Source organism: Carcharodon carcharias, chromosome 23 (assembly GCF_017639515.1).
Source record: "Carcharodon carcharias isolate sCarCar2 chromosome 23, sCarCar2.pri, whole genome shotgun sequence".
Taxonomy (NCBI): Eukaryota; Metazoa; Chordata; class Chondrichthyes; order Lamniformes; family Lamnidae; genus Carcharodon; species Carcharodon carcharias.
In genome coordinates, this window is record NC_054489.1 from 45,410,406 (window position 1) to 45,482,494 (window position 72,089).

A 72,089-nucleotide genomic window follows, 5' to 3' on the forward strand; every position below is an offset into this window, starting at 1 on the left:
CGGAGAGACCAAATACAGACTGGGTGATCGCTTTACAGAACACCTTTGGTCTGTCCGCAAGCATTACCCAGACCTTCCTGTCGCTTCCCATTTCAACACTCCACCCTGTTCTCATGCCCACATGTCTGTCCTTGGCCTGCTGCAATGTTCCAATGAAGCTCAACACAGACTGGAGGAACAGCACCTCATCTTCCGATTAGGCACTTTACAGCCTTCCGGACTGAATATTGAGTTCAACAACTTTAGATCATGAACTCTCTCCTCCATCCTCACCCCTTTTTAATCCCCTTTTTTCAATATTCATTTTAATTTTTTTATTTTTATTTTTTATCCACTTATTTTCTTTTTCATTCATTATTTTATCCCCACCTTTTATCCTATTTTCGATCTTTTTTCCCAGCACCGTCCTCTCCCCCCATCTCACCCCAAGGCCCATCTGTCACTTGTTCATGTTGTTCTTTCCAGAGTGTTTACCCTTGTTCTGCTATTATCACATTCTGCTTTCTGACCATAATGCCGCCATCAGCACCTCCTTTAGCTAGTACCACTACCATTAACACCCCCCTGTCCTTTTGTTCATGACATCTTTGTCAATCTATCCTTTGCCCCCTATCGCTGGCCTTCTATCCAGCTTCACCTGCTCCACCCCCATTAAACAGTATAAATTTCATCACATTTTACTTCTCTGGAGAAGAGTCTTATGGGCTCGAAATGTTAACTCTGTCTTTCTCTCCACAGATTCTGTTAGACTGGCTGGGCAGGATCTTTAGGTCGGTGAGCAGAGGTGGGGCCCGCTTGCCGATGCGTAAAATCACATGGGATGACATCAGGCAGAACTCCCGACGTCACCCCGCGTTATCTCCATTATCAGGTTGGCGGGGGCGCAGCTGAATCAGCTGTCAACGGCCTATTGAGGCCATTTAAAAAGTCATTAACATAATTAATGGACCTGCCTGTCCAACCTTAAGGTTGGCGGGCTTCAGAAAAAGCATCAAACCTCATCCACGGGCGGGATGAGGTTTCATGAGGGTTTTTAAAAATTTAATAAATGTTTGAGTTAAAGTGATGGATTAGTCCCAGTTCATGTGATAGTGTCACATGAGGCGACATGTCAGGGAAATTTTTTCAACACTTACCTTCAAAGTTTTAACTCTGAGCCGACCTCCCTGAGGCTGCACTTAGCCTCAGGGAGATCAGTGCACTCTTTCATGCGCATGCTGGACTTCACGCTGGGTGGGCCAATTAAGGCCCGCCCACTTAAAATGGTGGCGCGCCCCCGATTGGGGGCGCTGATTGGAGGTGCGCCTGAATGCACCCGCTCCTGCACTTCCCCCCAAGGGGGCAAAGTTCTTCCCACTGAGTTTTTTCAGCCTTTCCTGCTTTTGTTTCATATTTCCAGCATCTGCTGTATTTGTTCTTGTAAAAACTCCTATGCAAAAATAACTCCAGTTATAATTCTCAGTGACTTCAGATAGAATTCTCTAAGTCTGTCGGCTTTGTTTAAGGGGTAGCAATGGAAGAGTCTGGATCTTCTCTGGTGCTCGCCAGATCAGCCCACTATCCTGCATTCCCTGATGCTCCTCCCCTCTTTTCCAACACGCACACAATGCATAGAGGATGAAACAATATATTTTAGGGAAATTTCTCAAACAAAAGGAAGTGAAGCTTGAAACCTCAAAAATCAAGAGAAGAGACTGATAAAATCAAGAGCAGGTAATTAGAAGTCTTTAAACAACAACGCAATGAAATATAGTGACTGGGCCTTTCCTGACAGCTGGTAAGTCTCGGGTGGGCAGCTGGACCATGGTGACAATCTTTCCCGCGATGACCTCTTATTTGGCTGAGAGAGGTAGCTGCTACTGAGGTGGCAAAGAGAACAAGAGGGCGCAGGGGAGTTAGAAATTTTTATTCTCTGTTGAGGGAAGGCAGGTATGCCCCAACAATTGGAGGGGTCACCTCTCCAGTGTTGGGCTCAGGCCGTGGGTTAGTCTTTGCGCTAGGTCCTATTGATGGGACATGAGCCTCCAAATGTGACGCACCCCTCCTCCCCATACCAGGAAGCCTTTGGGAAGCCACTCCCATGCCGTCCCTACCCCCAATGCCAAGCAGGGTCAATCCCAGAAAATTGCCCTTAATTGGACTTTAATTGCCTCCTGCCTTCAGTTGGCTGATGGCCAAACTGCTGCCATTCCCACTGCTGGTAAAATGGCCTGATGTCAGGACTGCTACAGGGGGGGTCTCCATTTTATCCCAGCATTTTAGCGACTCTAGCCCCTTGCCACCCCACCTCCCAAGGGCTAGTAAAAACTCACCTAATGTTTCACCTTCAGAATTCCAGTCTTCCTCAGCTGCTCTCTAAGATGCCCCTGTTTAATCATAATATAAGTTAGATGGATGTTTGTTCGTGTGGAAATGAGGGAACAGGTGACATCACCCTGGACTAAGCACAACAGCTATAGATATCTTCATGGCTTCTGTCACATCACTTACCCTCCTAAGTGTAACACAGGGATGTAAAAGTAGTGACCAGAACAGGACATTCACATAATTTGCATACATATGACTGGAGCATTCTCAGAGGCAAACCACACAAAAACTGAGGTAAAAGCAAAACACCGCAGATGCTGGAAATCTGAAACAAAAATAGAAAATGCTGGAAATACTTAGCAGTTTCTGAGGAGAGAAGGAGAGTTAATATTTCAGGTCATGGACCCTTTGGTAGAATTTAGAGAATTAGCCGTTTTTAAGTCAGGCAGGGTGGTGGAATGGGAGGTGCAATGACCAATGGGGAAGGTCTGTGCTAGTTGGAAGACAGAGAAGATTAAGTAACAAAAAGGGATGAAAGCGAAAGACAGAGAGAGATGGTAATGTATCAGATAAAACAACAAAAAAAAAATGGGCCTAGAGGAAGTTTAATGGGAATAGTAGAATCGCCAGCACAGCTGCTGACCAAAAAAAGGGCAGAAATGATGATCTGAAAGTGTTGAACTCAGTGTTGAGTCTAGGAATCTGTAAGTGTCCAGTCAAAAGATGAGTTGCTGTTCCTCAAGCTTATGTTGAGTCTGATTGGACCAATGCAGGAGGCCCAGAATTAATTAAGCAGCAAAGCTGTCATTATCACAGCACACATTGCACAATCACGCACACAGACCTCCACCCATGTCTGCTCATGAACACACACAAATACACACTCACATAAAGTTCTATGTTTTTATGTATGCATGGACACGGTTGCACACACTGTTACACCCACACACCTCTGTGGCACAGTCTTGTATGTACATGCACACACGTGCACACACACGGGCGTACGCGCACACACACACACTCCAATGTATATCTGTAAAAGAGTTCTACCTTTTCTCCCCTACCGACCACCAGTCCGGTCTTCCTTTCTTACAGAAGAGTAGGGAGTTCTCCTGGCACCCTGGCCAATATCTATCTTTTAACCAGAAGCTAAAAAATGATGGTTTGGCTATTAATTACGTTGCTGTTTGTGGGATCTTGTTGTGACCAAATTGTTTCACGGGGTTACTTTGATAGTTATTGTGGAAGCAAACATGGTGGCCATTTTCCACAGAGCAAATAAATTGTGATTCTGAAATAAAAACAGAAAATGCTGGAAAAACTTGGCAGGCCTGGTAGCATCCGTGGAGAGAGAATCAGAGTTAACGTTCGAGTTCAAATAGCTCCTCTATCAAGAAAAGTCTGAAGAAGACTCATATGCACTCAATGTTAACTCTGTTTCTCCCTCCACAGATGCTGCCAGACCTGCTGAGTTTTTCTAGCATTTTCTGTTTTTATTTCATATTTCTAGCATTCACAGCATTTTACTTTTAAATTGTGATTCTGTTGTTTTGTTGGTAATGCTGATTGAGGGTGAGATGATATGCTGTCTCTCCATGTTATTTGTGTCAAAGTGTAAGATAAAGGGCACTATTCTAAAGGGTGTGCAGCAGCAGGGAGGCTTGGGTGTATAAGTACATAAGTGATTAAAGGTGGCAGGACAGGTACAGAGTGCTGATTCTAAAGCATACAATATTCTAGGCTTCATTAATAGGGGCATAGAGTACAAGAGCAGGGAAGTTATGATGAACTTATATAAGACACTGGTTAGACCTCAGCTGGAGTAGTGTGTACAGTTCAGACAGAGACAGGTTAGAGTGGGTGAGAGGAGCAGAGAAATTGAGACGACTAACGTCACGCCGAGAGTTCTCAATGAAAAGATCAAGAGAAGGTAAGAATCCAGAGGGAGGGGTCTTTTCATTGAGAACTGTCGTCATGACATTAGTTGTCTCAATTTCTCTGCTCCTCCCACCCACTCTAACCTGTCTCTCTCTGAACTTGCTGCACTCCGTTCTCTCAGGTTCAACCCTGACATTGTCATCAAACCTGCTGACAAGGGTGGTGCTGTTGTTGTCTGGCGCACTGAACTCTACCTCACAGAGGCTGAACGTCAACTCGCAGACACTTCCTTCTACCTCCCCCTGGACCATGACCCCACCACTGAACATCAAGCCATTGTTTCCAGGACTGTTACTGACCTCATCTCCTCTGGAGATCTTCCTTCCACAGCTTCAACCTCATAGTCTCCCAACCTCGGACGACCCGCTTCTACCTCCTATCCAAAATCCACAAACAGGACTGTCCCGGTCGTGTCAGCCTGTTCCTGCCCCACAGAACTCATTTCTATCTTGACTCCATTCTCTCTCCCCTTGTCTAGTCCCTTACCACTTACATCCGTGATTCATCTGACACCCTACATCATATCAACTATTTCCTGTTCCCTGGCCCCAACCGCCTCCTCTTCACTATGGACGCCCAGTCCCTCTACACTTCCATCCCCCACCGGGATGGTCTGATGGCTCTCCACTTCTTCCTCGAACAGAGGCCTGAACAATCCCCATCAACCACTACTCTCCTCCGTCTGGCTGAACTTGTTCTCACACTGAACAATTTCTCCTTCAACTCCTCTCACTTCCTCCAAATAAAAGGTGTGGCTATAGGTATGCGAATGGGCCCCAGCTATGCCTGTCTCTTGTTTGGGTATGTGGAACATTTCTTGTTCCAGCCCTACTCCAGCCCCCTCCCACAACTCTTTCTCCAGTACATCGATGATTGCTTCGGTGCCGCTTCATGCTCTCGTCAGGACTTGGAAAAATTTATTAATCTTGCTTCCAATTTCCACCACTCCATCATTTTCACATGGTCCATCTCTGAAACTTCCCTTCCCTTCTTTGACCTCTCTGTCTCAATTTCTGGTGATAGACTGTCCACCAATATCCATTACAAGCCTACCGACTCCCACAGCTACCTCGACCATGGCTCCTCACACCCCGCTTCCTGTAAGGACTCCATCCCATTCTCTCAGTTCCTTCGCCTCCGTCGCATCTGTTCTGATGATGCCACTTTCAAAAACAGTTCCTCTGACATGTCTTCATTCTTCCATAACCGAGGTTTACTACCCACGGTCGTTGACAGGGCCCTCAACAGTGTCTGGTCCATCTCCCGCGCACCTGCCCTCACACCTTCCTTTCCCTCCCAGAAACATGATAGGGTCCCGCTTGTCCTCACTTATCACCCCACCAGCCTCCGCATTCAAAGGATCAACCTCCGCCATTGCTGCCAACTCCAGCATGATGCCACCACCAAACACATCTTCCCCTCAGCACCCCTGTCAGCATTCCGCAGGGATCGTTTCCTCCGGGACAACCTGGTCCACTCCTCCAGCACCCCCTACACCTCAAACACCTCCCACGACACCTTCCCATGCAACTGCAGAAGGTGCAACACCTGCCCATTTACTTCCCCTCTCCTCACGGTCCAAGGGCCCAAACACTCCTTTCAAGTGAAGCAGTGTTTCACTTGCACTTTCCTCAATTTAGTCTACTGCATTCGCTGCTCCCAATACGGTTTCCTCTACATTGGAGAGACCAAACGCAGACTGGGTGACCGCTTTGCAGAACATCTTCGGTCTGTCTGCAAACATGACCCAGACCTCCCTGTCGCTTGCCATTCAACACTCCACCTTGCTCTCTTGCCCACATGTCTGTCCTTGGCCTGCTGCATTGTTTCAGTGAAGCTCAACACAAACTAGAGGAACAGCACCTCATCTTTTGACTAGGCACTTTACAGCCTTCCAGACTGAATATTGAGTTCAAGAATTTTAGATCATGAACTCTCTCCTCCATCCCCACCCCCTTTCCGATTCCCCCCTTTTTTTCTCAATAATTTATATATATTTTTCTTTTCCCACCTATTTCCATTATTTTTAAATGTATTTCCATCCATTGTTTTATCTCTACCTTTTAGCCTTTTTCGATTCCTTCACCCCACCCCACCCCCACTAGGGCTATCTGTACCATTTTTGTCCTGCTTTCTACCCTTAATTAGCACATTCCTTAGATAATATCACCACCTTCAACACCTCTTTGTCCTTTTGTCTCTGATATCTTTTGGTTATCTCCACCTATCATTGGCCCTCTATCCAGCTCTACCCTCACCTCACCCCCCCTAAACCAGCTTATATTTCACCTCTTATCTATTTTTACTTAGTTCTGTTGAAGAGTCATGCGGACTCGAAACGTTAACTGTGTTCCTCTCCGCAGATGCTGCCAGACCTGCTGAGTTTTTCCAGGTAGTTTTATTTTTGTTTTGGATTTCCAGCATATGCAGTTTTTTGCTTTCATGCAGGTCTTTAATACCTGGCAGGGTCTTTGTTTAACATCTCGATCAAAAGGCAGCATCTCTGATGGTATCAATGTCCTGAAGGTTAACATAGGAAACTAAATTGGACCAGCTATATAAATACTCTGGCCACAAGAGCAGGTCGGAGGTTGGGAATTCTGTGGTGATTAACTCACCCCCTAACTCCCCAAAGCCTGTCCACCAAATTGTGATGGAATACTCTCTACTTGCCTGGATTAGTGCAGCTCCAATGACACTCAAGGGGCTTGACACCATCCAGAACAAAGCAGCCCATTTGATTGGCACCCCATCCACCACTTTAAACATTCACTCCCTTCACTACTGACGCACAATGGCAGTAACGTGTACCATCCACAAGATGCTCTGCAGCAACTCACCGAGGCTCCTTCGACAAACTCATATCCTCTACCACCTAGAAGGACAAGGGCAGCAGGTGCATGGGAACACCACAACGTGCAAGTTCCCCTCCAACTCACTCAGCATCCTGACTTGGAAATATATCGCCGTTCCTTCACTGTCACTGGGTCAAAATCCTGGATCTCCTTCCCTAACAGCACTGTGGGTGTACCTACACCATATGGACTGCAGCAGTTCAAGAAGGCAGCTCACCACCACCTTCTCAAGGGCATTAGGGATGGGCAATAAATGCTGGCCCAGCCAGCGAAGCCCACATCCCGTGAAAGAATAGATTACAAAAACTCCACTTGACAGCAGACTGGAATGGCAGCAGAGGTTCTTGGAGGGGGTTCTTGAATCTACAACCTTCAGCCTCAGAGCTGAAAATGCTCCCAGCCAAGGATGTGAAAAGAACTAAAGTAAATTTTGCTTTCTCATTAAAAAGTATTGTAACTGCATTTGTTCAGCTTGTTAAACTCTGTGGTGGAGCTTTGCAGCATTTCTATTAAAAATGTAGTAATTACTTGAGGAGCTGCAAGGTACAAGGAGGAAGGCTTGGAAACAGGTTATTACAAGCCTTGCCAGGAATTTTCCCATGTCCTTGGATGAACATCATATTCATGCACCATATACCAGCGCAAGAACCCTCAGGGCACAAAGATTCCGCCTTGAGGTATTTAGATAAATTATTATGGAGGGAGTTTAGTAGCTACTCTGTTATTCTGGTAATTGTTTGCTATGTTGTGTTTAATTTTCAGCTGGGAAATTGCTCTTGATGTTGGCTTGTTATATTCAGAGTCAGCATGAAGTAATCCTGCATCCTAATTATTGAGACTTCACTCAGCTTGTCGGACAAGAAATTACTGAGGGGCAGAAGAGAATTGATTTAACCCCAACTCCCCCTACCGACCACCTGACCCAACCCATCCTAAACCTCCCACGCTAACACCCCAACTCCCCAAACGAACACCCGATCTCCCCCAAACCCCCATCCATCCCACTCACATATTATTCAGGAGTCCACCTCAAGATGGGATTTTTATGGCCTTGAGAATATTTATCTGTAGTATTAGTACATGGAACTGGAATACAACAATCTTTATAAGGACAGGCAATGGCAAGCCCTGAGCTGTTGTCAGGACAAATTACTGACCTCTTGACCCCTCACTGACCGCCCAACCCCCCCAACTGACTACGTGAACCCCCGTAATTGACCACACAACCCGCCCCATCCTAAACCCCCTCCCTAATGCCCCAACTCCCCTTACCGACCACCTGACCCACCCCATCCTAAACCCCCCACCCTAACACCACAACTCCCCTTACCGACCACCTGACCCATCCCATCCTAAACCCCCCCACCCTAACACCCCAACTCCCCCTACTGACCACCTGACCTACCCCATCTTAAACCCCCCACCCTAACACCCCAACTCCCCCTACCGACCACCTGACCCATCCCATCCTAAACCCCCCCACCCTAACACCCCAACTCCCCCTACTGACCACCTGACCTACCCCATCCTAAACCCCCCACCCTAACACCCCAACTCCCCCTACCAACCACTTGACCCACCCCATCCTAAACACCCCCCCACCCTAACACCCCAACTCCCCCGACCGACCACCTGACCCGCCCCACCCTAAACCCCCCCACCTTAACACCCCAACTCCCCCGACCGACCACTTGACCCACCCCATCCTAAACCCCCCCCCATCCTAACACCCCAACTCCCCCGACCGACCACCTGACCCGCCCCATCCTAAACCCCCCCACCCTAACACCCCAACTCCCCCGACCGACCACTTGACCCACCCGATCCTAAACACCCCCCCACCCTAACACCCCAACTCCCCCGACCGACCACCTGACCCGCCCCATCCTAAACCCCCCCACCTTAACACCCCAACTCCCCCGACCGACCACCTGACCCGCCCCATCCTAAACCCCCTCCCTAACACCCCAACTCCCCTTACCGACCACCTGACCCACCTCATCCTAAATCCCCCACCCTAACACCCCAACTCCCTCGACCGACTACCTGACCCACCCCATCATAAACCCCACACCCTAACACCCCAACTCCCCCTACCGACCACCTGACCCAACCCATCCTAAACCTCCCACGCTAACACCCCAACTCCCCAACCCGATCTCCCCCAAACCCCCATCCATCCCACTCACATACCGTACACACTCACCTTCCCACTGGCTTCTCGGAGTGGCTGGGACCTTTACATTGGCCTGCTTTACAGCAGCTAGTGCCATAAAAGAGGAGGCATGTCAGCCCTTGTCCTTTCCTACTCGAGGAATTACTTTATTAATTGAAAATGATTCAGAGGACAGAGTTTCATTGGTCAATCGCCCTGTTTAGTTTATCAATGAACAGATCAATGACCAGGGGCCTCGCTCTTTGATGTTCTGATCGCCTTCAGAGTGATTTAAAGCATGAGGGAGGGAAAGCTGTTTTGCACCTGTTTTTCTGTGTGCACCGTATAGAATGCATGCTGCATGTGCCAGAACAGTGTATCCTAAGGACCACGTGAAACTGGCCTTCAGAACTATTCATAATAAACAGGCAAACTACCTGTCCATTCCCTGCAAGCAGGTTGGCCATTTTGCACGGCTGAATATTGAGCCACAGCGAGTGTTTAAGAATCTCGTGTGGATCAGGTTCATTGTAACCCAGTTTACATAAATATCCCACCCTTGTTTACTTATGTCAGGGTCCCAGTGCCTGTTTTAGATGGCAAAATCCAGACAACTGATAAAGATGCTCAAACCAATCCTTCAGGCATCCTTGGAGGGGAGAAGATTGACCCTCAAATTGGCCCTTGTTACACCTATCTTAAGCCCGTGAGGTCCAGTTTCTCCCCTACTGCTTCTGAGTTTGTAGCTCTGCTAAGTTTCAGGTGATTGAGAATGGTAATACAGGAACATTAGAGATTAATTTTCCAATTCTTTCTGCGATGGAGGCCAATAGATCATAAATATTAAAAATTCAATGTTATAAAATGAAACTGTCCCTCAAATCTTCATTAGACTATGTTCCATGTACTAAATGTGTTGAAATGAGTGAAGATGTCTGTTCATTACAGGCTGCCTACTGTATAACTGGCTCTGCCCTTACAGATGGAAGCGATATTCAATCACTATGCAATGTGGAGACAGAGTAAGGCACAAGAAATCATGTCAAGTTTTATACCAGTTTCCATTTGTTCCAAAGGCATATCTCAAAACTGTCCACCGATTTACATTCACCAAGGTCGAGCTTACACAAGAAAGTATGGGTTGGGGTTAGGTGCACCAGCACCTTACTGATTCCTCAGTGCCGTGTCTTGCACAGGGCACAATACGGGCCAGAACTTCCAGGGACTGGCATTGACGCTTGCCATTCTGCTCCTTTTCACTTGCGCTGGGATGGAGCCGCACCTCTCTCATCCGACCTTCCCACACAAGCCGTTGAGAAACGTGCAGTTCAGCGAGTCCCCAGGGCTGTCAGTGCAGGGAAGCATCGTCGGGCGAAAGGAGGACACGCCCCCTTTTTGACGGCACCAGCTGCTGTAACACAGGTCAGTTTAAAGGTCCCAGCCACTCTGAGAAGCCAGGGGTAGGATGGATGAAGAGGGGGAGGGTGTTGCAGGAGGATGGGGTGGGGGCGGGTGTCGGGTTGTCAGTTGGGGGTGTTGGGGGAGTTAGGTTGGGGGTGTTTAGGATTGGGGAGGGGGTTCGGGTGGCCAGTTGAGGGGCTAGGTGGGGGGGTCAGGTGGTCAGTTGGGGTGTTCAAGTCAATTAGAAAGTCTGATGGTCAGTGGGGGGTGCCCACTTAGGTGGTAAGTTGAGGGGCTATGATGGGAGCAGGGTTATGAAGGGGCTGGTTGTGTTGTCAGTTGGGGATGGGGGTTAGTGGGGGGTAGTTGGGGGGGTGACAAGTAATCATGGGGTCAGGAGGGTAGTCGGGGGATAGGGAGGGTTGTCAGGGATAGTCAGGGGTTGGGAGGGTAGTCAGGTGGGTGGGGATGATCAGGGTGTTGGGGCATAGTGGGAGAACGGGAGGGTAATCAGGGGTTGGGAGGTAGTCAGGAGATCCAGTGGGGGCTTTGGGGTGGAGGGTTTGGTCAGTAGTAATAGTTCTCCAGGAGTTAAGCGGTTTTAATTCTTCTAACTTTTCTGGGTAACTATTCTGCTAAGGGAGTCAGAACCATCTGAAGTCGAAGTCTCTGCTTGAAACCAGAGTATCAGATAGTTCCCGGCGCAGGCAATTGCCGATTGGACATTTGAACTTGTCGGGCAATTCCTCTACAGTCCTTGCCTGGTGGACTTCCACGGGGCACACCCAGCGCATCTTCTGGATGTGACCCCACCAGAGGTCAGAATTAACGGGCCTACGAAATGAAATCACATCACAACAGGGTTCGGCTGAATGTAAAGAAGAAAGAACTTATATACATGTAGCACCTTTCATGACCACAGGATGTCCCGGAGCATTTCATAGCCAGTTAAGTGTTTCGGAAGTGCCGTCTCTGTAATGCAAGGAGCAGCAGGCAACTTGTGTCCAGCAAGCTCCCAAAAGCCAGATATGTGACCATCACCAGGTATGGCCGGGGAGAATTCACTTGCTTTTCCTCGCATTGTCAAGGAATCCTTTACATCCTCCTCCACCACACATCCAAGTAGTAGTCTCACAGCAACGTCCGTCAATCTAAAGATTGCGTTATGGACTAAGCGGTACAGTCTTAAGCTTCTGCAGCCTAACCCTTTCATTCAAAGGTCCTAAACTCAAATGACCTCTTTTTTTTTTCTCTCTTGGGAAAAATACCTCCTGTGTTGTATTTAATTTGCCTAATCTGGATAATTCTTTGGCAAAAATTACCTTTGAATTAACAGCAGTGTACTGAATCCAATTTACTGATTAATGAGTAAGTTACAGTAGCAATGAAGTAAATTAAATAATATGGAACAATGAAAGGATTTGACAAATTATGAAGTAGATTTTACAGAGTTGGTTTATTTTTTTCAGGTTTTGGCCTTTGGGTAATAAGCACTTCAGAAAAAAACAACTTTTTTCAGCTATTTCCTTTGTTACTTGGAATTGGACCATTTCTGTTGTTAGCATTTGGGGAATTGAATGCAGGCTTGGGCTGGGACATTCAGGAAGATCAAACTTCTGATGGGCAATTACCTTGCACCGGGAACCATCCAATACTCCGATTTAAATCAGAGACTTCAGATGGTTCTGACTCTCTTAGCAGAACAGTTAGAAGACTTAAAATCACATCTAACTCCTGAGGAACTATAGCACTGAACTCCTCCCCCACCCCGCACTGGACCTCCTGACTACCCTCCTAACGCCCCCAAATATCTCCCCCACCCCATCCGACTACCCTCCCGACCCCTTGACAAACCCCTGTCACACCCCCGACTACTGTCCGTGACCTCTGAAGCAAGTTGCCCTCATCCAAAAGCAATCTGAATCCAACAGGGAGCTGGAGGAGTTGCTGGATCATTACGTATAGAAGGTTGGTGGGCACCAGTGGAATGTATCTCCCAGTCACTACAGACTCCTCGACCTTGTCTGATCATTATTGGGCCGAGGGGTTGGAGAAGAGTTTCCCAGAGCGTTTTTTTAAAGATAAATTGTCCTGAGGTTCCTTTCTCTACTTTTGCCTCCCTGGAGTGTGTGGTGCTGGGGGTGAGGTTGACGAAGATGATAGTATGTAGAAATTTCATAGCGACTGGATGAGACGGGCTCGGTGGGCTGTCTGATCATTTCCTTCATCCCTGTGCCTCACAATGGTCTGAATTTTTCCCTCATCGGGCGCGTGCGATCAGTGGGGCCTGGGAGTGATCGGGAAACGTGCCCCTGACCTGGATTTCACGCTGGCTGGTTGGCCAATTGATGGCCAGCATGAAACACATGCTGAAAAGCTCAGCGCTGCTAGGGTGGTGGCAGAAAGAGGTCAGGCGACCACATCACCGTGGGTACTGGTGAGCTCTTCCACTGAGCCCCCGACGGCAGACAGCTGCCTCAGGGAGCTGCAGACCACCAAATAATAAAATAAAGCACAAAAATGCTGCAACAGATGTCCATGCAGCACAATCAAGCCCTGAAAGCATGCCTCATAAAAATGCTGTCCCCAGATATTTCTTTTTTTAAGTGTCCTAATGGGGCTCTTATCCTGCCTTTGGATGAGGTTTCATCAAAAATGTAAAGCCCACCTGGCCGATTGACCCATCCTCCAACTGTTAGGTTAGACGGGCCATGAAAAAAATCGCTGACAATTGCACCATTGGGCTTAATTGCTCGCTTAATTGTTGGCCGGCGCTCTCCCAACTGCTGCGCTTGCTCGCCGAGCGAACTATTGCGCGAGTGCGTGATGCCATCGGGACGCTCGCCCAATGTCATCTCGCGGGATTTTATGCCTGTTCGGATCGGGCGCGTGCCTGCCCGTGGAACGTCTGATTCTGCCGCTCGCATCTGAATGGAGATCCATCATTGCGTGTCAGCGCAGCTGAACATCGACTTGCATTTCATTTGTCATTCCTTTGAAAATAAGGCACTCAATCCAACCAGATGAAAGGAGTTTTTATTTCAGATTCCCAGCATCCGCGGTATTTTGTTTTTAATGTACTATGATTATTATTATGAAAGGAACAAAAGTGCAGATTATCAGATATTTGTGAAACACAGTAGGGATGATTAGACTTGGATAATAGTGCCACAGTGAAATCCACAGAGAAGGAAATCGATTGGTTATTCACCTCTTAGCACCAATTTCATCTGCATTATTTATAAGGCTAATTTATGGAATGCTATTGAGAAGGGAAGCTTATGTTGATAAGAAAGAAATCCCTAAATGCTTTCGCGCAGATCAATGTAATCGATACGAAGATGTTGGTGAACGCTTCCACTGAGCCCCCGACGGCAGACAGCTGCCTCAGGGAGCTGCAGACATCCAAATAATAAAATAAAGCACAAAAATGCTGCAAAAGATGTCCATGCAGCACAATCAAGCCCTGAAAGCATACCTCATAAAAATGCTGTCCCCAGATACAAAGGAGCAATGAAGGCACGCTGGTTACAGAATTCAGCTCCATTGCCCCAGGGAGTTGGTTACATTGGCAGGGAGTGGTACTGGGCATGGGAAGGAATTATGTGCTTTTGAGAGGCTTCTTCTGAATACAACATTTTGCAAAGGAGGAGTGGGGGGTTGGTGTGGGCTATTTCACCTTGGGCTGCAGCATCAGAGAGACATGGAGCAAAGGCAGCAAGGGAGACAAGCTACTCAAGTATTCAAAAAAAATGTAATTACCGAATGAGCAAAATTTAATGAGGAAGCAAAAATCAGGTGAATGCAGGGAATTGCAACTATGGGATCCTCAGAGATGAATTAATGTGCAATTACACAGTACTTGGGGTCTTAGATGAAACTCTATCAGATATTTTGCAAAATGAGGGAGGATTTAACTCTCACAAAGGCAGTAGATATGGTGCAACAGGCAGAGCTTAGGATACAAAACAGAACGGTTGTTCGTGGGGAAAGTAATGTCCCTTGGAAAAGGATGAGTGAAGGCAGAAAAGAGAAAGCGCATTGAAGTAAAAGCCCACAAAATCAGGAAAAAGCATGTCAACCTGAAATGCTCTCGATGTGGTGGGAAAACCCTGCACAAGCTGGAAGAATGCCCAGCAGGGGGAGCAGGGTGCCGCAACTGTGGAAAGTTGGAGCATTTTAAAATTGTCTGCCAATCTAAACTACCAGTAGCTCACAGGAAGAAAGTGGAAATAACAAAGTCACGTCAAATCCCAGAAGTGGAAGAGCCACAGGGAAAACAAATAACCTTCTTAGAAGTTAACAGAACAGAAAATAATTATCGGAGCATTAAATTTAATGTTGATGGTCACCCCACAGAATTCACGCTTGACACCGGTGCAGGTGTTTTAGTATTATCTGATTAAATAAAGTGACAAAAATATCATATTACAGCCTTCCTCCATTCAGTTGCAAGGTCCAGGAGAGATGACACTGAAACTATAGGCCAAAACCTGGAAAATTAAGATCTAAGGATAAAGAAATTATTGACCCCCTGTTATTGTTGTTATTTCACATCTGTAGTTGCCCTTGAGAAGGTGGTGGTGAGCCACCTTCTGGGACTGCTGCAGTCCATATGGTGTAGTACACCTATCATGCTGTTAGGGTGGGAGTTCCATGATTTTGATCCAATGACAGTGAATATTTGGCAATATATTTCCAAGGCAGGTTGGTGAGTGGCTTGGAGGGGAACTTGCAGGTGGGGGTGTTTCCATGTATCTGCTCTCCTTGTCCTTCTAGTTGGTAGAGGTCATGGGTTTGGAAGGTGCTGTCAAAGGAGCCTTGGTGAGTTGCTGCTGATGTTGTTGATGCAAAGGTTCTACCTCTCCAACAAGGGCTAAATCATCCTTGTTTATGCATTGCCACTGAGATACAGGCCAAATAATCTGTTGTAGTCTGCTGTTTTCATGGAACATACTATGTCTTTGCATCCTTAGTCTGAATTGTTGTACTCATGGAAGAATTTTACTAACTCCTTAAAATTTAAGAGTGTCGCTAGGGCTTGTGGCCTATCTTTATCTTGAAGTGGAGGCAAAGAAAATAATCTGCAAATGCTTCACAAGCCCATGTAGCAGCTGATACTGCTTTCTCTATCACTGCATATCTCGGCTCAGTCTCTGTCAGTGAATGGGATAGATAGTAAACTAGTCTACGCTTTCCATCCCTCTGTATCTGAAAGAGTACAGCTCCTGGTCCTGTCGAAGATGCATCTGCAGCTATGATAGTGGGTAGCTCTGGGTCATAGTGAGCTAAAATAACAAGTGATATCAGCATCTTTGATTTTCTCAAAAGGCCTCTGTTGTACTTCCTCCCAGGACCAGGTATTGTCTTGTCATAACAGCTGGTGTAGTGGCTCATTGACATCAGCTAGATCAGGCAGGAACTTTCTGACTTGGTTTGCCATACCCATGGTTCTCTAGAGCTCAGTCACATTGCAAAAAGCTGGAAAGTCCTCAGTTGCTCTAGTTTTCTGTGGGTGAATTCTGACACCAGATGCATCCACACTATACCCAAGGAATTTGACAGTCAGCTGCGAGAACTTGCATTTGTTGTTGAGTGAAAGTCCTGCTTCCTGCAGGTGTCACAGCACAGCTCATACTCGAGTGTTCTGTCCAAGTGGATCCATGGATCAGGGCATCATCCATATGTCATACGGCTCCATCCAGCCCTTCTCGGATGCTTGACATTGTCCTCTGGAATATTTCTGGCACTGATGTGATGCCGGAGGGTAGTCTGTTGAAATAAAATCTCCCAAATGGTGTAATAAAGGCTGTGAGCAACATGGACTCTTAATCAAGGGGTAGTTGCCAAAAAACACATTTGCACCTTGCTTCATGAAGACTGAACTCTTTCCTAATTTTGTGAAGCTCTCGTCCACATAGGATGAACTTCACGTTCAGCTGCTTTGTCCAGTTAGGTAAGATCTACACAAGCTCTGATTGATCTGTTGGGTTTTGGTAACGGGACCATTTTGTTCATTTGGCCACAGGTGAAATAACCCCCTGTTTCATCAGAGTTAATTTCCTTCTTTGCTTTTGGCAAGAGTGGGTGAGGAACTTTTCTGGGTGCAAAAGACACACTGGCTTTGTTTCAGGATGTAGTGTGATGTGGTATTCTGTCTTCAGTTTTCCTAGTTCTGTGAACAGCTGTGGATATTCAACTCTGAAGTTTTTAGGCTACCTCCTTGGCTTTCCATTTCCTCTACTCTGCAAATCAGATGTAAGTCAGTACAGGTTTTCCTGTTTAAGAGTGGACAGCTCTGGTTCAGTATTACAAATCAGGTTTCAGTGATTTTTCTCTCTCTATATTGAAGGGTTGCATTCAGCCCTATGACCTTGAGTTCTGTACCTCCTGGCCCGTGCAGTTTTTTGCATGATGGCTGCAAGAGGACTTTTCTCCAACCATGGTTCAGCAACAGAAAGAACCAAAACAGCTACACCAGTGTCTAACTTAAAGTGCATCTCTACTAGGATATCAGCATTCCAATAGTTTCTGCTTGGTTCTTGGATCTTTCCATATTTCAATATCATTGATATCTTCTACTTCATGGACCTTGGCCCCTTTTGAAGGCTTTTCTTTGTGCTTATTCTGTACAGGCTTCTTGCTGTGGGGCATAGCCTGGAGATGACTTTTCTGTAAAAATGGCATTTGGCATCTTTGACAGGACCATTTTGACAGCTATATTTTTCCCACCTCACCAATTACAGTTAGCTGGGACAGTTGAGGGGTGCTTTTCCTACCTGTCTTGCTTTTTTAAGGCCACTTCACTGCTTTTAGACTGAATATCTTCCAGTCATTTTTGGGATATGGTTCCTCGAATCACTGATCGATTTTGCTTCCTGACCTCAGCTCATCTGCTCAAGTGAAGTGCCTTTGTTAGCGTTAAATCATCTCTCGATTACAAGGGGTCCGACAATGCTTCAACAAAGACTCTGATAACAATTCTGTCCCTGATCAGTTTATTTTTTAAGTGGCCATATTCACAGTTCATTGCAAGTATATATAGATCATTTATAAATGCAGCAATACATCCTCCTTGTTATTGGGTACACTTGTTAAAATTACCCACTTAACAATGGTATTCTTCCTCAGATTGAAGTAGGCATCAAGTGCCTTTATTATTTCATTGTACATAACTTCTTCTTCATCAATCTCTTGCCTGACAAGTCTATCATCAGCACAGTCACCCATTGCATAAAATAGTGTACTGACCTGTTCACTGCTCAGTTTTGCAGTGAGGCCTGATGCTGTGCAATATCTGGAAAACCTTCAGTGCTGATTTAGCCATGCTTCTGCTTGATTGGGGCCTACAACCTGGTCAAAGCTTTCCAGTAATGGCAGAGAATTTTCCATTCTTGTTCTCTCACTTGCTGTTCTAGATAGTATTCTTATCCCCATTGTGCTAACAGAGAATGTTTACAGAGTCTGCTAAGGGAAGGAAAACACTAACCTTATTAAGAAACATCCTGTAGTGGCTTCATCTTGCCATGAGGTCTACAAGAGAGAGCAAGATCATGAGATGTTGTATCACTTCCTGTGATGATGTATTCTGTTTCACATTAGCAAATCACACAGTTAGAATTAATCCCTTTTACTACAACTTCCCCAAGCCTCTGATTCTCCCCCTTATAATACAAAGAAGATTGAGTTTTATAGTTCAGGGAGTAGAGGTTAAAGTTCAGAGGTAGACTTTAAAGTTCATAAGGTGGAGTTTTGCGGTTCAGTGGTTGGAGTTTACGGTTCAGGGGTGGAGCTTAAAGTTCAGCAGGTGAAGTTTAAAGTTCGGGGGTGGAATTTTGTAGTTAAGGGGCTGGAATTTTATCCACACCACTTGAGTGATAATCTGCCTGAGTAAATTGCATGCCCTTTATGGAACCCACCTGCTCTGTCAAATTACTACTCAAGGCACCGAAGACAAAACTCGACTGGCTCCTTCTAATTCCACAGAATTTTGAGACTTAAACATTTTTGTGGCCAGTTCTTGAGCATTCTTCTGAGTCTCTTTAAATGACCCCTCAAAATAAAATTTCTAAAATAAATTTTTGCATTGGGATCCTGCGACTAGTATTGGTACCTTGATTTGTGTGTGAACAGCAGCAAACACCTATCTCAGGCCAATGGCCTGGACGCCTAAGTGGTGGCTACTTCCAATATGCCAACTGGTGCACTGGAAGGGCAGGTTGGGCATGAGAGGTTGCAATCCAAAATTTCTCTTGCTATTGTTCACTTTGCAATCCAAAATCAGTAAAACAAAGTTGAATTTCTTGAAGGAGTGCGTTAGGCCTGGCAAATTCACCCACAGTCAAGCGCTAAGGGTATACACAAGGATGGTTAAAACAGAGACAGGTGTGGCTGCAAGTCCCCATTGCCATGTAGTGCTGACAATCATTGCTGTGGTCACAACTGAGGCTGTGTCCAGAGATGGGGCTGAAACCATAAAGGATGATGGCATATTCCTACCTAATCCACCTTCTACATCCCAGAATGTCTTTGAATGTCCAAGCTGCAGATGGTGTAACCACAGACCTCTTGCCTTTGACCCTCTCCCTCACTGCACCCTCTTGTGCCTTCGTTCTTTCAGTTACCTAAGAACAACCAATTAGTCAAGACCTAATGAGCCTGAGGTCTTCAAGGAACAAGAGACTGATGAAGAGAAACACCATCAATCGATCTGACACTCTGAGCCACCAGCTCAGGGATACTGGCACTGTGCAGATATTGGAGGGTAGCATAGAGGCAGAATCTGCATGTGGTTAGTCACTAGGTTTAAGGGGTTTGCAGCTGGGAGATAGGATAGCTGTGTGACAGCTCCCTGAAGGCAAAGTCACACATGAGTTCTGCTGCAGAGGACTCAGATGAGGACATTGATGGAGCAGCATACAGAAAAACTCTAATGGGCATGCACACAGAATTGCTTGGTACATTGGCCAACCTGCCAGAAAGCCTCCTGTCACTGTTATGGAACAGGCTTTGCACAGAACTTGGAGCCCGCCCTTTCAAGAATGGAAGTGGTGACCAACTCCATGAGAACATTTGTGAACACAAACATGTTGCAGGATCCAATAACAGATGTCCCAGCTTCCACTGCAGCACCAGCAGGAACTTCCCAACATCTCAGAGCTGCAGTGAAAGCTCAGACTGTGGTTAGGAGGTCTGTGCTTGCTGTCACGCAGGCTCAGACTGCTGCTATTGTGGCTGTGGATCTCAGTGTTCAAAGGGACATGCAGGTTCACACAAAGCAGTCTAGCAATCTGTGCTCCAGCAGATTACGAAGATTGCTGAGGTGCAGCACTGGGTAAGTGGCAGTGTCATTGTAGTGCATGATCCTACTACTCGGGCACCATCTGTGCACTGACCATTGTCACTTTGTCAGTGGCCTTGCTGTTGTCTGTCAGCCAGTCAGCCCAAACTGCTGCTTCTCATTTCGAGGGCCTTCTAGACCTGGAGCTGCATGGAGGTGATTTACAAAGCCAGGACAAGTCTACCCTTGTGATCTTCAGTCTTCCACCAGCCATGCTGCAACCACTGAGGTAGCTTTGCATACCAGCACAGGTTGGGCAAAGACACCTGTAAGACAGGCACTAAGAGAAGACAGGCTGTGAAGAAGAGTCATACGGACTCGAAATGTTAACTCTGTTTCTCTCTCCACAGATGCTGCTGGACCTGCTGAGTTTTTCTAGCATTTTTTGTTCTTATTTCTGAAAGTGAATAGCATTTGATGCCCAAACCTCTGGTTTGATATGGTGGCTTAAATACTGAGGGAGCAGAGGCCTGGCACAAAGGGAAAGCATTATGACTGCCAGGGTAGAGGACATTCACCAACATGATGTGTGGAGCATGGTTGCAGACCAACTGTACATTCAGGGAGTGATAACCTTTGCCATTGTGGTGCATCTCCGCATTTAGATGACACTCCCTCCAAGCCACGTGTGTGCAGTTGATGGCACCCTGGACATGCCACCTGTTCCATACATCACCTACCCCAACTTAGGAGAATCTTGACAGGAAGAGGCTAAGGGCCACGGTCACCTTCAGAGTCACCGGCAGTGCCATTCTTATCCTGCCCTGAGGCTGCAGGTCCCAGTGCACACACTGGAGATAACTGAGATGAAGGTAGGCTAAGTGCTCCAGTAAGACCATGGTGAATAAACTCCTCCTGAAAGCCCTTCTCTCCTTCCTCCTCCTCCTTCTGAACAGCTTTTCCTCTCTGTTGCTTCTGCTCTGTTTGCCTCTTATGCTGCATCCCAAGGTAAATTGCAACCATAGCCCCCAGGACTGGGACCAAGTGGCCTGACCAGACCCCTGGCAGTCACAGCCAAGGTTTTCTCCATATAGATTGGCACTCCTTATGTTACTAAACAATAACAAACTCTTCAAAAAGCCCAGAACTTCCACAACTGAAGAACAGCCAGGGCAGATTAATTAGAAACCAAACTGCAAAGTTGTTGAAAAATAACCAGGGGGGGAGGTGAGGAGAAGTTGGTTTATGCAGGGAGTTGTTCTGACATGAAATGCACTAACTGAAAGGATGCTGGAAGCAGAATCAATAGTAAGTTTCAAAAGGAAATTGGATAGGTGCTTAAGCACAAAACATCTGCGGACTATGGGGGAAGAAAAGACAAGTGAGACTAATTGAATAACTCTAACAAAGATGGGCCAAATGTGCTATACAATTATATGAATCTATGATTTCCCAATTTGTTTCAAATGATTTTCCTTGTGATTATTCCTTTGTAAATAATGCTGACAATCAGCCCCACTCAAAGGAACAATGTCATTTATGCTAATGAGAAGTTCAATACACATTCTTAGTGACTCGAGTGCCTAAACTTCAATAATCATATATAAATTTATTTACCATGTGATTATTTTCACTAACTGAATTGGAAGAAGATGGCTTGGGCATCTTACTCATCCCCAGTAAACAATTTCATGTGGTTGGGGTTAAGCTGACAGTTAGAAATCAAAGCACGTACACCAACTGATGATTCTGGATCAGAATGGAACTGACATTTTCAGCAGCCAGTCTTGTGACTTCCTTTTGATTCCTGGCCAATCAAACAAAAAATGCCAAAGAAATTGCTGCAATCAGATACAATATACTGGAAATACACAACAGGTGTATCAGTCTTTAAAAAGTATCGCTGTTTTTGGGGTCAATGCATAGGAACCCTAGGTTTCAGTGTCCCAACAAATAGAAGTCAAGGGACTAGGTGAATCCTCAACACTCTTGCTTAACTTTTTTAAAAATTCGTTCATGGGATGTGCGCATCGCTGGCTAGGCCAGCATTTATTGACCATCCCTAATTGACCTTGTTCAGAGGGCATTTAAGAGTCAACCACATTGCTGTGGGACTAGAGTCACACAAAGGCCAGACCAGGCAGGGATGACAGATTTCCTTCCCTGAGGATGTTAGTGGACCAAATGGGTTTTTACGACAATTGGCAATGTTTTCATGGTCATCATCAGACTTTAAACTCCAGATTAATGTCATTTAGGGAAGGAAATCTGCCGTACTTACCTGCTCAGGTCTACATGTAACTCCAGACACACAGCAACGTGGTTGACTCTTACGTGCCCTGTGAAAAGGCCTAGCAAGCCACTCAGTTGTAACAAACCGCTACAAAGTCACAAAAAAGGAATGAAACCGGACGGACTGCCTGGCAATGACCTAGGCACCGGAAACGAGAACAGCAATCTCAATCCTGTCAACCCTGCAAAGTCCTTCTTAGTAACACCTTCTTAGTAACATAGATTTCGAACAGATCTAGCAACTCAAGACTAGGCAACCATGAGACACTGTGCGCCATCAGCAGCAGCAGAATTGTACTCGAACAAAATTTGTAACCTCATGGCCCAGCATATCCCCCACTCTACCATTACCACCAAGCCAGGGGATTAGCCTTGGGTCAATGAAGAGTCCAGGAGGGCATTCCAGGAACAGCACTATGCATACCTTAAAATGAGGTGACAACCTGGTGAAGCTATAACATAGGTATACTTGCATGCCAAATAGCATAAGCAGCAAGGGATAGACAGGGCTAAGCCAACGGATCAAATCTAAGCTCTCCTACTCTCCATCATTACTAAAGTGAAGGAAGGGGATCATCAAAAATGTTATCAAATGGCACTTGCTTCGCAATAACCAGCTCGCTGATGCTCAGTCTGGGTTCCACTAGGGCCAAACAGCTCCGGACCTCATTACAGCCTTTGTTCAAACATGGACAAAAGAGCTGAACTCCAGATGTGAGTTGAGAATGACTGCCCTTGACATCAAGGCAACATTTGACAGAGGGTTGCAACAAGGAGCCCTAGCAAAACTGGAGTCAATGGGAATCAGGGGGAAAACTGTGCATTGGTTGGAGTCATACCTAGCACAAAGGAAGATGGTTGTGGTTGTTGGAGGCCAGTAATCTCAGCTCCAGGACATCACTGCAGGAGTTCCTCAGGGTAGTGTCCTAGGCCCAACCATCTTCAGCTGTTTCATCAATGACCTTCCTTCCATCATAAGGTCAGGAGTGTGGATATTTGCTGATGATTGCACAATGTTCAGCACCATTTGCGACTCCTCAGATACTGAAGCAGTCCATGTCCAAATGCAAAAGACCTGGACAATATCCAGGTTTGGGCTGACAAGTGGCAAGTAACATTCATGCCACACAAGTGTCAGGCAATGACCATCTCCAACAAGACAGAATCCAACCATCGCCCCTTGATGTTCAATGGCATTACCATCACTGAATCCACTATCAACATCCTGGGGGTTACCATTGACCAGAAACTGAACTGGACTAGCTATATAAATACTATGGATACAAGAGCAGGTCAGAGGCTAGGAATTGTGCGATGAATAACCCACCTCCTGACTCCCCAAAACCTGTCCACCATCTACAAGGCACAAGTCAGGATTGTGATGGAATACTCCCCACTTGCCTGGATGAGTGCAGCTCCAACAACACTCAAGAAGCTTGACACCGTCCAGGATAAAGCAGCCTGCTTGATTGGCACCACATCCACAAACATTCACTCCTACCACCACAGTAACAGCGGTGTACCATGTACAAGATGCACTGCAGGAATTCACCAAGGCTCCTTCGACAGCATCTTCCAAACCCACGGCCACTACCATCAAGAAGGACAAGGGCAGCAGATAGATGGAAACACCACCACCTGGAAGTTCCCCTTCAAGTCACTCACCATCCTGACTTGGAAATATATTGTGGTTCCTTCACTGTCACTGTGTCAAAATCCTGGAATTCCTTTCCTAATAGCACTGTGGGTGTACCTATACCACATGGACTGCAGTGGTTCAAGAAGCCAGCTCACAACCACCTTCTCAAGGGCAACTATGGATGGGCAATAAATGCTGACCCAGCCAATGAAACCCAGATCCCATGAATGAATTTTTTAAAAAAATTGTTAGATTCAAATTTCACCATCTGAATGGTGGGATCTGAACCCAGGTCCCCAGATATCCCCACTGGAATACTAGCCCAGTGACAATACCACTATGCCATCACCTCACCATCATAGGTCTTGCAGTAAACAGTATTGAAGCATGGTTTACCATCCTGCTTTACATTTAACCAGCTCAGATCAAATCCGATGTTATCTTCTGAACCACACATTAATTAATTGAGTGAACTAATTAATCCCCCCTTGCCCAAACCATCACAGAAGGTCTCAGTCAACAGGTCAAAGACTGGCATCTCTTTATTGATTACAAACTCACATCTTAAGGTTAAATATTGAATCCACGAGCAATTAATAGATATAAATAAACCTAGTCATTGTTATCTACAGGCTTGAATCATTAACCATCAGAGTTAATTAACAGAAGTTTCAGGGAGTCTAACAAAGGCAAAGAAAGGCTGAAGTAAAAACAGAAAATGCTTGAAATACTCAGCAGTTCTGGCAGCATCTGTGGAGAAAGAAACAAGGGTAAAAGAAAGACATCCATCACATTACTACTTCTCTTTAGCTCTGAAGAAGAGTCATACAGACTTGAAACATTAGCTCTGTTTCTCTCTCCACAGAAACTGTCAGACCTGCTGAGTTTTTCCAGCATTTTCTGTTTATATTTCAGATTTCCAGCATCTACAGTATTTTGCTTTTATATTATAAAAGAAAGACTCTATTATTACTGTTACAAGAGGCTTCTTCTAACAAAGTTAAAGAGCACTACTGGTGAGTTGAAGGGGTTTGGTGGGTAGAACCCTCTATTTTCATATCTTAATTTCATACAATTAAACAACTTGAAGGAGTCATCTAACGTCTACTGTCAATCACCCCCTAGTGGCCCCCATGATACATTTGTCAAAAGGGAAGGGGTCTGATTGGTGTTAAACCTTCCTCCCTAAGCATCTTGGAGTCCCGAGCATATCTTTGAGTTGGTGAAGTGCAGATCCTCAGGAGTTTTGACACTTCAGGGATAAATTTAATCCTTAGGAATTGGTGAGTTGGAGAGGAATGAAAAGTTATTTCAAAAAATTTCAAAGCTAACCTCAACGACCACTGATTCCCAATTTCTGGTTTCTATGGAGGCGAGATAGTGATTGGATACTGAAGCCTGTTTGGAGGCTCCATGGTCATATGTTCGTATAACTGCTGCGGGAACAAGAATTCACATTACCTGGGCTCTCTGTGGGCTCAGCACATGATGAGTTTAAAGAGCTTGAGCATGTGATGTATGGTGTAAGTGGGCCGAAGACATGGATCCTGTCTCAGATAAGGAGGATGGTGGAATGTGGAAAGGTCACTCAGGCATGTCTGCAATGGTCTGGGTTATTCATGTGGTCACTTGTGTTTATGGGAATAAAACAAAGGAAAGAGTTTAAGAGGGCAATATAGTTAAGGTAACAGGCTGACAAGAAGAGATTGAGAAAGGGCAAGTACATTTTGTTGGCTCCATGCATGTTGTTCTTCTGATGTCATTTATATGTATCTTTTCTTGACTGTGATTTACTGGTGGTATGCACTGAGTGTAGCGATCAAAGGTCAAATTAGTATAAGGAGTGCGAATGAGATTCTACATGCTGTACTCATACTGGATTTGAGAATTATGATATACATGGGCCCTCATAGTGGAATCATGAATTATGATGCCTCATTAAGAACCTGTGTGCACTAACTGTTGACTTATAAGAATGATGTTTCAATGAAGACATTACCCTGCATTGTTACAACTGCCTTAGTGAGTACTCCAGTGTATAAAGTAATGAGATGAATTAGAATTAGCGCTAGAGAAACATGATATTTTCCAAATTTCATTATTTTCGGTGTTGGTTTGAGGAACAATGTGCTATATAATTGCAAGTTTTGTTCAAGATTTGAGCACTCAGTTCACACAAGTTCCATCTCTTTGGCAATATTGACTGGCTCCATATTTGACACCACTATCATTTATCTAAAATCCATAATATGCAACAATCTCCATGGTAATTCATCAAGTGTTAGTGATGAATGAGAAAGGGCAGGGGAAGTTTCTCAAAGACTGAATCAATGCTTCTCACGCTTGTATCCGCAGGGGTAATTGCATTTTTAAAATAATTTCCTTGGCAACACTTAGTGTATTTAAATTGGCTGCCACTTTCTCAATTATCTTTCACAAACAGAGAGACAAGCATCCTTAACAAGCCAATCGATTGTTTGCTGCTTTTCTAACAAGTTATAATTACATTAAAAAATCTAGCACCGGTAGACCATCTGCTGAGATATGAACATTAGGTTAGTTCCACCTTAGCAGAGCAGGACATTCTTCATGTTTCACATATTAAGTTCCCTCATATCAAACTGAGCAGGCCGTGGCTTTTGCTGCAATCATTTTTGCATTTCTGCTTTTATCTTCTACAAAGAAAAGAAAGCAGCATTTTTAAATTGGGATGTTTGCTCCTCAGGCTGAAGCTGGCAATGAACAGAATATTTTCCTACTTTAAATCCAACTGGTGTCAGTATTAAATGGGTCTTGGCTCAGTTGCAACCAATCCTGAGGGGATATCTGAGAGAAAATGTTTATTCGTGTTGTGTCGTACTAACTTCATTGAACCATAGAATGGTGACAGCACAGCAGGCAAACATTTGGCTAGTCATGTCAATGATGGCTCTCAATCTGCAAGGGCAGATCAGATAGTCCTACTTGCTCCCCTTTTCCCTGCATCCCTACAAATTTTCTCACCAGATAATTATCCAATTCCCTTTTTGAAAGCCACAATTAAATCTGCCTCTACCACACTCTCAGGCAATGCATTCCAGAGCCTAGCAACTCACTGTGTAAAAATGTTGCCTTTGATTCTTTTGATTCTAGTGAGCTATGAAGATTTTTACAAAGTTTGCACGTACATGAGAAACAAGTGGTATCATGACTGGGATGGTGGGGGCGAGAGGGGAGGGTGGCTTTTTGACAGCTTTCAGAAACCTATTCCAATAAAACGTTCCAATATGGGGACCTGGCTGTTGTTGTGAAAGACCTGATAATCTTAACCCGATCATTCACAGACCCACACTGATGTGAGTCCATGATGCCAACACCTTAAATCTCAGCTTGTTTACACATAGATATTCTGCTGAGAAAGGGAGGAAGGGAGAAGCATAAACTTGTTGCTTTGTGTACTTATCTATGTATAAATACACTGTGGCTGTGTTTGGGGAATAGACAATGGCAATAAGGCACCAGCAAAGGCTAATGAAGCTAGTTATATAACTGGCTTTTAAAGATACTGACTAGTTTTCTGAAGAAGAGACAAGCTCAGCCAAAGGAGGAGTAAATTATTTGGGTCAAATAGTCTTTTTCTACTCCTAAAAATATCTTATGCTTCTGTCATAATATTGCTGGAAATACACCCACTGCTACATTCATACAAACTTCTTGTTATGCATGTTTGTTGAAGTATTGCACTTAGTGTAGACATTATCGTGACTGTGTCCCCCATCATAAACATCCTGGGGGTTACCATTGAGCAAAGCTCAATGGGACTAGCCATATACATACTGTGGCTACAAGAGCAGGTCAGGGGCTAGGAATTCTGTGGTGAGTGATTCACCTCCTGACTCCCCAAAGCCAGTCCATCATCTACAAAACAGAAATTATGAAGATGGAATACACCCACAGGCCTGGGTGAATGCAGATGCATCAACTCTCAAGAAGCTCAATACCATTCATGACAAAGAAGTTAGCTTAATTGATGCCCTACCTGCCTCCTTAAACATTCAATCCCTCCACCACCAGTGCACTGTGTGTCCAGTGGGTCATCTGTAGGATGCACCAAAGCAACCCATCAACATTTCTTTGATAGCACCTCTCAAATCCACATCCTCCACCATCTAGAGGGGTAGCAGATGCAAGGGAACACCATCACCTAGAATTGACACACATTCCAACTTGAACATACATTATTGTTTCATCGCTGACTCATAATCCTAGAACTCCCTCCCTAACTGCACTGTGGGTGTACCTACACCACAGAGAATGCAGCGGTTCAAGAAGGCAGCTTACCACCATCTTCTCAAGGACAATTAGGGATAGGCAATAATTGCTGGCCTAACCAGCAATGCCCATATTCTGAAAGAACGAATTATACATATTTCAGGATGTGCAGCTTGTGTTGAATTCAGGAATGATATTCTGGTTGGAGATTGTTCATGCTGGGTTAAGTTGGTAAGTGCTTTCAGTTAATGATAATATTGAGCTTGATAGACAGAGCACTGCAAGACAACTAGCAGAGATACTTTGCAATACCAGCTAGGAGGCTTCACAATGCATTATTGCACTGCATGTAAGCCAATTACATTTGGATCAATTTGTACGACTTACTCCCTTCCCCTAACCAAAGCTATCAAAGCACCTACAAGGTTGAAAATGCTGACTATTTGCTTTTTGTTAGATTACTTTCACATATGCCTAGTTGTTGCTACATTTTGCTGTTAGTTTTCTCAGCCACACTTTTAAGCTACAGTCGAAATTTGGTTTTAACCAGCTTTCCAGTTGGTCATCACATGCTGAAAGCAGAGCATGAAGTGACTCTTGTATCTACCCTCCTGCTGGAAACCAGATCTAGATTTTGAACAGATCTAGTAACTCAAGACAAGGCATCCATGAGGTGCTATGGGCCATCAGCAGCAGCAGAATTGTACTTGAACACAATCACATGGTCCGGCATATTCTCTCCTTTACCATTACCCCCAAGCCAGGGGATCAACCCTGGTTCAATGAAGAGTGCAGGAGCAGCACTAGGCATACCTAAAGATGAGGTGAAGCCACAGCATAGGACTATTTGTGTGCCAAACAGCATAAGCAGCAAGTGATAGATGAAATTAAGTGATTCCACAACCAACAGATCAGATCTAAGCTCTGCAGTCCTGCCACATCTAGTTGTGAATGGTGGTGGACAATTAAACAACTCACTGGAGGAGGTGGTTGCACAAATATTCCCATCCTCAATGATGAAGGAGCCCAGGACAATGAAAGCATAAAGTTGAAGCATTTCCAACAATTTTCAGCCAGAAGTGCTGAGCGGATGATCCATCTCGGCCTCCTCCAGAGGTCCCCAGCATCACAGATCCCAATCTTCAGCTAATTTGATTCACTCCACATGATACCAAGAAACGACCAAAGGCATTGGATATTGCAAAGGCTATGGGCCCTGACAATATTCCGGCAATAGTACTGAAGACTTGTGCTCTAGAACTTGCTGCGCCCCTAGCCAAGCTGTTCCAGTACAGCTACAACACTGGCATCTACCCGGCAATCTAGAAAATTGTCCAGGTGTATCCTGTACACAAAAAGCAGAATAAATCCAACCTGGGCAATTACCACCCTATCAGTCTACTTGTGACCATCAGTAAAGCAATGGAAGGGGTCATCAACAGTGCTATCAAGCGACACTTGCTTAGCAATAACCTGTTCACTGATGCCCAGTTTGGGTCCCGCCAGGGCCACTCAGCTCCTGGCCACATTACAGCCTTTGTTCAAACATGGATGAAAGAGCTGAACTTCAGAGGTGAGGTGAGGGTGACTGCCCTTGACATGAAGGCAGCATTTGACCGAGTGTGGTATCAAAGAACCTTAGCAAAACTGGAGTCCAAGGAAATCGGGGAAAAACTCTCCGCTAATTGGAGTCATGCCGAGCACAAAGCAAGATAGTTATATCTGTTGGAGGTCAATCGTATCAGGTACAAGACATCACTGCAGTGTCCCAGGCCCAAACATCTTCAGCTGCTTCATCAATGACTTCCTTCCATCATAAAGTCAGAAATGGGGATGTTCGCTGATGATTACACAATGTTGAGCACCATACGTGACTCCTCAGATACTGAAGCTGTCCATGTCCAAATGCAGCGAAACCTGGACAATATCCAGGCTTGAGCTGATAAGTGGCAAGTAACATTCGTGCCACATAAAAGCAATGACCATCTCCAACAAGAGAGAATCTAACCGTCGCCTCTTGACATTCAATGGCATTACCATTACTGAATCCCCCACTATCAACATCCGGGGTTACCATTGACCAGAAGCTGAACTGGACTAGCCATAATAATACTGTGGCTACAAGAGCAGGTTAGAGCCTTGGAATTCTGCGATGAGAAGCTCACCTCCTGACTCCCCAAAGCCTGTCCACCATCTACAATGCACAAGCCAGGAATGTGATGGAATACTCTCCACTTACCTGGATGAGTGCAGCTCCAACAACACTCAAGAAGCTCAACATCAACCAGGCCAAAGCAACCTGCTTGATTGGCACCCCATCCACAAACATTCAATCCCTCCACCACCAGTGGCCGCAGTGTGTACCATCTACAAGATGATAGTGCAGGAACTCACTAAGGCTGCTTAGACAGCACCTTCCAAACCCACGACCGCTAACATTTAGAAGGACAAGGGCAGCAGACATATGGGAACACCAACACCTGGAAGTTCCCCTCCAAACCACTCACCATCCTGACTTCAAAATATATTGCCGTTCCTTCACTGTTGCTGAGTCAAAATCCTGGAACTCCTTCCCTAATAGCACTGCGGGCATACCTACACCAAAGGGGCTGCAGTGGTTCAAGAAGGCAGCTCACGACAACCTTCTCAAGGGCAATTAGGGATGGGCAATAAATGCTGCCCTTGCCAGTGATGCCCATGTCCCATGAATGAATAAAAAAAGAACCACTACCTAACTCAATGTTGAGAGCATGGAAGCCTTTGAGGCTGTTGCACAGTGATTGATGTCTATTTGTCTGGTTTGTAACAATTCTGTTTATCCACTAGACTGGATTCCAGGATAAATTTAGTATTGTTAATATAACTGGGTGAGTGTGGTGATTGAATAGAGTTGAAAAGAAAAGATCAGAATTCCACGACAATAACATGGTTAAGTGAAACTGGAAGGGAATTGATTGGAAATGGGAGAAAATGGAGATAAAGGTTTGAATTGTTCAGAAAATGGCCAGGAACTGAATCAATTAAGTTTGTTTAAGGAACTCTAGGGTGGGTTATTATGTGTAATTAATGATGAGGTGTTATGGAGTTTTTCACTTGTGACTTCTACCACCAAGAATATCAAGAGCAGCAATATGGGAATGCTAACACCTGCAGGTTCTCCTTCATGTCACACACAACAACTTGCATTTATATAGCACCTTTATCATAGTGAAATGTCCCAAGACACTTTACAGGAGTGTTATCAGACAAAAATTGATATTGAACCATGGGATGGGTGACCAAAAGCTTGGTCTGAGGTAGATTTTAAGAAATGTCTTAAAGAAAAATGACGAAAGACAAAGTAGTTTTGGGAAGGAATTCCAGAGCTAGATGGTTAAAAGTACAGTCACTGATGCTGGGCTGAAGCACGAGGAGGATGTACAAAGAGGTCAGAGTTGGAAGAATCGAGAGATCTAGGCAGGCTGTATGGCTGGAGGAGATTACAGTGATAGAGCGGGTCTAGGCCATGGAAGAATAGGAACATGAGGATGAAGATTTTAAACTTGAGGTGTTAGCCAAATGGAAGCTTGTGTAAGTCAGCATGGACAGGAGTGATGGTGACCTGGGCTTGGTGCAAATTAGGACATGGACAGCAAAGTCCTGCATGAGTTCAAGTTTACAGAGGGTGGAGGATGAGAGGATGGTCTGGAGAGCATTAGAATAATCAATTCTGGAGGCAAAAAAAACCCAAATGATGGTTTCAGCAGCCGATGAACTAAGGAAGGGACAGAGATGAGCAATGTTACACAGGTAGAAATAGAAGGTTTTTTTGATGGTAAAGGCTAATGGCTCAGCTCAAGTTAAATAGATTGCTGAAATTACACAGTGTGATTCAGCCTTAAGCAGTGACAAGGGAATGGGATGGGAATGGACTCAGTAGCAGGGACTAAAGACAATGGCTTCAGTTGTCCCACTGTTTAATTGGAGGGAATTTCAGCTCATCTAGGCTTGAATGTTGGACAAGCAGTGCAACAAATCAGAGGCAGTGGAGGGGATGAGAGAGGTGGTTGTGAGTTAGAGCTGGGTATTAATAGCATGTGGAACTCCCCATCATATTTTCAGAAGATGTTGATGAGTGGCAGCATGTGCATGAGAAATAGGAGGGAGTCAAGGATAGGTCCTTGGAGAAATCTAGAAATGGCTGCGCAGGAGTGAATGGACAACCCATTGCAGGGATGTGACTACGATTGGAATTTTTCAGTCCTGTTGGCACCTGGCGTGTTTGGCTTTGTGAGCGGACAATATGGTGAGAAGGTCAAAAATCAGTTTTGATGCTGTTGCGAAAACCAATTTGCGATTGTCCACTCTGCCCATCGGTGGCGGGCCGCATTTCCCACCATCCAACGTCAGGAACTTAATTTTAATGCATTTGCGCCTCATCATTGTGCCTGCTCACCGAAAGCATCACCCCCCCCCATCCCACCTCAAATTTCCTTCCCACGTCGGCGTGACTTCAGAACGTTGTGATTTATGACTGCCTTCATGGCGAGCTGAACTTTGGTGGGAACTCGGAGGTGAATGTTCACAATGTTGTGCAGCACTCACAAGGATCGCCCTCAGGACATCAAGGAAGAGGAGCTGGGCATTCGGGGGAGGCTCAGGCAAGTCTCTTTTTCCCGACTGTCTTTCAGTGCGTTGCTGGGACAAAGGCTCCAGCGTGGTTGGGGTCTGGGAGGGGTGGGGGGTGGGGGGGCCAAGGCAGCACAGACTGATGGAAGTACACAAGCAGATGCTGATGTTTTGGGGGGGGGTGTGGGGGTTAGAGAGGTGAGGGGAGGGTGAGGGAAGCGACTGCGCACTTGGAAGATCTTGTCAAAAGTGAGCATTCTTCCTCAGCTGAGACCGTTCAGCAGCAGCTCCATCAACATGCTTGGAGTTGGAGCCTCTGAAGCTTTACTGCCCACTTAAGCAATGCAAAAGCATGAAAGTGCCACCAAGTGCTCCAGAACTTTTCACCCCTCGAGCAGACTGCAAATTGATGTTTTAAGGGACTGCAGAGCAATTGGCCGGCTGGGCAAGTTGTACAATCTCCTCGCTAAATCTGGCCATGGTGCAGTCACTGGTGGAAGTGCTCACAACCCCTTGCAATGTCATCATTCAGGTTTGGACCAGTCTCCCCCATGGTTCATGCTAACAGTGCAGCCTTGCAATGTGGGTTAGGAGAATGCCTGTGCCTGAGCTGAGAGCACAGCCTGCAGTCCAGTGGGCAAAGCTGCTGCCAATCGGTCAGGTGGAGTGGGGCAGAGGTGGGTGGGGATTTGGACAGCCAATGAGTGCACTAAACACTGGCCATCCAAGTGGTGGCCAACACTCTTGCATGTGTGAAAGGGCCTTCAGACTTAAACAAGAGAGGTCTTTAGGACACATATGCTAACCCTTGGGTCTCTTTGATCCTGCAGGAGGAGAACATCAGGATCATGGAGCTGGTGATTTAGCGGGATGCCTCATGGCTTACAGGGGCCAGGGAAGAGGAAGAGAGCAGCGGAGCCGCCTGGCTCAGCAAAGGGAGGAGCACCACCCTCAAGATGAAGGGTGGCAGGGCCTTCTGAGCATGCAGCTGAAGATCCACAGCGAGTTGTCACTTGTAGGTGCCCAGCTAGACTGGTGCTTGTCATTCCCACAGATGACTGAGAACCTGTGTTGCCAATGACTGCACATGTCTAGGGAACTGGCCAGTCACATATGCCACCTGCTGCAGGATTTGGTTTCAAGGGAGGGCATCCACTGCCAGTGGCTGTGAAAGTGATCGCGGCACTCAATTTTTATGCCACTGGCTCCATCCTGGGCTCCAAAAGTGACCTGTGTGGGATCTCACAAGCCTCAATACACAGTGTATCCAGGGGGTCACAGATGCCATCTTTGCAAATGCTCAGAATTTTGTGCATTTCGCCCAGGATCAGGAAAGCCAGGAAGCAAGAACGTTGGGATATGTGGTTATCTCTGGTTTTCCACAGATGCAGAGTGCCATCGACTGCACTCACCTGGTGCATAGATCTCCATGGCAACAAGCAGTCCAGTAGGTCAAACACAAGGCCTTCCACTTGCTGAATGTTCAGCTGGTCTGCAACCACCATAAATGCATCCTATAGGTCTGCACATGATTTGCAGGGACCATCCATGGCTCCTACATCCTCGGCAGATCCGTGACATTTTCCAGGGTCCAGAGAGGCAGCAAGGTTGGTTCCTCGGGGACAAGGGCTACGCACAGAGGATGTGGCTGATGACACCCATGTGATGGCCTCAGACTGCAGCAGAGAGAAGGTACAACGAGGCTCATGCCACAATCCGGATTTTGATGGAGCAAACAATGGACATCTTGAAAATGAGGTTCCAGTGCTTTGACAGGCCCAGTGGAGCACTGCAATACAGTCCCCAGATTGTGTTGTGCATCATTGTAGCTTGCCGAGCGCTCCACAACCTGGTGCTGCAATAGGGGGAGGATCTGGCTGCAAAAGAGATAGAGGGACTGCACATCTCCTCCGTTGAGGAGGACATCGAAGGGGATGAGGATGATGAGGTCTTCAAAGGTGAGGTTGCCAGCGATGAGGCCATCGCATTGGCCAGATGAAGCTGGCACACTCACGAGGACCTCACAGTCACATGAATTGTGAAGGATGATGAAGAGGTGCAGTGAGGACAGTTCTGACATCCTCACCTTGCATCTGTGAACATTTGACTCCTGTGTGGTTGATGACAGCGCACATCAGTGCTCAGGATCGTGTCAAGGAGATGCAGCGGAGGCTGTAATAGTTGCTAGATTCCAGGAGGATGATGATGACATACAGTGAGGACACTCCATAGATCCTCACACAGCCTCTGTGAATGTCTGACTCCTGTCTGACTGAGGGCAGCTCGCTTGCGCTCTGTGATCAGGGTCATATCAGGGAGACGCAGCTGTGAAACTTTAAATATACCTGATCCTCTGTCAGCCTTCAGCACCTGAGCCCTTCAGGAGCACAGCATCACTGGTCACAGATGCTGAAGAGATGGGGGCCAGCCCCACCTCAAAGTTGCTGAGAGCACACAGAGAGAATGAGGGAACCCTGTGACACCTGCCCACGACATTCTGGCAGCAATGACCAGCACCATCGAGGTGCAGACATCACTAAAGTGTCCAGTGAGTGTGAAGCCAGACCATCACTTTCATCTGAACGTTACACACTGCACAGGGAAGAGGCCCTGGACTGAGACACCTGCCTTCATCTTGTGCAGGAACTAAGGTTTCACATCTGAGTGACATGAACACAGCTCATCAGAACAAGGAGCCAAAGACAAGGAGACATTCTTGAGAGTTTATTTACAATAGTGAACATTATGTACAAGTGATTAGCACACATGCCCAGGCTATGCAACTACTACATCATCTTCTATGCTTGGCCTAAATAGCCAAGTGGTTATGGTACTGGGTTTGTAACCCCAAGATCAAGAATTCAAATCTCACAATGGCAAAACTATGAAACAATGTAACTTCACCTGAAACAGATGGAAACTTGTTTGTACTTGAAAGAGTTACATCTTCTTAACCTCCCTAAGCCTGCCACTACATCTTGGTGCTCCCCGACATCCACAGCAGAGGTGGAGGCAGCCTGCTGACTGCTTTGCCCTGTCTGTGATGACCTTGGTGGGTGTCCTCTGGAGGGCCCTGACCTGCTTTGAATATCTTGCTGTGGGCCAGATGCACCCTCCTCAGCTTGTAGAGCTGGAGTTGATGGGGTCACAGGGAAAGGGGATTTGGATCAGATGGACATTTCCGGAGTTACCTGGATGGATGGCCCTGGGGTGCTGAGTGCTGCTCCTCCTCCCTATGGGTGCTCGAGGGTCCCTGGCTGACTCCTTGAGGAGAAGGGGAAGCTGGAGATAGATTGAACTGCTTTGCACCCCTCTTGGGTTGACAGTGTTGGAGGCCAACTATGGTGTCAGCGATGGAGTTCAGCCCACAAATCAGTGCAGGACTGATGTCCTGGACCAAGGTCTCCATGGCTGCTGCCATTCTACCAGTGTTAACCTTGGCGCCTTGGCATGCCGGCGCTATTGCCTCAGACTGAAGGTGGACAAACTCCTCCGTTGTCCATTACTATCTGAGGAGTGCAATAGACATCCCTTCCTGACATTCCTGTGATTGTCTTTATAGCTCCAACAACTGATTGAGGACAGAGTCCAGAGGCTCATCATCTGACACAGACTCAGCAGATCCCTTGCCTCCAGCAGTCCTCCGAGTGCCGGCGACCACGGATGTCCCAGCCTTTGCCTGCAGTGGAACAGATTGTGTGCTGTGTTCACCAGGTTGTGATCCCGAGGCTACTGTAAATCTAGGTCCCACCGAGGTGTATGTCGCTGCGCTGGTGGAGGGTACGGGTGAGCTCCATGACAGGTCTTCAATGATGCTGCCCTCAGGGTCCTCATCCGAGGTGCTCTCGGTGCTGGAGCCAGGGTCAAGGCTGCCTGAGGGTGATGTGGCTGGTGTGCCTAGGAGAGAAAGTGCAGATTATTACTGCTTGGCAGCCACGTTACACATAGAGCAGTGGACTCAGAGTAGCGATAACAGAGCAGGATTCTCACGTGGATGCTTGCCGCCGACCTCACCATCACCGCAGGAATGGTCCACATCCTCTACGGCCAGCTCCAACACGTGACTCTCGCACAGAGTGAGCACCTTGATGTCCAGCACTCCAGCCCCTGGTCTGTGATCTCTCCCGTTGATTGTGCACGACCTTGTCCTGCATAAAGACAGATGGAGAGGGTGTGAGCAAGGCACATGCCAGGCCAAATGAGAAGGATGCCAGGCGTGCGTGTGTGCTAAGTGGAGTCATGGATAGGATGAGGATGCAGTCTCCAGAGGAAATGAGGTCAAATAGGGATGTGAGGGTGAGTGTGAGAGAGTGAGTGGTGATGTCCCTTGAACTGGCAGCGAGTTATGGGCTTGTGAGTGGGTGAGTTGAGAGTGATCAGATGGTTGCCTTACCCTGGCAGCATGGATGAGATCATTCATCTTTTTTCTGTACTTTTTGTGGCCAACCTCTTGTGTGCAGCATTGGCACTGACCACCTCTGCCATTGCCTCCCAAGCTGAAGTGGTGAGACTGAGGGCACCCTTCAGCCAGAGTGGGGGTGGAGGACATCGCGGTGGGCCTCCACAGCATCTAACAGATGTTCCAGGAATGCGTCACTGAATTGAGGGGTTGCACTCTTCTTGCATTTTTGAGCCATGTCTTCACCGGAGCGACCCTGCACTGTAAGCACTGAGAACTGTGCATGCGGCTGCAATTTAAAATGGTGTCCAGAGTGAGGAGGCAGCGAGGTAACAGCATCGTGGGCAAATTGGAGGCTGCTCATCAGCGAGACAACGTGTTTCCCATGACTGCATAAGTTATGAGGCAGAAAGGAGAGTGATATGGCGAGAAAATCCACTATTGCGGCCGACGGGTAAAATGTCGTTTTTCACACCCTCTATTGGACTTTGTCCAATCCTGGGACAATTCCACCCTATGACTCAATAGTTAACATCTGAATGTCCCTGGGTGGAACATGTATCAGGGATCAATATTCAGGAACTTGCTCCATAATACACTGTGGGAGCACCTTCAGCACATGGTCTTCAGTGATTCAATCAGAAAACCCACTGCCATCGTCTCAGGGCAACTAGGCATGGGCAGTAGATACCAGCCTTGCCAGCGATGGCCAAATACCAAGATAGAAAATAAGGGAGAGTACGCTTGAATCCATTTTGGATAAAGACAGGCAAAAGCTAGGAATATTAATAAAGAAACTTAAAGACCAATTCAAGTATAAAAATGTAGTGTTTGAAAGGCACATAAACTTACCACCTATTGCTTTTTGTGGTGTCTTGCTGTGTGCAAATAGACTGCTACGTTTGTCGACCTGATAATAATGGCTACACTTCAAATTTATTTGATCCAGCTGCCCAGGAGTGTGTGATACATGTGCTTATGTGTCCTAATGGGTTAAGAGGCCTTGATGGTAAGCAACATGGTGACTAACACCGAACACTGATGTGGAGATGTGTCTACCGGAGAGGATTCCGGTAGCACAGAGGGAGAATGTACACAAAGAACTCAACAGGCTGGAGAGGCTGGAGTCGGGCGCAAGGAATTCACAAGTCACAAGTTCGTGGTTAGCAAAAAGGTCACAGTGGTGAAGCTGCCACACAAGGTGTGGATAGCTCTTGGTCCTGAAGGTCTAAACAGCCTCCTGAACAGGATCCCTTGATGAAGAAGACTGATGGAATTATATCCAGCATTTGAAAGGCCAGATCTGGCAGTACACTGGAGGGAAATTGTGAGGTCTAAAAAAGACATTCAATGCCCCTTTTAGTGAATAGCGATATACATAGGCATAACTGCATACTGGTGACCATGCCAGAGTAAAATTGTGACCAAGCCTCCCACACTAACCACACTTGGTTTTTAGTGAATTCATTACCATGTAGTAGTTCAGCATTGGGCCTTCTGTCACACATCAACAAAACTCAAAGTAAACATCAGTTACTAGGGCCAATTAGCTCAAATGGATTAGAATGGGGTGCTCAATGGCATTGACAGTGCAGGTTCAGACCTAGTATGGGCTGAGGTAGTTCTTGGTGCCTGTCTCTGGTACTTGCTCCATTAGGATATCATGGCAGCATGGAAAGTCTGCTAGAAATAGAAATGTGTGGAGAGCCACAATTAGCAACCTTTAAACAACTGCAGACTTTACATGAAGAGAGGGATAGAGAGAAACTCTTGATTATCTCAGGGCTCTTTGAGGGCCCTAAACCCAAAAGTGGTTGCATCAAGTTCCACTCCAGAGACTAGAGCCGAACGTTTAGGCCAATACTTTACTGCAGTACTGAGGGAGTGTTGCACTATAGAGGTGTGGTATACCTTTAAGTGGTGTATCTAAAATTGCTGTACATCACCAGACAGGATGTGTTGTATATACTCTTCATCAGGAAGAAAAAAGGAGCAGTCCTAAAGACCAGATGTGTTAACTAGCCTCCCAGATATTGGTGTATATAATTCCATCTCTTCAAAAAAAGAACCCACCTAATGGAATTACCAATCCTCTTCATGTGGTTGGTGTGTTGTGTAGGTAGAAAACACATCATGATGACAGCTGGTGGTGTTTGAAGATTTGAATTGAAGATTTTGTAAAATCCCTCCACGTGCAACACAATTCCTGCTTGTGGAAGCTTGAAGACTCAGAAAGTACATCTGCAGTACTGACAGCAGCATGGAAATGCCTGTGTGAGTGTTTCTCCAACAGTGTAGGTGTCCAGTACACAGCTCATCCACATGGCTGGGGCATCACATCTTGCTGAAACAGCCAGGCATCATGTCCCAGTTAAACAACTGCACATCTGGGGAACATACATCTGAGCCAAACTGCTCTTGTGTGGACAACTGTGACAGAACTGACCCCATAAGGTATAGCACTAGATAAGGTTCAATTATCAAGGGCAACTACTTCTCCTGTGGACCACCAGATCAGGAGTGCCAGGGTGAGGTGGCCCAAATGTTCACAACATGTCCAGGGAACAGGGTTCACCCAGTGGCAGCCTCCAGCAGCTTGAAGAAGTCTAAAAAGACCTTTATCGGCATCCAATAATTTCCTTAGGCATCGGACATGTTTGTGGTGAAACATAGCTTCGTGAGCTGGGCCTAACAAACACGTGGGACAGCAGCAACAGCACCATCGATCTTAAGTCTAACACACCATGCAAGCCATCAAAGTTCAAAAAGCCATAGGAAATGGACATATCCACAGACTGAACATATCAGGACTGTTGAAAGACAACGAGACAAACTCAAGACCCAGGCAAAATATGGCTTATATTGGAAGGCCAGTTAAAAGTTAAACTTAAATTCCAAAAATTATGGGCAGGATTTTCCGGCCCTGTCCATCTCTGGGATTGCCTGGACCCGCTGAAAGTCAATGGGCTTTTGGCAGGGCCGCCAAATCTCTTGTCACCCACCACAACGCAGCCGGAAAATCCCGGCCTATGTCTCTGAGAGAACAACCCATGGAGAGGGTAGATCAGTTTGTGAGCCACTGCAGACAAAATCTGCGAGATTCCTACTTTTCAGGGGCAGAATTGGCTCCTAGAATCATCGAGTTTGTGATAGCTTCTCCCCTATTGAAGCATACCAAAAGGATTTTTTTGGACCAGCCCAAAGGTTACAGTTTGGAGGTGTCGCTGAAAAGCGGATACAAGTATGAAGCAATCCTACTGGCTAGACAGAGTTTATGGGCTCTGTGTACTACATCCACCATTGGCATGGAAATCAATTCAAACTAACCCACTAAGCCAACCAGATGGTGTGGGCTCATATACGCACACATCTACAACACATACAAGGCATGTGGCACCAGAGAACACTGACTGGAAGCACCAATGCAGGAAGCCAAAGCCAGAACAGATAGTTTGACACCATGCCAAGACACAGTCGGATACAAGACAGTTACAGCATCCCAGCAAGTGTACCAAATAACACAAACAGCAAATCTACAACATGACCAGTCAGATTGGATGATGAGAATAACCAGAGCATTAACAGACACAGTGAACAGACATTCCATACAGTCAACATCACAAATGTATTGGCACCATTGTACCATCTGAAGTCCTTTGCCACTACGCACATTGTTTGCCCACAGAAGCCAAGGATATGTTTGCTGTGGACAAAAGTCAAAATGGAAGCAAATGCTAACATTCTTCTACTTCACATACTGAAAAGCATGTAACTGCAGAAGTGGAAAGTGATGGCTCAACCAACCACTGCCAAGCTCATAGCCGACAATGACTCGGAGATTCCGTCTCTGACATTCATCATACTTGAATGTCGCTACAACAACTCACCCAGGTTATCTCAAATATCCTGTATTGTGGACACCACATGTCCAGCGATTGTAGGCCTACCAGCAGGCAAAGACCTGATCTTTGTTACCATTCACAGCTTCAACAAGACAATGGTGAAGACAACAGACCACAAGAACAACCCTATCACTTCATTAACTGACCTAATATCATTATAACTGAATAGGCTTGACAGGATTGGAAGTTTCAAAGGTGATGAATATTGCATATATGTGCAGATGCTATTCCTTCCAGTGACCCTTCATGTAAGTGGAGCATCCATATCTAGAGTAAGCTGAAAGTAGAACTGGATAAGATGGAAAGAGATGGCAAGTTTTGCACAGAGGGCCTCGTCTTTTTGAGAACTTCTGTAAAAGAAGTACTCTTTATCTGGCAGGAGGATCATGATCACACATTTGGTGAGCTCAACAAGTCATTGGCTAAAGAACCATTAACACTTCAATTCTACGGCCCAGCAGAGGAAACTACACTAGAGGCTGATGTGACACACAAAGGCCTTGGAGCATGCATCCTACAAAAAGGGAAGCCCATTGCTTTCACTCCCAAGAGTTTATCAACAGCCCAAGCCAACTATTGGAATATTGAATGGGAAAGATTAGCTTTCGTTTTTGGAATCCAGCGTTTCCACACATAGCTATTTGGGAAAAGGTTTGTGATGGAAACCAACCACAAACCACTCGAGATGATCTGGCGCAAACCGTTAACTGGTGCACCAATCAGATTACAGCATTTACTCTTCAAAGTACAAGGCTACGCCGATGACATACGCTACAAGCTGGGTAGTTCTGTGGTGATATCTGATACTTTAAGTCATTTACCAAACCTGTGTAAAACTGCAGTTATTTCCCTAGATCTGTAAGTAGCTCTCATCGATCCCAAAATACAGGACATCATACTTATTAACCTCATGAGTTTCAGACAGAATAGATGCCAGCAACTGCAACAAAAAATGTCTAATGATCCCATATTGCATCAGTCATGGAAGAGTGGCCAAAATCCTTCTGGGATGTTCCAGAGGCTCTAAGACCAGCTTGGTCGAATAGGTAAGAGCTCAGACGACTGGCTAGAGAAACAGCATTCTGCCCAGGGCTGAGTCAAGTCATTGAAAAGCTGTGAGGGATTGCAAATGTTACAGATGGGCGAGACAGACAAACTATATTTCTTTCATCTCACTACCTGTCAGTAGGCAGAAAACGTTTTGAATTATTTTTAAAGTATGCTGTAGCATGTTTCCCCAAATCCAATTTATTAATAACTTGCAGCAAACTCACATTATGATTAACTCAGAAGGTTAGTTTAATCACATTCAAAATCTGGAGGAGGAGGGTTTGCATTCCACTGCACACACGCAGAGTAAGGGAGAATAGAAAAAAGTAAGTTTTTATAACTATCGATAGTAACAGTACAAGAACAGAAACTCGTATTCACGTTGTTATGAGAGTCCAGACTCAGAATCCGAGGAAAAATTCTTTCTTGTAGGTGCTCAAGTTCAGCTGTCTGAAACTGGAGTTGTAGAGTTTCCTTTACAGTTGGTGCTGATACCACAAGATGAAGTTGATACACAGAGGCCAGAATTTTCTGGCCCCGTTGGCATCAGGCATCATGTGGGGTAGACAATAAAGTGAGAAGGCCAAACATTGGTTTTATGCCGTCGTGAAACAAATTTGTGATCGTCCACTCCACCCATCAATGGTGGGCCACATTTCCCACCACTGCACGTTGGGATCCTGATTTCAATACTTCAGCATCTCATTTTAAGTCCTGTCCACTGGAATCATTTTCCCCCACGCTGGATCATCCGGGCACGTTGGCGTGTTTACATCCCAATGGGTTTCACAATTGTACACAAGCAATGTGCAACTGGTGAGCTGCACTCTGCTCAGGACTTTGAGGTTTACTTATCTATCTTACTTCGGGCAGCACTTTCAGTCATCAATGCCAGGCTTCACAAGACAGACAGTGAATGTGTGATTGCCCTGTGAGTGTGAGCGTTTAGAGTGATAAGATGGTTGCCTTACCCTAGGATGAGATCATTCATCCATTTTCTGCACTTCATGGCTGACCTCTTGCGTGCGGCATTGGCACTGACCACATCTGCCACTGCCTCCCAGGCTGGAGGGAGAAGTGAAGCTGATGGGTCTCCTGCAGCCCAAACAAGGTTAGAGGACATTGTGGTGATACTTCATGGCGTCCAAAGGGTGTGTCACTAAATTGGGGGGCTGCACTCTTCTTGGCTTTTGGGGCCATGTCTTCACTGGAACAGTCCTGGGCTGTAAACATTGAGAAGTGCATGCGGCTGCACTTTAAATATGGCGCCCTGCGTGAAATGATGTGGCGGGCAAACTGGAGGCTGCCCACCAGCAAGACGGTGTGTTTCCTGTGGCTGCATAATTAATGAGGCAGGAATGGGACAATATGGCGTGAAAATCCGCCATTATGGTTGGCGGGTAAAACAACTTTTTTCCCACCTACTGCCTCACTTTGTACATTTCTGGGATGATTCCGCCCAGAGGCTGGTTCAGTTCTGCAGAGAAAGGCTTCAAGAAGCTAACTGTTGTTCAGCCTGGAGTTCTGCTTCTTGTTGGTTCACCGGTTGGATGTTAAATAGTAGACTGAAGATTTCTCAATTCTCAAAAGAATACAGAGATTTCAAAATGGTCACTCGCGTCACGTGAACTTATTTCTCCGCAATGATTTCATTAAGGATGTTTATTTGCTGTCTGAAACTGGCTTTTGGTTTCAGGACTGATAATGTCCCAGCCATTAGCTTTTGAAAGAGTTACCATCCATATTTGAGGGTCTTGTGTCGAGAAGCTATTGTCTAGACAGGCCCTCTGACTCCGCTAGTGAGGTAAGCTTATCAAGATGAAATTGATGTCCATTGTCCCCTCAATGGTCCCCTTTTGAAGTGGACCTGGACACTCACAAGTGCAAGATGAGTCTGTTAACAGCTCTGCAGGCATAATGAGTTTTGAACTGTCGTCCCCTGGTTTTGTGATGATAATGTCCTTATAATTGGGTGTGAGATTCCACACTGATGAGAAGAAGATTATATTATTCTTGTACCTCCTGTTGGTAGCTTCCAGAACAAAGGGCCAATCCTGTGGTCATATGGCTCGTAGCAGCCATCTTTTTTGCTTCAGCCAAAATTCCATTTTAAATACAGCAAAAATGAATAAAGTTTTGATACATACAGTTTTGGATTTCTTTTCATGTCATTTTGACCTAACAAAATTGGAAGCAATTCTGAGGGACAGAATTAATCTACACTTGGACGGGCAGGGCTTAATCAAAGACAGTCAGCATGGTTTTGTTTAGGGGATGTCATGTCTGACCAATTTAATTGAATTTTTTGAAGAGATGACCAGTTGTGTAGATGAGGGCAATGCATTTGATGTAGTCTACTTTGACTTCAGAAAGGCATTTGATAAGGTTCCGCATGAGAGACTGATAATGAAGGTAAGAGCCAATGGGATCCAAGGCAATTTGCAAATTGGATCCAGAATTGGCTGAGTGGCAGGAAGCAGAGGGTGATGTTCGAGGAGTGTTTTTATAACTGGATGCCTATGTCCCGTGGGATTCCACAGGGATCAGTGTTAGGTCCCTTGCTGTTTGTGGTATATATAAACGATTTAGACTTGAATGTAGGAGGGTTGATCAGTAAGTTTGCGGATGACATGAAAATTGGTGGGGTGGTAAATAGTGAGGAGGCCTTAGATTACAGGAGGATATAGATGGGCTGGTCAGATGGGCTGATCAGTGGCAAATGGAATTTAATCCACATAAGTGTGAAGTGATGCACTTGGGCAGGACAAACAAGGCACGGGGATACACGATGAACAGTAGAACCCTAGGAAGTACTGAGGATCTGAGGGATCTTGATGTGCATGTCCACCCGTCCCTTAAGGTAGTGGTGCAGGTAGATAAGGTGGTTAAGAAGGCGTATAGGATACTTGCCTTTATTAGCTGAGGCATAGAATATAAGAGCAGGGAGGTTATGCTGGAACTGTATAAAACACTGGCTAGGCCACGGCTAGAGTATTGCGTGCGGTTCTGGAATCTGCATTATAGGAAGGATGTGATTGCACTAGAGAGAGTGCAGAGGAGATTTACCAGGATGTTGCCTGGGCTGGAGAGTTTTTCTGTGCTGTAGGCCCCTATGAATCTATGACACAAGGCAGCCAAGCCTATCTTCCCAGTCACCACAAAGAACCATCAATACCTCACAAGGCAATTGCAGATCCATGGACCAGAATTACAATCAATCCCTTCAGTATCTGTGGAGATGATTTCTTGGTCATGACTAACTATTTCTCATAATTTCCCATTATCCATCAGTCACACGATACATCCAAAGCAGCTGTCGCAGGTACATTGGGTTCAATCTTTAGCCTATTTACTGTCCTGTAAGAATTGTTTCTTTCAATGGACCCCCAATATATTGGAAACCCCTTCAAGATAATGTGTGAAAAGTAGGGATTTGCCCATACTACCTCATCACCACACTATCCTGGGTCCAATGGCATGGCCGAGCATGTGGTTTATACCGTAAAGTCCTTGATTATAAAATGTCAGCAAGCTAAACAAGGTTTACAGGTTGCAGTTCTACACTTTAGAGTGACACTGTACATTGCAACCATTCCTTCACCAACAGGATTATTGTTCAGCAGACAAGGGCAAACAACCCTTACCAATCTTTATTCATCGATACTTCCGGGAATATGAGGTGCATTATTTGAAAAACAGGAAGCATGATTTTCCAGCCCCCGCCCGCTGTCGGGATCATCCAGTCCTGCCTAATGTGAGAGTGACTGCCCTTGACATCAGGGCAGCATTTGACCTTGTGTGGCATCAAAGATACTATCAATCTACATGGCCAATTTTTGTGTCATTTGCAAATTTCCCAATCATGTCTCCCACTTTTAAATCCAAATCATTAATATATACAACAAACAGCAAGGAACCAAGCATTGAGCCCTGTGGAACACCACTGGAAACTGTTTGATATTCATAAAGACATCGATCAACTATTACCCTTTGTTTCCTGTCGCTGAGCCAATTTTGGATCCAACCTGCCACCTTCCTCTGTATCCCATGGGCTTTTACTTTTCTGACCAGTCTGCCACGTGGGACTTGTCAAATGTTTCACTAAGATCCATGTAGGCACCATACACTGCACTACCCTCATCAATCCTCCTTGTTACTTCCTCAAAAGATTTGATTAAGTTAGTCGGGCACTACCTTCTCGAACAAAACCATTCTGAGTATCCCTGATTAATCAGTTCCTTTCTAATTGACAGTTTATCCTGTCTCTCAGAATTGATTCCAATAATTTGCCCATCACCGAAGTCAGGCTAACCAGCTTATAATTATTTGGCCTATTCCTCGTGCTCTTTTAAATAATGGTACAATGTTCGCAGACCTCCAACCCTCTGGTACTTCGCTTGCATTTAATGAAGATTGGAAAATGATCCTCAGAACATCCACTATTTCCTCTCTGGCTTCCTTTAACAAACTAGGATATAATCCATCTGACACTGATGATTAATCCACCCTCAAGGATGTTAGTACCTCCAGTATTTCCTCTCTCATTATGCTTATTGTATCTAATATTTCACAATCCTCCTCTTTAACTAGAATAGCAGCTTCATCCCTCTCCTTTGTGAAGACGGAGACAAAGTACTCATTAAGAACTCTGCCCATATCTTCTGCATACATAAGTTATCTTTTACATCCTTGATAGGCCCTATCCTTCCCTTGGTTATTCTCTTGTTCTTAATGTACTTATAAAACATATTTGGGTTTTCTTTGATTTTACTTGCCAACATTTTTTCATATCCTTTCTTTGCTTTCCTAATTTCCTTGTTTACTTCAGCCCTGTACTTTCTATACTGCTCTAGGCTTTCTACAGTAGTAAGTTTATTGTGACTATCATAAGCTTTCTTTCTCTGCTTTATCTTACCCTGTGCATTTTTGGATAACCAAAGGGCTCTAGATTTGGCAGTGCCACCCTTTTTCTTTGTCGAGATGTCTCGACACTGTGCCCATAGAATCTGAAAAAGCAAAACCAGCTTGTGAGCAGTTTTCCAGCGACATTATCTAAGGAATGTGCTTAAATAATATCATCACCATCAACACCCCTTTGTCCTTTTGTCTATGACATCTTTGGCAGTAGCTTCTTTGTCTCTACCTATCACTGGCCCCTTATCCAGTTCTACCTGTCCCACCCCCCTCTACCAGCTTATATTTCACCTCATTTCTCTATTTCCTTAGTTCTGATGAAGAGTCATACGGACTTGAAACGTCAACTCTATTCCTCTCCGCAGATGCTGTCAGACCTGCTGAGTTTCTCCAGGTATTTTTGTTTTTGTTTCAGATTTCCAGCATCCGCAGTATTTTGCTTTTATCTTACTGTAAACGGTCCACCAGGGTCAAGAGGCTTCCAGCTTCTTTAAAATGGTTTAATTACCTTTTCTTGTAAAATGCTGTCTTTTCCAGGAAGAGCAGCAACCAGAGCCCTTGCATCAACCCTTTATGGGACAGGTCTTTTAAAAACACAATTTTCTCCAGGATGTTCTTAGTCCTTGAAGATGAACCATTTTCTGTGATTAAAGCATTTATGACAGCCTCTGGATCAATCGTCCAATACTACCACTATGCCAACATCTTCCCATTTCCACATCCACATGTGAATGACAGCCAACTCCTTCTTAATTTCTGGAACCCTCGAGCCCTCCAAGAACCCCAACAGATAATCAAGGAGTTTTGATGTCATGTGACAGATGGCTCAACGCTCAGCCACTATAAGATAATGAAGAACACAACAAATAGGAGCAGGGGTAGGCATTTCAGCCCTTTGAGTTTGCTCCACAATTTAATGAGATCATGGTTGACCTTCTACTTCAATACCATTTTCCTGTACTATCCACGTATCCCTTGGGGGAGAATTTTCTCTCCATCGTGTGGGCTGGGCGGGAGTGAGTGCAGGCAGGCATGCAGCCGATCGCTGCCCATGATTGGCTGCACGCCGCCATTTTAAGTGGGCAGGCCAATTAAGGCCCGCCCAGCATGACGTGCACTTGGAAGCTCTGAGTGCTACCTCTGCGGGTGGGGGAGGAGGGAGAGTCAGGGCCTGCGCTCTTGCATGTATGCACGCGCAAATGCGCAGAAATCTCCCCGAGGCAACTGCGTGCCTCAGGGAGTTTAATCTCATTTTTCAAAATTTAAATAAATTAAAAAATTCAGACATGTCCTCTCATGTGACAGTGTCACATGAGCTGGGACATGTCAATGAATTTTAATTAAAAATTTATTACATTTATAAATCCTTCGTGAAACCTCATCCACCCCGTGGATGAGGTTTCGTGATAAATGCAAAAGCCTCCTGGGCTCTTTGCCTTCCCGACAACCTTAAGGTTGGATGGGCAGCTCGGTTGATTGTTTTAATTCATTTTTAAATGGCCTTAATAGGCCTTTGGCAGTTTGGCGGGCACGCAGCCGACTCTGGTGTGCGCCCACTGAACCGAAAATGGGAATGACGCGCAGTGATGTCGGGACACACGCAGACGAATTTTGTATGTTAGAATGAGATCCGCTCTTATTCTTCTAGATTCCAGAGCAGAAAGGCCCAGTCCGGTGAATCTTTGTTGCACTTAGAAGCCACTAAGACTGAGTTTAGTTGTACTTGTTGGAAGGGTGGGAGCAATGTTACTCCAGTAAGATCACCACTATGCAATTATAACAGTATTATTGTTATTCGGATTCAATGACTGGAGCTTACAGATACTTGGGCAAGAAGTTGAACTTGCATTTTTGGCTGTACCAGCAGATCCTGGCAGTCTCTGAAACGCATGGAGCAGTCGGTAATGTCTGCAGAAGCTGCAGCAGCAGATACATCGATGGGCAGAATTCCCTAATTGTTTCCAGACTTCCTACTGCACAAGAATGTTTCAGGAAACATTTTTTTGAGAGAGGAATTATGGGTGTGTCAAGGAGATATAAAATATCTCCAACTCCAGCATGATGCCACCACCAAACACATCTTCCCTTCACCACCGCACCCCCCCCCCGCCCCGCCGGCAGCATTCCATAATGATTGTTCCCTCTGGGACACCCTGGTCCACTCCTCCATCACTCCCTACACCTCAACCCCCTCCCACGGCACCTTCCCATGCAACTGCAGAAGATGCAACACCTGCCCCTTCACTTCCCCTCTCCTCACCGTCCAAGAGCCCAAACACTCCTTTCAAGTGAAGCAGCATTTCCCTTGCACTTCCCTCAACTTAGTCTACTGCATTCGTTGTTCCCAATGCGGTTTCCTCTACATTGGAGAGACCAAACGCAGACTGGGTGACCGCTTTGCAGAACATCTTCGGTCTGTCCGCAAGCATTACTCAGACCACTCTGTCACTTACCATTTTAACACTCCACCCTGCTCTCATGCCCACATGTCCATCCTTGGCCTGCTGCATTGTTCCAGTGAAGCTCAACGCAAACTGGAGGAACAGCACCTCATCTTCCGATTAGGCACTTTACAGCCTCCCGGACTGAATATTGAGTTCAAAACCTTTAGATCATGAACTCTCTCCTCTATCCCCACCCCCTTTCTGATTTTCCCCCTCCTTTTTGTTTTTTCCAATAATTTATATAGATTTTTCTTTTCCCACCTATTTCTATTATTTTTAAATGTATTTCCATCCATTGTTTTATCTCTACCTTTTAGCCTTTTTCAATTCCTTCACCCCACCCCACACCCACTAGGGCTATCTGTACCTTGCTTGTCCTGCTTTTTATGCTTAATTAGCACATTCCTTAGATAATATCACCACCTTCAACACCTCTTTGTCCTTTTGACTGTGACATCGTTTGGTTATCTCCACCTATCACTGGCCCTCTACCCAGCTCTTCTTGTCCCAACCGCCCCCCCCCACTTAATCCAGCTTATATTTCACCCCTTTTCTATTTTTACTTAGTTCTGTTGAAGAGTCATGCGGACTCGAAACATTAACTGTGTTCCTCTCCGCAGATGCTGCCAGACCTGCTGAGTTTTTCCAGGTATTTTTGGTTTTGTTTTTGTTTGGGTGAATTATCACACCTAGCCAAAAGAAGCTAAACAATGTGTTAATTTTTTCCAAAACTTACTAATAAAATTGGTGCTATGAAAGGGTTAAAAGAGGTTAAAAAATACCTGGTGACACAATGAGAATTTGCATTCAAAGAGGAAAATATGTATAAAGGAAGAGAAGGCTGTTGGTAAAAGTAGAGGGATTCTATGAGCTAAAGGCTCCGTGCCCCGCCCCCATCCGCTCATGTCCAGCCTGCCCACCATAGCAAAAATCCAGGCCATGAGGTTGGTAGGCAGAATAAGGAAGTCACATACTTCTTGGGAAAATAAGCGTCTTAACGTGGTGGAGGAATGGATGCATTTGCGCGTATAAGCTACACAATTCACTAAAAGTAGTAACATTGGCAAATAAGATCATTAAAAAAAAAGACAACCTAGCAATGAGGTTAATTTATTGAGGGATAGAACTATGTTATGTTAAACCTGTATACTGTAGAACCTTGGTTAGACCACGTTTAGAGAACTGTGGACTGTTCTGATCTCCAAAAGATATAGGGGCACTGAGGAGGAGCAGCACAGATTTACCATCATGTTATCAGATCTGAGAGATGACACATATCAGGAAGGGTTACAAAGGCTATGGTCTTTTCTATAGAAAAGAGGTGAGTGAGGGGTAATCTGATAGAGGGATTTAAGATTAGGGAACGTTTTGGTAGGAAGATGTAGTAAAGTCGCTTCCGCTTGTGAATGAGACCAAAACCAGGGGTCATAAATATAAGATGGGTCACCATAAACCCAACAGAGAATTCAGGAGAAACTTCTTTAGCAAAGAGTGGTTAGAATGTGGAATCACCACCACAAGGAGCAGCTGAGGCATCTAGCATAGATGCATTTCAAAGAAAGTCAGATGAGGGATAAAATAACAGACATATGTTGATGCAGTTGGATGAAGAGGGATGTGAGAAGCTTGTGTGGTACATAAACATTAGCATGAACTAGTGTTGTTGGGCGGCCAAGTTGTGCTATTAATGAAAGAGTTGAACTGCAGATACTTTTTGGGTGGAAACTTTAAGTTTGTTTATAATACACACTGCAGCAACCATACGTGTGCTTTCAACTCCAAGGGCTGAAGTTTCTGTTCGTTGGACAGGCGAGGCTGACCCAATCGCAGGCGGGTGCAGAGCCGATCGCTGCGGCAATCCGGGTTGCGCCGCCATTTTGCGTGGTCGGGCCGATTAAGGGCCGCCCAGCGCATTTCACGCTCCCATGGAGACCGGGATTTTTAAAATTGAGGCGGGCATGTACAGACTGCCGGTTGCAAAGAGGAATCAGCAGTCTGTATAAAGAAAGGCCCCGCAGCCTCCTTTGGGCCAGCGACCGGTGCAGTGGGTCTGCACAGTGGGCTCTGGAGGAGGGCAGGCCAGAGGAGGAGGGCAGACTGCAGGATAGGCCAGCCAATGTGCACCTCATTTCTCTGATGCTTGCCTTGCTACCCTTCTCGAAGAGGTGGAAGAACTTCAGGAGGTCCTGTTTCCCCAGGATGGGAGGAGGAGGGCCCCCCACATTATGAAGTGGGCCTGGCAGGAGGTGGTCAGCTCCCAAGATGCTGTCCGGCGCCCAGGGACCCAGGGCCGCAAATGCTTCAATGATTTGTTGTGCTCTGGAAGGGTGAGTACCATGTCGGCCTTGGCCATTTTACCCAACTGGTAGCCTTAGCCTTTGAGGCCCCCCACCCAATGTCAGTGTCGTTACTGCATTGGGCATTTGGTGCACGCTGGGTGGGCAAGTGGGTACTGACTATGCTGACATCAGCCTTAGTGGTTAAGGAGAAGATGGGTTCTCCCCGCAGCATATGTTGGTGTTTGTGGCATTTGAGTAGTCTGGGGGCAACCTGCAGGGGAGGCAGCTGGACACGTACTCAGAACTCCAACACATGTCTTATTGATGGTGATGAGATGGTGGAAAGGGAGCCTCAAGGTGTTGTGGCCAAAAGCCATCTGCTGGCCTCAGCGCCGCACCTAGTTGCGCCTCCTTGCCATGGGCGCTAAGGCCCGTGTGTTATTGAAACTGATGGAAGCCGAATGTGTCCAAGGTGTCCGTTGGGGGAGGGGGTTGGGAGCAACCGTACTATCTTCTGGGGACTGATCACCAGTAGTGTGGACAGGAGCCGCTGGAGGCCTCAGTTGGGCCACTGTGGTTGGGGTGCGGCATGCGCGTGCAGAGTACATGAGTGATGAGCCCCAATAAATGGTGTTCTCTCTTCTGCAGGCAAATACTGAGCACAACAACCAGGAGTGTTTGCGCACTGGTGGTGACCAGGCCATGCTGCACACACTGACCCACTTCGAAGAACAGGCCATGGAGCTGGGGAGGAGGCAGGCGCCCAGGTCAGCAGGTGTCAGTGAGGCTGGGGTGCAGCGGCCAGGTATTTGAGGCCCACAGTCCCATCCACTCTTTCTTCCCACCATCCAAAGCACTGATGGTTGCTGCAATCGTTAATGTAGCAACACTGCACATTCACAGACTGATACATTCAGACGTGTGGGTCATACACAAAGGTGTCTCGGCTCCTTGAGGATGCACCTTCCAAAGTTGCCTTATCCCATTCCTGACCAATCTCCTGTGCTCCACTGCAAATGTGGCAAGTGTTTGTAATGTTTCCTCATAACTCCCAACTCTCCAGGACAGCATGCATCCTGGTCAGGAACCTCTACATTCTCCCCACTCCAATCCCGTCCCTCCATGAAGTGCAGGTCACAACTGAACACAGAAGTGTAGCTGTGGCCTCGACAGTGTTTTCTGCACTTGTAACATGACCTCCCTTTTCCTACATTCTATTCCTCAGCTAATAAAGGCAAGTCTGGCTTTTACCTTGTTAAACGCCTTATATTTCTATTCTGCTACCTTAACGGGTCTGCCCAGCAACCTCCCTGTAATCGTTCTTACTTTCCACGATCCTACCATTTCTCCTGTATTAACCTCACACTTAACAACAGAACATTCCATGTGGCACTCCTTGGGCCATCTGACCAGCCTGTCTGTATCCACCTGTAATGTTTGGGTCTCCTCTTGACTATTTACCATCCCACCAATGTTCATCTCCTTAGGTTCTTGAAGGTTGAGCACATTGAGCCTGAGGGTGGGGATAGGGATGGATTGTGTTACTGACTGAACATTAACTGATGCACTGTCCTTGTTGTGATTTTCAACATCAACACCGCATGGTCGCCCCATGTCCAGAGGCCACCCCCCCTCCACATCTGAGGGGCATCAATTGGTACGAGATTCACATCATTTCAGCCAGCTAGGCACCAGCACAGCGACTACCACATTGGTGGGGAATATAACACCAGCTAGTGTCCCGTGGCTCAGTGGAGAGAGTACTTCACAATTGCTGGAGGAGATGGCACGGACATAGAGTGCCAATAGTGCCAGCAGCCGGAGGACTGCAGGGGACCAGGCACATGCTGAGTCCGGCAGTGATGACGTGCTTCTGGAGATGTCACCAATGCAGCAGCTGCAGGACAAGTGGCCGGGTGCACGGGAGAATCTGGCAGGGTTGCATGAGGGTGTGTTTCAGTTGGTGTCTGTGTTGGTGGAATCCAGGCAGAGTGTCAGTGCTGGCAGGAACCTCAGGACAGAGCTTCAGGCTTCCTCCATTGAGAGACTGGCAACTCTCATGGAGAGGGGCTTCCAACAGATTGATCAGCATCTGATTGGGTTACACTCTGACCTGCAAGCGCTCACAGCGCTAATGGCCACAGGTGTTCATTGCCAATGTGGGACACTTTCTGGGCTCCAAGTGCCCCAGCTCGGTGCCCATCCATCTGCGATGAGCAGGGAGGTCCAATATGAGCTCATGTTGGCGCAGCAGCTGCCTGTCGTCGCTGTGATATCCTCCCAGGGCACTCCGGACGAGGGCAGCAGCTCCTCCTCCCCTCTGCCAGTGACCATTGCATCTATTGAGGCTGCGACAACTGGGGAGGTGCCAGTTCTGGAACTGGCCACTCCCTCCCAGGCGGGGCCATCACAGGCTCCACGGGCCAGAGGACACCCGCCAAGATCATTGAGGCCAACAGACAGCAGAGTCAGCAGGCTGCATCACAAACCACTCTGAGCAATGGGACGGTAGCAAGACGTAGCACCCACAAACGTAAGCATAAGGCACGTTAGCCGCTCCACGGGTTTGTCACTGGTGAGTTTCTGTTGCCCCGAGATTAGGGAATTTATTTTTGTGAACATCAGAGCAACGTTTTGTCATGTTTTTGGTGGCAATAAAGTCCACATTTGCGCCCAGGGCTGAGGGTGTTTCCTTTGTGATGCATTTGTCTGTTTCACAGACATATCATGAGTGTTTGAGTGGACATTGATGTTTCTGTACTAAGCCTTTAGTTGCAGCTGATGAGGTGGAAGATGTAGCACCTAAGTGCCATGTATGGAAGTTCCAGGCAATGCTGCTCCTGCTGATCCATGTGTGTGGAGCTAGCTGTAGGTTGTTTGGATTAAGGTGTCCCTGCCTCCTTGGTGTAGTAGCGGGTCAGCCTGCTGGCCCTCATCATCGCCCTGTGCTTCCTCATCCTCTGAGCCACTGCTGGATTCATCATGTGCAGCCTCATCCACTGCGTCAAGGTTTTCATCGTCAACTGTGTCCCCCTTTCCAGCGCAAGATCGTGCACGGTGCAGCATGCTACCACTATTAGAGAGACGTGATCAGGGGGGTACTGGAGCGCGCTCCCTGAGTGGTCCAGGCATCCGAAGCGCATCTTAAGAAGACCGATGGCTCTTTCCACCACAGCCCTTGTGGAGCTGTGGCTCCTATTGTACCGCTGCTCAGCTTCTGTTCTTGGATGGTGGAGAGGCGTCATGAGCCACCTTCTGAGGGGATAGCCCTTGTCACCCAGCAGCCATCCATCCAGCCGAGCCGGAGCACTGAAGAGCCCCGGCACCTGGGAGTGTCTGAGGATGTAGTTGTTGTGGGAGCTGCCTGGGTACCTTGCACAGACTTGCAGAATCTGCATCCTGTGATCACCCACTATCTGCATGTTCATGGAGTGGAAGCCCTTCCTGTTGAAGGCACTGGGCTCACCTGCTGGCGCCTTGATGTGTACAGTCTATAGCACCCTGGACACGGGGGAAGCCAGCAATGGCTGCGAAGCCTCTGGCTCACTGTGTCTGACTTGCCTGGTCGCAGCAGAAGTGGATGAAGGTCAATGCCCGTCTGAACAGAGCGTCTGTAACCTGCTTGATGCAAGTGTGGACAGCTGATTGGGAGACACAGCACCCACCGAGCCCTGGAAGGAGCTAGAGGCATAGAAGTTGAGGGCAACCGTGAGCTTCAGAGCTACTGGCATGGGGTGTCCACCCACACAGTTAGGAGAGATCTCAGGGCTAGTCATCTGACAGATATAGTTGACTATTTCCCTTGACTGTTGGAGCCTCCTTCGGCACTGCACCTCAGACATATTGAGGTAGCTGCTTCACCGCCTGTAAACCCTGGCAGCAGGATAGTGGCATCTTCTGCAGCCCCTTCCACCTTGGACAACATCTTGGCCCTGCGCCCTTTGTACCTGCGCCTGGCCTCCCAAAGGTGGCTCCCCTGGAGGCTGATTGTTCACTCCTGGCCTCCTCCTTATTCTAGCCCTCTCTTCCTCCTCAGAGTAGCTGTCTCCAGTGGAGATGTCAGAACCCATATCCCCAGGCTAAATGGAGGCCTCTGGAAAGCTGCAGGCCCGATAAAGATAACTGTCTGCAGACCGCTGAGCTGAAGCTTCAACGTACAGAGAAAGCTGCTGGAAATTGATCTGAACTGCTCCCGATCACACAGGCAAGTTTAAAACACTTTCTGCAGTAAATACTTCACATAAAACATTAACAACCCCTCTGAGCCCACATATCCCACCCGTGGATGAGTTTTGTTAAAAAGTCACTAACCCGCCTGCCTGTTGTGCCTGTGCGCTGAGCTGAAGATTGCACGGGCACCTCAAGATCTGCGACGATTGCTGAGTTAAGGGTCTTAACAAGCCCTTTAATTAATGGTGGGTGCACATCGCACTTCATCACGTGCCTGCCCAGCTAAATATCGTGATGGCGTGCGGTGATGTCAGGACGCTCGCCTGACGTCAGCACTGACGTGCGGGAACCAGCGCCCCCCGCATGTCACCCTGGAAATTCTACCCACTGTCTATCTTTACACTGACTGCTCAGGGAGCCCGCGCTAATCTCCTATTGGTTACTGCAGATCATGTCATCCTCCTTAACAAGTATCATTCTTAAAGGTACATTGCACACTAAATAAAACCATAATTACTACAGCTAGTTAGACTGAATGGCTTCTTTCTGTGTTGTGAATACTATGTAAACACTGTGACCCAGATCTTTTGTTCTCCAGATCGTCAGAGACTGGATGTACAACCCAAGATGAACATCAGGACCCCACAGAAGCCCTGACATCCTGACCTTCAAGGGAATTATCCAAGAAGTTTGACCTTCCGATGGGCAATGTCCTTGCTCCCTGGGACCCTCCAAAAATGTCTCTGATTCTGAGTTAAAGTTGGAAACGTCAGGCAGTTCTGACTTACTTACCTAGACAGTTACCAGGGAAATTTTAGACAGAAAATGTCAGTCTAACTCCTACAGAACTGAGCCCCAATCTCTCACACTGATTCCCCAACTCCCTTATTGACTCCTTGACTACCTCTTGAACCCCAACTACTGCACCAACCCCCAGATTACCCCCCAATCTGCCCCCTGATCTTGCTCGACCCAACAACACCTCCTGACCGGACCCGACCCCCCTGACCGCCTCACTGCCCCCTGAAACCCCCCCAGACCAACGCCCCAACCCGACCTGACTACTACCTCTCCCAATCAGATTAACTCCTGTCCACCTAACTACCCCTCCTGACTCGACTCAACTAACCCCCGACCAGACCTCACTAACCCCTGACCTGACTACCCCTCCTGACCTGACCCAATAACCCCTCGGACCCACCTACCCACCTCACCCACTTACCTCACCCACCCTATCCACCCTAACACCGTACCCATTCGCTCATTCACTCACTCACCCATTCACTGACATTCAGACTGGACATTTAAGATTAGCAGATGTCAGCAAGTGCCGTTAAAAAGGGAACGTGCCCAGTCTTCCCCTGACACTACAGTAATGCAATGGAGTTCTCCGAAGGACAGCATGCTCCACATTTCTGGAGAAACTGGGCCCAGACGACTCAGCCAGAGATGCGGAGCTGTGTCAGGGTGCAGTAAAGGGAAGTTGGAGGGGCGATCCGATGGTGATTGCTGCTTTGCAGGAGATCCAGGCCTGCATGTCTCTATTATTTCTTTTGCTGGAGCAATTTAAAGTTGCCAATATCCTGCACTCTCTCTATAGATGTGTACTTTCCTAAACTTCAAATATTTATCTGCCTTTCCCTTGAAAGATGCATAAACAATTCCCTGTGACAAAACATTATGTCCTCCAATAATCCTCTGTAAAGATACTTCATCTAACCACACTCCTCATTCTCTTAAATGACAATTTTAAATTAATGATTCCTTGTTCTAAACTCTCATGCCAGTGAAAATAATCTTTCTTTATTAATGTTATCAAAACCCTTCACAATTTTAAAAAGCTCTATAATATTCCCTTTTAGATTTTTCTATTTCACTTGAAGTAGTCTCAGGGATCTGGAATGTTTCATACTCATAAATGTTCTCTTTGGATTTAATATCCTTTCTATAATAGACCAAACAAAATTGTGCACGGTATTGTAGCAGCAGCCTAACTGATGTATTGTGTAAATTTCTCATCAATTGTTTACTCTTGTCTTTCAGTTCCCAATGTGTATGTTGGAGTGCAGCTCCCACAACACTCAAGAAGCTCAACACCATCCAGAACAAGGCAGCCCACTTGATTGGCACTCCTTCCACCACAATAAACATTCACTCCCTCCACCACTGATGCCCAGTGTCAGCAGTGCGTACCACATACAAGATGCACTGTACCAACTCACCAAGACTCCTCTGACAGCACCTTCCAAATGCACAAACTCTACCACCTGGAACAATAAGGGCAGCAGACACATGGGAACACCAGCACCTGGAAGTTCCCCTCCAAGTCACTCTGACCCTGACTTGGAAAAATATCACTGTTCCCTCACCGTCGCTGGGTCAAAATCCTGGAACTCCCTCCCTAACAGCACGGTGGGTGTACCTACACCACATGGACTGCAGCGGTTCAAGAAGGCAGCTCACCACCACCTTCTCAAGGGCAACTAGGGATGGGCAATAAATGCTGGCCCAGCCAGTGAAGCCCACATCCCATGAACTAAAATTAAAAAAACCCCAAAACACATCGTTTTTATTTTGATCTTACGGGTGGAACTTTCTCATCGAGGCAGGTTCTGTGGCAAGCGGGAGCGGAGAACCCAGCGGCAGGCAAAAGGTTGGAAATCCGTCGGCGTAAAGAGAGCTTGCAATTCTCCTGACGGTGTGTTTGTGGCAGATCACTTATCCCGCCAACTAGTGGCGTGGATTCCATTTGCACTCATTAACATCTCATGAATGCTCATTAAAACAGCTGCTCACCGGAATCTTATCAGGCCTTCCAATCTCACGTCATGCCAGCAGGAAATTACATCGGCCTCAAACCCGTTTGAAAAGGGCTGGCGTGTGCAAGTTGGACCTCAGTTCACTGGTAGCTTTGAGGTGAGTGGAACATACATTGCCTACCTGCCAAAGCGCTGCGCCGGTCTGGTTGCGATGAACGCCACACTGCTGGGGCTGTAGGGCTGGTCTGCACCTGCTCTTTGCCTAAGTTGTCCCGAAGGACACCACTGTGCTGTGGTACTCGCACAGGCTCCACTTTCAGAAACTAGCACTTCAACCGGGGGTGGGCTGTGAGGCGAGAGTGTGGAATGGCAGGGAGGGGGGGAGGGCGAACACGAGGGGGACCTTTCTGGGACCTCTCGTTGCCATAGAGGTCTGCTTAGAAAGAAAGGAGGAAGACCTCCTTGTGATGAAAGTCACTGGAAGCCAATGGCTTCATTAGCGCTGTTAAAGGGCTACTCAGAACTCAGTGTGACACTCCTAATGGGCCAAAGGGCATCCACTCATTGACCATGAGCAACTGCTTGGTCATTAAAATGCCACATCAGAGATTGGAGCACAGAGCTAGGTTGGGTCACTCATCTCACTGAAACTTTAGCATCCCACGCAGGGCTCAAGGTGTTATATATGTGATGCCATCTTGGTCACCTTGATGTGTGCACTAGTGTCTCAGGGACAAGGCAGCATCAGCCACCATGCAAGTAGGGCAGGAAAAACTATGGACCTTTACAATCTCCAAACGTGTCATCCCCTGAACTTTGCTTTCTTGCCCCTTGAATCATTAATGTCCTAAATGTTTTGGTTCAGAGAGATGGAAAAAGCAGATATGGATCCAGGGTTCAATTCTGCCTTTGTCAGGGTCCTAATGCAATGGAGGAGGCGAAGGAGGGAGAGGTGACTCCGCACACAGCTCTAGCACGAGACCGCACCTAAGAGACATGGCCAAGCGGAGCCAGGCCATGAACAGGAGGGTTAGGAGGAGAGACTTTGACAATGGGGATGACTCACCAGACCTAGGGTTTATCGTAGAAGAGTCTCCTATTTACAAATGAATGAGAGGCAATGCTGTGCACACCTGCACTTGTCCTGAGCTCTGGTACGTCACACATGCCACATGCTTTGTGAAGACCTGACTCCACATGGAGTTGGAGGGTATCCCCTGCCAATGGCTTTGAAGATAAATGCTGCACTCAATTTCCTGGCCTCTGGTTCTTTCCAAGGATCAACAGGCAACCTGTGCAGCATCTCTCAGTCCGCAACACATCGATGCATAAAGGAGGTCACAGATGCCCTTTACAGGAAGGCCCATCATTATGTCAGGTTTGCTCTGGATGAAGATGGCCAGGCTGTGATTTTCACCGGATTCACTGCCATCTCAGGCTCCCCAAGAGTGCAGAGTGCAATAGGCTGCACCCATGTGGCTATATGGGCTCCATGGCAACAGCCCCTAATGTTTATAAACTGCAAGGGCTATCATTCCATTAATGTACAACTGTTGTGTGATCACTGGAAACACATACTGCATGTTTGTGCCTGGTACCCAGGGAGTTGCCATGAATCCTACATCCTGAGTCACTTCCAGGTGCTTGAGATCTTTGAGGGGCCAATATGTCTGCAGGGATGCCTCCTCAGGGATAAGGGCTACCCACTGAAACACTGGCTGATGACACCAGTGCATCGCCCTCAGAGTTGTTCTGAGGAGAGGTACAATGCTGCTCACAGCTCCACATGTCCCTTATAGAGCAGACCATAGGGCTTCTGAAGATGTGCTTCAGATGCTTGGACCGCTCAGGAGGTTCACTCTAATACACTCCTGTATCATCGCAATGTGTTGCACCCTTCACAATCTGGCAAAGCAAAGAGGTGACCCCGCCCCCCTGCCAGAGGATGATCTGAAGGGGTAATGAGAGCTCATTGAAGGATGAAGATCCGGATGCCCAGGAACCTCATGAGGCTTTGAGGGTCAGTATGAGCACGATCACACCATGGAGGAAGGAAGACATGGGAAATATGCCTGTGATACGTTAATCACTGACAGGTTCCAGGAACAGTAAAGTTAAGTGAGAGATGATGAGCCTCTGGAAGCAGCCGCCGACTCAATCTGGAGATGTAATTACAGGCAGCAGAACATCAGACAGAGATTCAACAGTCACTCAAAGACTAGAGCGAACGATGGAGGAGTCCGTCCGGTGTTCTGTCTGATGTTTAGGCTCCGACATGCGAGCACCTCGAATTTACCATGAGAAAGCTGGCGATCACCATGGAGACCGTGGTCCAGCAGGTCTTGCCGGATTTACGCTCGGCCCTGCACTCCATAGCCACACACACTGGTTGGCACCATCAGGATGTCAGCGACATGGGGACGAGGCACCTTGACCTCGGTCCAGGTGCACCATCTCCTGCAGGAGTCAGGGAGGGACCCTCGGGCACCCACAGGGAGGATGAGCGTCAGCCAGACACGCCAGGGGCCTCCTCTCAGGATGCTCTAAAGGTGTGCAACCTCTCACAGTCCCTTCTGCCTCTGACCCCACCCACACCAGCTTCTCAGGCCACCAAGGGTGCTTCTGCCCTGAGCAGGTGACCCTTATCAGGCTGGGGCCCCCCAGGCCACGGGCCACTAGAGGACATGAGGACGTAGCAGTCAGCAGCTGCCTCCACCTCTGCTGTGGATAACGGGGCTGCACCCAGGCCTAGCGGTAGAGTTAGGAAAGTTAAGAAAGATTGATGTCACTTTTGTGTCACGGGTGTGCTGGACTTGTTAGTAAATTGCACTTTTCTGAATACATTTGATATTTATGTGAATGTTCTTGGCAACTGAAGGCATTATGATTTTGTACTTTGGAATCCTCTTATTTCGAGGTCTGGTCTTCCTCCCACCCAGTGCTGGTGTCCCGCTGTGGGAGTCACATTCCTGTGATGTCAACCTCAGTTGAACTAGTATTTGCACCCCTTGTGAGATGACAGGTAGATGTGTTTAAATCTTTATTTGAAATGTGTGATGTAAGTGTTTCTAACCCTTCTTCCTCAAGGAGCACCATTGAGTGAGGATATCAGTATTGATAGTCCAGCCGTATTTGTGTCACCTCAGTGGTAGTGGCAGAAGATAAGAGATGCCTGGGAGGAGGAGATCCCTCGGCATGTCCACACCTCAGTCACAGCCGTGTTTGTGTCATTAGATGGCGGCAAAGGCTTCAAGTCTCCACTAGTTCCTAAGTGGACTCTCAGTTCACAGAGTAACCTCACTCACAGGGCACCATGGACCAAAGCAAAGATCATGGCCTGGTGATTCATGAGGCTAGAATGTGCAAGAGCGAATGAGCGACTCATTCTCGCTGTGAGTGGGTGGGCATCTCCCGAGATGAAAGAAAATGGTATTGAGGGCTGGAAGAGCGTTGAGTTGATGGCCACTTCCAGAGGCTCATACTCTGACTCGGATCGAGCGAGTGGATGGTCTCCAGCTGCCTTCTGAGTGCCGGAGACCTGGGCCGTCCCTGCCCCGGACTGCTGCGGGGGCGTGTCAGTGAGGTGTTCCCCAGAAAGTGAGCCCGAGCCTAATCTACAGCTGTGTCCCACCGACGTGTGTGTCTCTGAGCTGGTGGAGGGTGTGTGTGGGCGCTGTGATGGTTCTTTCACTTCTTCATCTTTGGATGAAGTCTGGGGGCTCACTGGTGCTGGACAGGCTTGGGGACCTCAATCTGCTGGTGCCTAGAAAATAAAAAATAGAATTTTAGCTTGTGAGCATGAGTTAGATAAGACTGCGCGTGACTCACTGTGAATGTCACGAGTTGATGACGTGATGGAGCTGTGATCCGTACTAGGTTGGTGAGAGAGGCTGATCTCCCCTTCCCCACGGGAGCAATCCCTGTCCTCACCAGCCAGTTCGGCTGCAGCCTCCTCAAACTCAGTGAGGGTGATGATACCAGCCGTCCCTCCCTCAGTCTGTGATCTCTCACACCTGTTGTGCGCCAGTTTAACCTGTATGAAGACAAAAGAAAGACAACTGATGAGAAGGGAGGGAGCAGAGGTTGGGTGAGATGCATGTCCCCTGTGTGTGGTGAGCTCTCCCCAGAAGGGCCAGAGGATGGAGTGTGAGCAACATGATCGATGGGATGGTGGTGATGTGAAAGTCTCAGTGAGACAACAAGTGTTGATATGTGTTCCCTGCCAATGGTTGCATGAGACCCCTGGAGAGAGCAGCCCTTAGAGTGCACGATGCCATAATGAGAGTTTGATACTGGAAGGAGCTGAAGGATGACTTACCCTGGCGGAGCAGATGAGATCATTCACCCTCTTCCTCCACTGGATGGCATTTCAGCTACAGTTGCCAGCTGCGCTGACCTGCTCTGCGACATGCCTCCCAGGCCAGAGACCTGAGGCAGCTGTGCTTCCTGCAGCCATCCCTAGGATAGAGCACTTGCCTATGTGCCTGCACCCCTCCGATCAAGGCCTGGAGGGCCTGGTGGGTGAAGCGGGGCGCTGCCTGCTTCTTGAGGCTCTCAGCCTTCTCCTTCTGGCTGCAAGACATCTCTGGTCAGCTGGAGAGAGGGAGAATATGTGTTGGACAGGCCTTTAAATATGGCGCCCAGACCTTTGGACCCACCAGCTGATGGCGAGTGAATGAATCAGCTCCTGACCCACCAGGTGGTTTGGACTGATACGCGCCTTTGCGCATAGTTAATGCCCCTCCAAATGCGGAATCGGGATTGAGTTCCTGCTATTCCAGCCAACAGGGTGGGCACTGCTGAAGCTGCCCACCACCACACTTAGTCTCATGATTGGAAAATCCATTTTTATACATATCTATATTCACCCTCTGTTCATTCATATCATTCAACACATTTCCTTCGAGTGTGTATACAGTATAAGAGCAGAAACTGTATAAAACATTAGTTAGGCCGCAACTTGACTCCTGTGTGTTGTTTTGGACACCTCACTACAGAAATGATGTAACTACATTAGAGGGGGTACAGAGGAGATTTACAAGGATGCTGCCAGGACTGGAAAGTTGCAGCTATGAGGAAAGATTGGATAAGCTGGGGTTGTTCTCCTTGGAACAGAGGAGGCTGAGGGGAGATTTGATTGAGATGTACAGAATAGTAATGGGCCTGGATAGAATGGATGTGAAGGACCTATTTACCTTAGCAGAGAGGTCAGTGACCAGGGGGCAGAGATTTAAAGTGATTGGTAGAAAGATTAGAGGTGAGAATGAGGAAAGGTTTTTTTCACCCAGTGGGTTGTGGGGATCTGGAACTTGCTGTCTGAAAGGGGAGTAGAGGCAGAAACCCTCAAATCACTTAAAAGGTATCTGGATGTGCACCTCAAGTGCTGTAACCTGCAGGGCTACGGGCCAAATACTCGAAAGTGGGATTAGTCTAGTGGCTCACTTTTTGGCTGGCACAGACACAATGGGTCAAATGGCCTCTTTCTGTGCCGTAAACTTGCTATGGTTCCATGATTCCCATTCCTGCTCCTAGCCTCCAGATTTATTCCCTCACATTTTCAGCTATGGTCAACAGCATCTACCACTTGTCTGCCCATTCTGCTAATGTGTGTGTTTTCCTTTAGCCTCTTGCAATGCTGCTTTGCTCTTTACCTAGCCTTATATTTTAGTATCATCAAAACATTATGATTAATATTCCCTGCAGCCAAATCAACATCAGTTATATATATTTTTACCAAAGGTAGACTTAGCACTGCCCCATAGAGTGCACCAAGCCTTTCCCAATCTATGCAAGACCTGGGCTGGAATTTTCTGCCCCCTTTGGCATCGGGTGTGTGATAGGAGTGAGAGGACAATATGGCGAGAAGGCCAAAAATTTTACATCATCATGAAATCAATTTGCGATCAGCCACTCCACCAATCAATAGTGGGCCACCTTTCCCATCATCCAACATCGGGAACCTAATTTCAATGCATTTGCATTTCATTACCTTGCCTGCTCGCCGGAATCATCCTCCATATGTCAAATTTACCGCCAACATCAGCGGGAAAACACGTTGACCCAGAACACATCTGGACAAGTGTGATGTGTAGGAGTCGGGACTTCCAAAGGGGCCTTGCTTACATCATGGCCATCCGCAGAACAGAAGATGCTGGAGATCGACAGCAACCGGGCTCTGCAGGAACATGTGTATCGCCTGCAATGATGGAATTTCATGGACATGACTCTGCCGTGAAGCAGCTCACGGAAGGTGGGAGATCTTCATTGATGTCTCCAGTCTGTTTCGGGACGTCACGGTCTTGGTTATGTGCTACTACCGATGATCGGTGAGCGGTGAGAGGAAGGTCCAGCTGTGAGTGGGAGAGGAGGGTGTAATGGGGGGAGGGGGGGCAGGGGGTTTGACTTTGGGAGGGGTGGAATAAAGGTGTCGACGGGGAGTGAGGTTGGGAGGGGGGAACGGAGATGTTGAGGGAGAGTTTGAGGGAGGGGGTAAGGGGAAGAGGGTGTAACAGGTAAAATGTGGCAACTGGGAAGGTAGGTGTAAGGGGGGGAGGTAGGTGTAAGGGAAGGAGTTCGAAGGGGGGAAGTCGTTTGGAGGGAAGAAGGACTTCGGAGGGGTAAGTCCAGGGGGCAGAACGAGCAAGGGTGAAGGAGGGAGTAAGGATGGAGGCGGGAGTAAGTGTAGACGAGGGAATAGTGGGGGGATGTCCAGGTAAGTGTGCAAGGGAGGGGTCTGTGGAGTCAATGACTGCCTCCTGGGGAGAAAATTGAGTGGGGGTGTGGTGGGAGGGAATAGTGAGAGTGAGACAGAGCAGAGGCAGACAGAAGGGTGGGAGGCTGAGTGGTAGCGGTAGAAGGGACGACAAGGGTGGTTGGTTGGGAATCTGATGCAGCCACAGACCCTTGGGGTGGGAAGGTGGGTGTCGGGGAGGTCAAAGTGGATGGGGGTGGGATCCTCGAGAAGGTAGGGAATGTACACGTTCACCTGGACACCCTGGAAAGACGAGGGTTTGGGTTGGTAGGCGATGGTGGGGAGGTGGATGGTGATGCCAGGGAAGTCGACAGTGATGGGGGAAAAGGACATGGGTGACTGGGAGAGGGGAAAGGACGGGAAAGTTGATCGGAAACTTAAAGACTACCATGGTTGTCAAAATCGAAAGTGAGTGGAGCCTCTTGTTGGACGGGCACAAGTGTTGCTGGGAGTGTGATGACCTGTGCAACCACTTGTGATCAGAATTTCTTAACTTTTCTAGGCCTGACACTTCTTCTAGGTGCTGCCCTGACATCTGCAGCAGGGGTGGAGACAGCCTGTGCAATGGTTGGGCCTTTTGCCTCTGATGAACTTGTAGCCACAGTATTTATATGTCTAGTTCAGTTCAGTTTCTGGTCAATGGTAACCCCCAGGATGTTGATAGTGGGGGATTCAGCAATGGTAATGCCATTGAATGTCAAGGAGAGATGGTTGGATTCTTTCTTGTTGGAGACGGTTATTGTCTGGCACTGGTGTGGTGCCAATGCTACTTGTTACTTATATCCCAAGCCTGAATATTGCCCAGGTCTTAATGCATATGGGCACAGATTGCCTCAGTATCTGAAGAGCTGTGAATGGCGCTGAACATTGTGCAATCAGCAAACATCCCATTTTCAACAACCACAACCATCTTCCTTTGTACTAGGTGCAAGAGGAGGACCCTGGGACAGGCAGTCAGCAGCACCTAGAGGAGAATGCGAGAGGGGGACCCTGGGACAGGCAGTCAGCAGCACCTAGAGGAGAGAGTGAGAGGAGGACCCTGGGACAGACAGTCAGCAGCACCTAGAGGAGAGAGTGAGAGGAGGACCCTGGGACAGGCAGTCAGCAGCACCTAGAGGAGAGAGTGAGAGGAGGACCCTGGGACAGGCAGTCAGCAGCACCTAGAGGAGAGTGTGAGAGGAGGACCCTGGGACAGGCAGTCAGTAGCACCTAGAGGAGAGAGTGAGAGGAGGACCCTGGAACAGGCAGTCAGCAGCACCTAGAGGAGAGAGTGAGAGGAGGACCCTGGAACAGGCAGTCAGCAGCACCTAGAGGAGAGAGTGAGAGGAGGACCCTGGAACAGGCAGTCAGCAGCACCTAGAGGAGAGTGTGAGAGGAGGACCCTGGGACAGGCAGTCAGCAGCACCTAGAGGAGAGAGTGAGAGGAGGACCCTGGGACAGGCAGTCAGCAGCACATAGAGGAGAGTGTGAGAGGAGGACCCTGGGACAGGCAGTCAGTAGCACCTAGAGGAGAGAGTGAGAGGAGGACCCTGGAACAGGCAGTCAGCAGCACCTAGAGGAGAGAGTGAGAGGAGGACCCTGGAACAGGCAGTCAGCAGCACCTAGAGGAGAGAGTGAGAGGAGGACCCTGGGACAGGCAGTCAGCAGCACCTAGAGGAGAGTGTGAGAGGAGGACCCTGGGACAGGCAGTCAGCAGCACCTAGAGGAGAGAGCGAGGGGAGGACTCTGGTACAGGCAGTCAGCAGCACCTAGAGGAGGGAGTGAGAGGAGGATCCTGGGACAGGCAGTCAGCAGCACCTAGAGGAGAGAGTGAGAGGAGGATCCTGGGACAGTCAGCAGCACCTAGAGGAGAGTGTGAGAGGAGGACCCTGGGACAGGCAGTCAGCAGCACCTAGAGGAGAGTGTGAGAGGAGGACCCTGGGACAGGCAGTCAGCAGCAGCTAGAGGAGAGAGTGAGAGGAGAACCCTGGAACAGGCAGTCAGCAGCACATGGAGGAGAGTGTGAGAGGAGGACTCTGGGACAGGCAGTCAGCAGCACCTAGAGGAGAGAGTGAGAGGAGGACCCTGGAACAGGCAGTCAGCAGCACCTAGAGGAGAGTGTGAGAGGAGGACCCTGGGACAGGCAGTTAGCAGCACCTAGAGGAGAGAGTGAGAGGAGGACCCTGGAACAGGCAGTCAGCAGCACCTAGAGGAGAGAGTGAGAGGAGGACCCTGGAACAGGCAGTCAGCAGCACCTAGAGGAGAGAGTGAGAGGAGGACCCTGGAACAGGCAGTCAGCAGCACCTAGAGGAGAGTGTGAGAGGAGGATCCTGGGACAGTCAGCAGCACCTAGAGGAGAGTGCGAGAGGAGGACCCTGGGACAGGCAGTCAGCAGCACCTAGAGGAGAGAGTGAGAGGAGGACCCTGGGACAGGCAGTTAGCAGCACCTAGAGGAGAGAGTGAGAGGAGGACCCTGGGGCAGGTAGTCTGCAGCACCTAGAGGAGAGAGTGAGAGGAGGACTCTGGGACAGGCAGTCAGCAGCACCTAGAGGAGAGAGTGAGAGGAGGACTCTGGGACAGGCAGTCAGCAGCACCTAGAGGAGAGAGTGAGAGGAGGACCCTGGGACAGGCAGTCAGCAGCACCTAGAGGAGAGAGTGAGAGGAGGACCCTGGGACAGGCAGTCAGCAGCAGCTAGAGGAGAGAGTGAGAGGAGGATCCTGGGACAGACAGTCAGCAGCACCTAGAGGAGAGAGTGAGAGGAGGACCCTGGGACAGGCAGTCAGCAGCACCTAGAGGAGAGTGTGAGAGGAGGACCCTGGGACAGGCAGTCAGCAGCACCTAGAGGAGAGAGTGAGAGGAGGACCCTGGAACAGGCAGTCAGCAGCACCTAGAGGAGAGTGTGAGAGGAGGATCCTGGGACAGTCAGCAGCACCTAGAGGAGAGTGCGAGAGGAGGACCCTGGGACAGGCAGTCAGCAGCACCTAGAGGAGAGAGTGAGAGGAGGACCCTGGGACAGGCAGTTAGCAGCACCTAGAGGAGAGAGTGAGAGGAGGACCCTGGGGCAGGTAGTCTGCAGCACCTAGAGGAGAGAGTGAGAGGAGGACTCTGGGACAGGCAGTCAGCAGCAGCTAGAGGAGAGAGTGAGAGGAGGACTCTGGGACAGGCAGTCAGCAGCACCTAGAGGAGAGAGTGAGAGGAGGACCCTGGGACAGGCAGTCAGCAGCACCTAGAGGAGAGAGTGAGAGGAGGACCCTGGGACAGGCAGTCAGCAGCAGCTAGAGGAGAGTGTGAGAGGAGGACCCTGGGACAGGCAGTCAGCAGCACCTAGAGGAGAGTGTGAGAGGAGGACACTGGGACAGGCAGTCAGCAGCACCTAGAGGAGAGTGTGAGAGGAGGATCCTGGGACAGACAGTCAGCAGCACCTAGAGGAGAGAGTGAGAGGAGGACCCTGGGACAGGCAGTCAGCAGCACCTAGAGGAGAGTGTGAGAGGAGGACCCTGGGACAGGCAGTCAGCAGCACCTAGAGGAGAGTGTGAGAGGAGGATCCTGGGACAGACAGTCAGCAGCACCTAGAAGAGAGTGTGAGAGGAGGACTCTGGGACAGACAGTCAGCAGCACCTAGCACCTAACATCACAGAAGAAACACAATCATTGGTTGGTGAGAAACAGCTGTTAGGGTGTGTCATCAAGTAGTTGAGAATTAGAAAAGCACATTCTTTTTAAAGAAGGGGCTACTTAAATGTAAATAAGAAACACAAGCAATAGGGAAATAATGTTAAATCAAGATCAGGTAAAATAAGGTTGCATAAGTAAACAAAAGTAAAAAAAAATTAACACAATGGAAGTGAATTGAAGCCATGGCAGGACAGCTCGATTGTGTGGAATGTAATATATGGGAAGTCCTGGGCACTATCAGTGTCCTAGATGACCACATGTGCGCCAGCTGCAGAACCTTGAGCTCTGGGTTTCAGAGCTCGAGTGGCAGCTGCAGTCACTGTGGTGCATTCGCGAGGCTGAGAGCTAGCATGTTCACAGAGGTGGTCACACCGCAGTTTAAGGGCCTGGAGACAGAGAGGGAATGGGTGACCACCAGGCAATTCAAGAAAATTAGGCAGGTAGTGCAGGGGTCCCACTCACCGATCAATTTTCTGCTTTGGATACTGGTGAGGGCGTTGATTCCTTGGAGGAGTGCAGTCAGAGCCATGTTTGTGGCACTGTTGTACTGGAGGGGAGGAAGAAGATGGGAAGAGCAGTAATAATAGGGGATTTGTTAGTTAGGGAAACAGGCATGCGTTTCTGTGGCTGTAGACATCACTTCAGGATGGTATTTTGCCTCCCTGGTGCCAGGGTCAGGGATGTCACGGAGAGACTGCATGTCATTCTTCTGGGGGAGGGTGATCAGCCAGAGGTCATGATCAATATTGGCACCAATGACTTAGGTAGGAAAAGGGGATGAGGTCCTGAAAGCAGACGTTAAGGAGCCAGGAGGGAGATTGAAAAGCAGGACCTCTAAAGCAGTAATCTCAGGATTATTCCCAGTCCCAAGTGCAAGCGAGTATAGCAATAGGAGAATTGGGTGAATAAACACATGGCTGGAAAGCTGGTGTAGGAGGGAGGGCATCAGAATTCTGAGGCATTGGGACTGGTTCTAGGGAAGGTGGGACCTGTACAAACTGGATAGTCTATACCTGAACAGGACTGGATGAATACCCTCAGCTAGTGCTATTGTGGGGGTTTAAACTAGATTGGCAGGGGGATGGGAACCTGAGGGCAAGGAACGGGAGATGGAGAATTAGTGAGTGACTCTGAAAGACAGAAGCAGCACAGGTTAAGGAGTGAACAGCACAGGAACTTGGCAATGTGAAACATAGAACCATAGAAACTAGGAGCAGGAGTAGGCCTTAAAAGGTGTATACGTAAATGCAAGGAGTACAGTAAATAGACCTGATGAGCTGAGGGCACTGATAGACACATGGCAGCATGGTACTATCATTATAACAGAAACTTGGCTTAAGGAGGAGCAAAAATGGCAGCTCAACATCCCTCAACTCTATATCGAGTTTTCAGGCAGGATAGGGAGGTGAATAAAAAAGGTGGGTGTGTAGCATTATTGAACATAAGAAATAAGAACAGGAGTAGACCATTCGGCCCCTCGAGCCTGCTCTGCCATTCAATAAGATCATGGCTGATCTTCTTGTGTTTCAATTTCCACATTCCCATCTACCCCCGATAACCTCTGATTCCCTTGCCTAATGAATCTATCTACCTCTGCCTTAAAGATATTCAGTGACCCTGCCTCCACCACCTTCTGAGGCAGAGAGTTCCAAAGTTGCACAACCCTCAGAGAAATTTTTTTCTCATCTCTGTCCTAAAAGGGCGAGCCCTAATTTTTAAACAGTGCCCCCTAGTTCTGGACTCACCCATAAGAGGAAACATCCTTTCGACATCCACCTTGTCAAGGGCGTTCAGTTATCTTGTGCACTTCAATCAAATCACCTCTCATTCTTCCAAACTCCAGTGGAAATAAGCCCAGTCTGTCATACCTTTCCTCATAAGACAATCCACTCAGTCAAGGTATCAATCTATAAACCTCCTCTGCACCACCTCCAATGCATTCACACCCTTCCTTAAATAAGGGGACCAAAACTGCACACAGTATTCAAGGTGCCGTCTCACCAATGCTCTTTGTAACTGAAGCATAACATCCTTACTTTTATGTTCAATCCCTCTCATAATAAAGGGTAGCATTCCGTTAGCTGTCTTAATTATTTGTTGTACCTGCATACTAACTTTTAGTGGCTCATGTACCAGAACACTTGGATCCCTCTGCAACTCAGAATTATGAAACCGTTCTCCATTTAAGTAATACTCTGCTTTTTTGTTCTTCCTGCAAAAGTGAACAACTTCACATTGTCCCACATTAAACTTAATTTGCCAGATCTTTGCCCATTCACTCAACCTATCTATATCCACCTGCAACCTCCTCATGTCCTCTTCTCAACATACTTTCCTACCTATCTTTGTGTCATCTGCAAATTTAGTTACTATGTCTTCAGTCCCCTCATCAAAGTCATTGATGTAAATCACAAAAAGTTCAGGCCCCAGCACAGACGCCTGTGGGACTCCACTCGTCACATCCGGCCAATCCAGAAAAAGATCCATTTATACATACTCTCTGCTTTCTGCCAGCCAGCCAATCTCCTATCCATGTTAATATGTTACCCACTACACCATGAGCTTTTCTTTTCTGTAATAATCTTTGATGTGGCACCTTATTAAATGCCTTCTGGAAATCCAAGTAAGGATGTCTATAGGCTCCCGTTTATCCACTGCCCATGTTACTCCTTCAAAACACTCCAATAAATTACTTAAACATGATTTCCCTTTCACAAAACCATGCTGACTCTTGCCAATTGCCTTGAGCTCTTTTAAGTGCCCAGCTATAACCTCCTTAATGATCAATTCTAACAATTTTCCCACGACAGACGTCAAGCTAACTGGCCTATAGTTTCCTGTTTTCTGCCTCCCGCCTTTCTTGAACAGAGTGTTTATATTTGCTATTTTAGTCTGATGAAACCTTTCCCGAATCTAGCAAATTTTGGAAAATTAACATCAGCGCATCAACTACTTCATTCGTCACCTCTTTTAAGACCCCAGGATGTAATCCATTGGGACCTGTAGCCTGCAGCTCCATCAATTCGCTCAGTACTGTTTC